Source organism: Corapipo altera, unplaced genomic scaffold (assembly GCF_003945725.1).
Source record: "Corapipo altera isolate COAL_440 unplaced genomic scaffold, ASM394572v1 1, whole genome shotgun sequence".
Taxonomy (NCBI): Eukaryota; Metazoa; Chordata; class Aves; order Passeriformes; family Pipridae; genus Corapipo; species Corapipo altera.
Genome location: NW_020884873.1, coordinates 20870872 through 20942960, shown reverse-complemented (window position 1 = coordinate 20942960; position 72089 = coordinate 20870872). Strand labels below are relative to the sequence as shown.

The 72089-nt window shown below is 39.7% G+C and overlaps 1 protein-coding gene, 1 long non-coding RNA gene and 3 other non-coding genes across 10 annotated transcripts; 3 read left to right on the top strand and 2 right to left on the bottom strand.

Moving 5' to 3' along the window:
* Window positions 1–37354: 37354 nt before the first annotated feature.
* Window positions 37355–38444, bottom strand: LOC113957780. The gene is made up of 2 exons (XR_003531297.1): window positions 38206–38444; window positions 37355–37653 (listed from the first exon to the last, which is right to left on the bottom strand). It is a non-coding gene; the product is annotated as an uncharacterized LOC113957780 (long non-coding RNA).
* Window positions 37959–38030, top strand: TRNAD-GUC. Its single transcript has one exon. It is a non-coding gene; the product is annotated as a tRNA-Asp (tRNA).
* On the bottom strand, window positions 38151–38222 carry TRNAD-GUC. The gene has a single exon. It is a non-coding gene; the product is annotated as a tRNA-Asp (tRNA).
* A 240-nt stretch (window positions 38445–38684) lies between the features above and the next one.
* TRNAW-CCA lies at window positions 38685–38756 on the top strand. Its single transcript has one exon. It is a non-coding gene; the product is annotated as a tRNA-Trp (tRNA).
* A 1282-nt stretch (window positions 38757–40038) lies between these two features.
* TMPO (thymopoietin) lies at window positions 40039–68781 on the top strand. Of its 6 annotated transcripts, none has more exons than XM_027656575.1 (9): window positions 40039–40161; window positions 55069–55195; window positions 56818–56973; window positions 58487–58587; window positions 63308–63427; window positions 63537–63632; window positions 64195–64305; window positions 65541–65635; window positions 66894–68781. In XM_027656575.1, the coding sequence occupies exons 1-9, from the start codon at window positions 40054–40056 to the stop codon at window positions 67183–67185; spliced, it is 1206 nt and encodes a 401-aa protein (XP_027512376.1). In that variant the 5' UTR covers window positions 40039–40053; the 3' UTR covers window positions 67186–68781. The 6 variants fall into 6 exon arrangements, with proteins under 6 accessions (XP_027512376.1, XP_027512360.1, XP_027512368.1 ...); XM_027656559.1 differs by lacking the exon at window positions 40039–40161 and adding an exon at window positions 45357–46044 and having other exon boundaries at window positions 66894–68779; XM_027656585.1 differs by lacking the exon at window positions 40039–40161 and adding an exon at window positions 49519–49578.
* The last annotated feature ends 3308 nt before the right edge of the window (window positions 68782–72089 follow it).

Here is a 72089-nt window from a genome sequence, read left to right as displayed (position 1 = left end):
GATGTTCTTATTCCTCTCACCCCCGTCTGTCACAAGGCAGGGAAGGGACATATTTCTGAAATGCCCTCATTGCCCACAGCCTCCCTGTCCAGTCACAGCAAAGAAAAGCTGCAGCAACACTTGTCTCCCTGCATCTGTTTGAAACTGAGTGGTGGATAGGAGAAAGTGCCTTGTGGTGGGCAGCATTGCACGTGGGATGAAGGTGTGAGGCAGGCCAGGGAGGCCAGTGGACAGGAGCCACTGTTGCGCAACTTGGAAGGACCATAGGTCTGGCGTCCTGCTGGCACCTTTCCCTTCTCAGCCTCAAAGCCAGGGAGCTGGGCTGGCATTCATTAGTGACCCTTCCTTTCATGCACCTCTTCCATTAAAAGATCTTTGTAGAAGAGAGTGTCAACATCCCTGACACCCCTCTTGGGTGTCACACTTTGAGGAGAGAAGCACCATTTTCCTAAAGCAGCCTGGAGGGGAAACACTTGTCCTGCATTAAAGAGGATAACTGTCTTCTAATCACATTCTTTGTGCAGAGCTGACAAGCCAACAGCTGATGAAGCAAAGGAAGACATTTGTCTAAAAGTTCAATCATTCCCTGATTATCACATTTCCTGAAGCTTGCCTCAAAGCCTCAGGCACGGAGTAGCTGTCAGTTCCTGGAACCTCCATCCTGGCAGTCCTTCTGTCCACTCAGCTCCTGCAAGCATACATCACTAACAGTATCCTAGATCTTAAGTGTCCTCCCATGCAGCCTGGCTCTTGTTTTGCCTTTTCCCTTTAGTTAATGAGCTCTTGCGTTTGACAACTATTATCCCTAAACAGACATCAGTACACACACAAATATGATGTGGAGAAAGTAGCAGGATATTGTCATATTCAATGCGAAATTTTTAGGATGATTTCACTGCATTTTCAAGTCAGTCTATCTCCCTCACATCAAGTTGACTTCACAGCACAATCAAAGTTACCACACTGAAAAATTCCTGTCTCATTTTACATACTGTTTCACCATGTCTCTGGACCACTTCTGTGTTTGGTGATGGTGTACTACAGAGGGTTTCCCTCTAAGAAAATCTGCCTACTGCCTCTTAGAATATTTATACTGGGACATTAATGTCTCAAAGCCATTTCAATTTTTTTAATTCCACAGGAAATACAGTGCTCATATCCAGAAGCTTCTCATAAGCTTTAAGTGCCCTCCTTCTTTCTGTCCTAAAGTCAACTCCAAGTTTTACTTGTGGAAGTACTATTCTTCAGTGGTTTTTGTATTTCCTTAATTACATTTACTTTCTGAAAGCTATGCGCTTCTGTGGGGAGGGTATTTTAGAACCATCTTCTTTGGTGACAGGTGGAAATTACTAATTTTTTTGTAGAAGATTATGTCAACATTCCTGACACCCCTCTGGGGTGTCACACTTTAAGGAGAGAAGCACCATTTTCCCAAAAACAGCCTGGAGGAGAATCTTTAGCCCTACATTAAAGAGGATATTGGGAAAAATCTTACACTTTTTATTCAGGAAAATGTCTGATGACTTCTGTAAGAGGTTTGCTAAAATGTTAAATTAGAGGTACCATATTCTGGAAGTCTGCCTGATCTGAGCTTACCACAACATACTTGACATATAAGTCTGATGCTGAAGACTTGTATCTGCATGATTAACTTCAAGCATATGCACAGTTAATTCAGGAACTATTCAATATCTGAAGGGATACACTGGGACAATTCTAATCGTAAGTTGCATCCACATATTTCAATACGTGTCAAGATCCCAAAATAAAATACTCCATTTTGATTCAGAGAAGAAAACTTTCATGTTTTTGAAAGAGAAAAAACAAGTTACTTGAATCTTTTGTTATTTTAGTTGCACAGAGAATTCCCATGTCCCTGCCAAAAGGGTCCTATCTGATATTGGGCAGGGCATTTAGACTAACATGCTTTTAAATGATCACTATTTGCCTGTTCCACATATAGAAAATGTGCAAGAGCAATGGGAATTCCTGAAGCCAGATTTGCATGCATAGCTGCAGCTGTCTATTAGACCTATGGCTTGAACTCATTCATTTCAATAAAATCATTAACTTAAAAAGTCAGGCCCTGGGTATTTTGAGCAGGTTATGAAAGTGGTTGTTGAGTGCTGTTGAGACTTACCCTTTCTGTATGATTGACCTGCTGCATCAGCCAAGAACTTGAGCTCCTAGGCCATCAACAGATGCTTGTTATCAAAAACTTCTTTATGATACACCCTGTAAAACATATTTTGGAAAAGTGTTCAGGGTTTTAACAATCTGCTCTAATTGCATGAGGAAGTAACTATTTTTAAAGTATTTCCCTTTTAAAATAGTTGACTTAAATATATCCAAACTGATGAGAGCCCTGTCAAAACAAATATTCACACTCAGTTTACTAACACATGAAGCAATAGTTCCTTAGAGAAACAGTGACCTTATAAAGAATTTTGGTGACACAAATGGTATCACCATGCTACTGCTAGGACTAGGTTGCATCATTTTCTCACAACAGTCTAGGCAATGTAAGTAATTTATTTTTTGCCTTACTGCCCAACCATACCTCATTTGTATGTTATAACAGTTTATGTACTTTTGTGGCATGTCACTGCTGATGATCAAAAAATGTGGAAGCGCCAATTTTGAAATGGTTTGATCAAATACAGATTCACCTTCTGAATTTAGCTGTACAGAGCAGCAAAGAAAAAAAGTGTTGTACTTCCCAAGCAGAAGCTTGTGTACAGTGTGAGATTACCTGTCAGTATCAGAGAAGTAAAACATAAGAGCACTTTAGTTCTTTAAGAGAGACATTAAAATGTTAGGGAACACATTGTAAGACTAAACTGAGAATGCTTGAAAGCAGAAATGATCTTCAGGTGTAGTTCTAGTCTTGGCTCTCATCCACAGCAATACCAGGCTTTCAGTCCTCCTCTCTGTGTACCTTTTTATCTGTTACATAAAAACTGCTAGGAGCATTCTCTATGATCTGTAGAAGTAAAGGAGAGAATTCAAAGGTTGTGCCAATATAGGAATGAGATTGGATTTTCCCCATATAGAGCTATTCTGAGTTCTCTGAGGGCAGGTATGAAAAGCTTGTTGCTCAAAACCAGTGGCAGAATAGAAAGTGTATCCGTTCCTGGATGATTTCAGCATCAAGAAACATCTCAAGAGACAATCCTCTTCCAAAGGAGCCAGTAAACACCATGCTAAATTGACCCAGACAGGAAGGAATATACTGTAAATATGATTCCTATAATTACAATTACTACTGAAACCTGCACTGAAACAAGAAACAAAGATTTGTGGATAATTTCTTTTGCACAGTGATTTTCTGTTTGCTGGCTTGGCATATGGCATACCTGTCAGGATATGTGCTGGCCAGCAATAGATAACAAGAGCAGGTGTATGAAAAGAAAGGAGACTTTTGCAATGTGGTAAGTGAAGCAAAGTAAATAATATTATCAGTGAATTTCAGTATTTTGCTTTTTCACGGTAAATACTTCTACTGATCAGGATTCTTCACCTTTCTTATATCAGATTGTTGTCCAGTGATTCTTTTTTTTCAAGAGATAAAAAAAAAAGTGGATGGATATGCCACCTTATTTCTCTAAGCATTCAGCATTTTCTTTTTGAGCCACGTTGATCAGCTTGAATTTGCCAGCCAAGTCACCCGATTTGTGCTGTGCTCGTTTCCTAGCTGAATCCAGGTGTGAGTGCTCCCAGCACGAATACTGATAGATGAGAGTAAAAAATTGCTTCCTGAGAACACCTGCACCTGTCACTGTGTTACTTGTCACTAGATTTTAATTTTCTGAAAACATTCAGAAATGTTAGGTGAATTTCCACTGCAGGCAAACACAGAGAAAAAAGAGTGAATTCAACTGGAGGAACTTCGTTTCTCATTTTACCTAGTGAGTCTTTCAGTCCCAGCATGTGATGTTCTGGGGATCTTGAATTTCATAGGAAGTTTCACAGAGGAGGCACTGCCAAGTGTAGCAAATAAAAGTTAAAACCCATTTTAACACCAGAGTGTCTACACACTTGAACCAAATGGACACTCTGCTTAACTTATCTGAAGTGTGAACAAAACATCTCTCTTTGTTATTCACTGTGGTCCCAATATGTGAAAGAGGAATGGTCTTTACAGAGAATTTGAGAGATGAGGCCAAGATTGAGTTTATAATGAAAAACAAGTTTCGACCTTAGCTATGCAGAGCCAGTAGCCTCTCCATAATACAACTGTCAGTTCAATTTCTGTCAGTGATATAAACATGGAATTGAAATAAGTGTTAGACTAGGATTTGGATGAAAGTTTTAATCAGAAGAGCACCTGCACTCCAAGTCTTATTAAACCGTTGAGGCTGAAATTGTGTGTGAAACATTGCCATCCAGTGGCTGTTTGTACCATTTCCAACCTGTCACAAAAACATTTGTGAAAGAGAAAAACGTTGCAGATTATGTCATTCCTCTTCTCTTTTATGAAACCACAGTGGTCTCTGCATTAGCACCACAATTCTAGACAGAAAGTTCAAATAGTGATGCTCTGAAGTTCTTTCAATTTTTCCTTTTAAGTAAATATTTGTTTCTTATAGCAATGCATCGTATCAACATTTATGTCTCTTAAAAAAATTTCACTACTGCATCTACAGTGTATCCCTCAAAAGAGGAGTTTGCAACTCTGGGGTGAAAGCCCAAAGGAGTGAAATGACTAGTCAAAGGCCATGCAGCCCAAATCCTGAAATCACAAAAAACCATAACTTTTCTAGCTGAATGTCATTGCTCACTCCCCTGTATGCCATCCTGTGCCTTGGGTGTCCCAGTGTTTCGTCCCTCCTGAAAGATCCACTGTTGATTTTTTCCTCTTATAGGGGTTTGAAATTTTTGAAAGCTCCACATGCTACCCCTGTGAACTAACTCTTCTGCTTTACCAAAGGACAGCTCAAACATGGGCAGATAGTGAGTTTCCTTCTGCCACCTTGTCAGCCACACTCAGCACTGATCTGGAGGGAACATATTTGGTCTTTGCCTCTACTAATTCCTCCGTCCCTCTGTGGAGGTACCCTGGGATGTTCAGATGGCCAGAGCAAGGCACAGCTGCAGAAATTCAGCCAAGGGTCTAATTTCTGTGGAGAACACTGCTGGTTATTAATAAAAGCATCTGCAGCAGTAGTCATATTTTTGCAAAGGGAGTGCAAACCCAAAGGAAATGAGATTGAGAATAGCTGTATTAGTTATTGCTATGACTCAGTTTGTTTGAGTCATAGTCCACATTGGGTGGAAATTAAGAACCTGCTGTTCCAGGTCCATAAACCACTTTCTTCTTATTACCACATTCACCTGACCTCTACTAGGTTGTGTAGATCTGTTTTGTCATCCTGTGCCTGTTGCTAGATCTGGAATCCCATCACAGTGAAGTCCTGATCCCCATTAAAGAAAACTGATGCCCACAGGTATAACCATCATCTCACCAAGATGAAAAGCAGTCCTTGTAGCATAAGATTAGAGCTTGTTCCTCAGCTCTATAGAGTTGCAGCATCCAGACAGGTTGCTACAAAAGGACATAAAAGATTTGAGGGTAAATATTTGCTCTGTCTGTGGTAGCAGGCTGGACCGTATATGGCAGCTAAGTTAGCGGTCCAATAAGACGAGGGTTAGCACAAAAATGTAATTTACTCTGTTAAAAATAAAAGTAACTCTAGAATTGCAACACTTGGGTAAGTAAAACAAAGAAATTAGAAGCCCTGTACTCCCAAACTATTTCAAATTTTACCTTTTGGAAATCTGGCCCTGGCTAGCAAAACTCAAGAGAAGTCCAGCAATCCTATTCAATCCTATCTTAATGGAATAAATCAAAAGGACACTATATAACATGCAGCTCTGGGACTGATTCATCAAGCATTACCCTGTCTTATAGCTGTGCCTTGTAGATTATTCATCTATGCATCTAAAGAGTCAAACGCACCAAGCAGTAACCCATCCCCTCCCCTAATGAAAAGGAATCCATAAGTCTTGCTGTAAATCTGCAGAATATCAGAGGGTTATAGTATTCAAACAAAACATCAGAGCCTTTCAGGCTCTCTGCTTTCTTTGCTTTGCTAATTAACTTTTATGTAACTCATTGTATCACCAAGCTGCAACAGGCAGCTGGCACACTAATCCATCTGCAAGGTGACCCCTGTTGTGTGCTATGCAGATTGGGATATTGATATGCTGTTGTGGACTGCAAGACATATCTGTTTCTGTCCCTTGTCTGTCATCTGTAGATACAAAGGGAGGAATGGCTGAGTGTCTAACAAGAGAGCTTGATCCCACCGTATGTCTAGGCTAATGCGGGGAAGAATAAGACTGGGATAACCATTCTCACTTAGACATTGTGGTGATTGGCTTCATTATTGTGCCTGTGATTGATCCGTGCTTACAGCGACTTAGTCAAATCAAAGCTTTAAATAGATACAGCTTTTGTGATTGTTAATTTTGAGGCAGGATTCAGTGCTTTTTCGCGTGTTACCACTGCTCTCTCTGCATTTGACTCTATATAATCAAAGTCCCTTTGGGAGCCGTGACTTACTGCAGTCAGACTAGCTGCAGTTATGGAGGCCCACAGAAAAGATCCATGCTTTTTCTTAAGTCCTCTAGGCTTATTGTAAAGGCATCAGAAATGATGATTGCTATAAATATTTTTCTGTGGGATTTACTCTGCTGCGAAAAAAAAAAAGGCAGGTGTTTAAGTTATTAGAAGTACATCAAAAGTTTGCCACTTAATACCAGCCTAGAGGTATGTTTACCAGCGATAACACCAAAAATGAGAAAAAAAGTTCTGCAGGAATTAGGATTTGTCAGGTTATTTCAGAAAGTTTGGGATCATTTTGGGAAAACCAATTTTTAGAAGAGAGGGCTGTATGAAAGCAGCATTTCAGCAGTCAGACTCTCTAAATCCAAAATGTAGGAAACCTTTCTTGCATGAAATAGTGTGTTTCAGTTTCTAGCAATATCTTTTAAAGAGTCAGTCAAAGATTATAAAGTTTACTTGCCCTGGGATCCCCAGGTGACAGCAGAAGTGTGGGCAATAGCTTGTAAAAAGTCATCTTTCACTTGCACAGGTCCCAGCAGCACCAAGACTTTCCCACCATTTCCAACACACCATTTAGAATATGCATCTGAACCTCTTCCTTGGTAGTACAGCACTCCAAATGCTTTTATGCCTGTCAAAGAAACTGGAGTATTAACAGATTTGAGAGCCCGTTTGTCATTACACACAAATTATTCTCATATATATTATGCCCCATCAAAACAGTACTGCATGTTCTTCTGTCCCCAGCTCCAAAAAAAAAAAAGAGTTTATTAATTCAAAAAGAACTACACATAGATTTCTAGTAATATTGAGTTTTGCTCCTTCAAGTGCTACAGTGATTTTTTGAGTAGCCCAAATTTTGTAACTTATTGGAGTGGGGGGAGGGGTTAAAAGCCAGAGAGATGCAAATTAATTCTCTAGAATGTTTCCAAGTGGGGTTTTGAGTGGATTTCTGAGAATGTGCTCTTTTAGAGAAAGAAGAGACTTTTCCTGAGAGCAGTGAGCGTTACTGATTTACTAAAGTTGATATTGACTAAGCTGCCTGGTTACAATCCCAGGCACAGAATTATTTGCCTTCCAGGCTGCCAACATTAAGTCCTTCAGCTCATCTCTATTTACTTCAGACACAGCCCAGGATATAGGAAAAAAGATGCAGGCTTTCAATAAGAAGTCAGGCAGCAGACAAACTGGGGAAACAATGGTTACATTCACTGGCAGTCCCAGTTTTCACAGGTTTGATCCAGATGCCACAAGTCCATGTTCTGATCCTGTGCAAGAGTATACTGGAGAGTATTGCTGTGTCTCAGAGAGAAGTGGGATGTCATGGAAGCAGTTCTTTGTAGGTTGGTTTTATCATGGGAACTGACCTGATAGCTTAAAAAACCTTCACAAGCCCCAAGGATTTGAAAGCTTCCTAACATGAAGGTAATCCTGCACACAGTACAGTGACCTGTATCAAGATGAGGACCTGGTAACACCACACACAGATGCAGCTTCACAGTTTGAAGAGGCTTTTGTTGCAGAGGCAACACTACAGATCTTACTGGCATTCCTGCTGAAAGCTTAGAAGGGATCTGATGACATTCAGTACAGTCTCCTGTCATGAAGACGCATGCATTTTTATAGTCTACTGTGAAAAATTTTGGTAGAATACATGACATTCCTTGATAGACTGTTCCAGAACATTAACACATTTATAGCTTGATTTTTTTTCCTAATATTTAACCAAAGTAGTATTTGCTGAAACTTCAGCTGCAATTTCCCTTGGTTTGTTGTGATGAGCAGAGATAACAATTGATCATTGTCCCCTTTCCTTATAATAATCTTTTACATTTTACCATTTTGAAATGTTATCAGCATTACCTCTCCCCAGTCATAGTCATCTCTTTTCCAAAAGTAACAAATCCTTTCCTCTTTAATTTCTCACAGATAATGCTTTTTAAATGCCTCTGACTATTCTTATTACTCTTTTTGGGAATGTCTTCCTTTTAATGTCTGGTGCTTTGACCTCTCCAAATGATGTCACACCAGTGCTACAAAGAGTAAATTTTGCTCAGTTCAGTGACACTCTTGCTAATACATCCCAGAGGGAGATTGATTTTCTATGCCACAGTACCTCACTGACTATGTGTTTTTTCAGTTTGTGACCCAGTATAATCCTGTTCTGCAGCTCTGCTACCTTGCCAGGCATTGGCCATTTTGTGCTTGATTTTGTCTTATTATCATCTTCTGCACTTACTTCTACTAAACTTCACTTTGTTGACTTTAGATCCTCAGTTTCTCCATTCAGGCTGGTTCTGCATTTGGTACAAATCCAACAATTACATTTTCAGGCACTGTTTTTACCTGTAGAGATTCTGCTGCTCAGCAAGTCTCCCAGCAAAGCAGAACCAAGGCTGGAGTGTAGCTCTCCACTATCGAGGTTCCTCATTAAGGAAGGCCCCTCAGGAGCATGTAGACGAGGAATAGCAGTAATGTTAGACATGCAACAGTTGCTATCACTGTATTAGTTTTCTTTCACTATAACTCTAAGATTAAAAAAAAAAAAAAAAGAAAAACCCCACCTTCATTATTCTGCTGGTAACATCCCTTGAATGTTTTGGTCTTTCAGATATTAGTATCTGCCTACAGACAAAAGACTGGGTCCCATGCACACTCAGAAGGCCTCAGCTGAACTGATCCCTTTTAACTGGCTGCATTCTGAAAGCAGTTCACACACTAATGGGAGAGAATGTCATAGTCCAGGAAAGTCTTTGTAACTCGATGGACCTACGAGCTCTTGAAAGCATACTTAATTGTACTGAGTAGAACAGCTTGCTTTTAAAATGCAACTGTTGTTAAGACCTGTAGATAACAAATTAGAGCCAATGTACAATGACTTTTAAAAGTATATAAACCAGCAGATGCATACATTGAAAATAATGCACAGAGCAGCAACAGAGAAAAGATATTTCTGAACTTTTTGAAAAGACATAAGTCAAATAATAATATTATTGTAATAGGCAGGAATTGGCCTAAATCGCTGTCCCAGTGGCCAAGTGGTGCTGCTAGTAAAATGCCTGTATAGATACCATGTCATAGCAGATGACACGAGTATTTCACAGTGCTGAAAGGAATGTTCTGTTTCTCCACCCCACAGCAAAAGAAAACACATTGCTTGCTAAAGTACTTAATACATTTGAAGTACGCTCACTTGAGACTAAAGACAAGCCTTTTTTCTCTTATGACTCATCCTAACCTCGTTATAATTTCTTTAATAACAGCTCCCTTCAAGCATATTCTGTATATATGAACTTGAGCCAAGTGTGTTTGACCAAGTGGGTATTCATCTTATGAAGACAGTTTATAAAGAAAAAGTTATGTAAATGTTTCTCTTAATTTGTAAAATGTGCCACAGTTCTGTTTTTTGAACTGTGTTATACTGGCCTAAGATCCTACAAGTGAAAAACTATCCAGAACTGCATTTTACTTGATCACAGAGAACAGCCCTGGCACAGGCAGGGGATTTCCCACGCTATTTCTGTTTCTCTTGACTTCTTTTCGTTCACTGTCTAGGATAGAGAGTATTCACACATAATATTGTTCTACTTTTAATTTTCTATAGCGTGCTTTGGGGTCAGATTCTTGTTTGGATCATAGACTGAACTCAGCAGCCGATAGCAACTGAAATTCCAGTCTAGTCAAAGGAGAACAACTACTTTTGCCCCAGTCAGGGCCTTAATATGCCCCATGGAACAAGAACTCAAATACTTCTTCATATGCATGCTCTGCACACACACCACCACTGCTTCTAGTTAGAATGTGTATTAAGAATGGTATGAATTTTATTTTATGGATCAATTGTTACTAAAAATAAATACACAGCATTAGGCAGCAGCCACTTTCAAAAATGTCATTATCACAACTGCAGGATTAATCTAAAAAGGAATACCAAAGTGATTCATTTGTATTAAAGGAGAATAGGCTGCAGGCTATGATTTAAAAAATCAATACTTTTTTTAATACAGAGAAATAAAACAAATGTATTAGGATGCAGTGGCTTATTAAAAAACATTCTCAAACAATTCTGATGACATGCCTTTAAGACCACCAATGGACAAGAAGAGGTGGTCAGTGGTCTTCTCCAGCCATCAGTACCCATTTAGTCAGTACTCTGGGACCAGTAGCCGTGGCAAACACTTCCTAAAAAATTACTGTGCAGGTTCAAATGTGCCAAAGGGCTCTGATTTGCAATACATGGGGAGTTTCATTCTCACAGATCTGTGTCTCATAACTTGCTCGGAAATTTTTGCCCATAGGTGAGCCAACGGAAACAGTTTTCAGCCGTTGCACTTCAGAGCCTGGTACAGTAGCTTAAATTACTACCATTTCACTAAAACTGTGCAAACTAATGTATCAGGCTATAAACCATGTCAACTGGGAACCCATAATGTACCATATCCTGAGCTACACTGTGCCCAACAATGCAATGGCTACAGCAGCTCCCATATCAGACAGGCAGGGCAGACTGCCCCAGGCAATGCTCCTGAAACAATATCAACAGCTTTGTCCCCTGTAGCACCGATACCACTTCATGATTTAGATTCTTGTGCTGTTATGGTGGTAAGAGGTAAAAAAGGCTACAGGATAGATGTAACAGAAGTCAGGTTCAAGGTGAGCTAAACCAGTGTAGTTATTTCCTACCTGTAGGGATCAGCAGTTTAGTGTGAAACACTGTTTTTTCTGTGAAAGCATATAGACTCAAACTACCTACAATTATGCACTGCAGACATTTGAACGCTATCTAGTTTTGATTCATTGGTCAAATATTTTACATAACACACAGAATCTGTCACACAAAACCTGAGACAGAACTGTCAAATTTCACACATTCCTTTTGGTGTAAATGTGCGAGACACAAACCCATTCCCAAACTTACTGGAATATGAGATAAACCTAAAGATACATTTGGGCCGCGACTGTGAAAAATAAGTCTATGTTCTGTTGCAAATATGATTAGATATGCGTTAAATATGTGTATATTGTTAGATATGCTCTGTATGTTAATAAGTCGGGCCATAACAGACTAGCAGAGAATCTACTACTCTCTGCAATTGAAAGAACTTTTCTTTCATTGCGGTTTGTCTGGTTTCACATTTGCTTTTCTAGCTCCTATGGTTGCCTTCTTTGCTTTGGCAAAAGATCATCTGCAGATTGCTCTTTTTTTGTCTCATTATGAAATATACAATATCTCATTCTGAGGAGAGAAATGTATACAACTTGCTTTAGAAGCAAACTGTGCAGATTGAAAGAAAATGGTTTCAAATACAGTCACTAGAAGAAGAAAGTATAAGCGGTCTTGGAATTTAAATTGTTTCTGATCACAGAGAAAAACATATATGGTTTTGGGGAGCCTACTCAATAATAAATGTAGAGGACAGTAAACAAGAGCTTGTTAGTGGGATAGTCTTTCCACCTGCAAAATAAAACAAAAAATTCTAATTTTAAAAACCCAATTAAAAAATTAACATTCAAAGATCAAAGACAAACCATGAAAATGTTTTATCTCAGTGTCATATGAAGATTTCTAACAGTAGAAAAAGGGTAGAATACATGTTAAATAAAGGAAACAGGAAATAGAAGAAAATGCAGTCATAAAACAAAATTGCCCATGTTCCTGTATCCATACCAGTATCAGAGGAAAATGAATTCTAGATGGAAGTAGACGGAGCAGAATTTTTTTTCATTGATATTGTTGTGTATATTTCTCCAGACAGATTAATAACAGCTGCTACTTCTTCAGCAGCCTAGCTACAGTTGTACAGAAACGTGAAGAAAAGTTCAAGTTATTTTAAGCTGCAAGGATGAAGATTTCAAGGTGGTCTCTTAGGCAGCAGCAATCTCCATCAGAAAACTGTTTTACGATTTCTGTCCACAGTTCTCAGCTGCGCAATGCCACAGGAGCTGGTCATGCTGGTAAGGATATATCATGTCAGGAAAATTCACAGCCACTAATGATTGTGTTACTGTGTTAATTATTGTGTTACTGTAATTACTTCTGCCCTACTGTGGTAATGCCTGTAGCCTCAGGACCTTATTACATTAGGCATTGTATAAGAAGATGAAAATTGGATGGTCAGGTGTTTACATCATGTTAATAGAGGTGGTGGCATAGGATGCAAGGAAATGGTTGGATCACAAGTACTCACTGAAATAAAGGTGTGCACAGAACAGCAGATGTCATCCTGATCTAGGGATTTGCAGCAAAGAACTTAAAACAGGATTGTTGGGTAGAAGTTTAAACAAAATACCTTTGGATAACAAATGATCTAATGTAGTAAAAGATTTATCTCTATTATTGTGAGCTGATTTATCAAAATAAATGTTTAATTGCAGTGATTAAAACAGTCAAGTGTGCATCTGTTTACTCCATTTACAGAATTAAATTGAGATAAAACACAAGGGTCTACACTTTTTCCATGTTTGTTTTTGTCAGATCCATAAAAAGCAGACTTTACCAAGTTCATTCAGCATGTCTTTCATGTGACTGATCTCATCTTTCTACAGTAGAGTCTCAAAATGTGGCAGCTGACCATACTTATCTATTTTTAGAAATAGATATAAAATTGAAACCAATCAGCCTTATTGTGGTAGACTTTCCACAGACACAATGCAGATACTCCTTGACCCAAAAGAGCAGATGAAGAATGGGGAGAAAGCGCACAGAAAGCTAAGTGCAGTTTAGCTAATATCTTTTAAAGTGCAGAACAGGGCTTTCTACCACCAGCTCCCAGAAAAGCCCAGCATGCTTTTCACTACTCATTTTGCTCTTTTCTTCCATCCTTCTGTAGCTCCAACTAAAACAGTCACCTGTGTTTTCCCAGATTCTCCTTTTCCCCTTGGATACATTTCCCTGGTAGATTTTGAGGGTTGGCTCTGTTTGTTTGGAATTTCCATATGTCTGGTAGACAGAACTGGTGGCACGCTGTACTTGTGTGTGATTAGAAATCCCTAGTATGAGTCTACCATGCCAGTCCCTGTGCAATGTCTGTGCTTCAGTGGGTGAGACATGAGTAGCAACAGTACTTGGCAAACTCTCTGCAGAGGACATCCCAGGCAGGCACACAACAGTCCCATCCCTGACAAATTACTGCTTTTTTGTTCCTGTGCCTGTTGCTGCCAAGTGCCTGATGCATGTCAGTGTGAGGACAGCAGGACAAATGCAGCCAACCAGTGACACCATTAGCTCTGATTGGCCTTTGCAGGCTCTTGCTTGAGCTCTTGCTGCTCAGCTCTCCTTAGCCTGGCCACCACACAGCACTGCTTCCAGTGCATCCCAGCTGCCTTCTGTCCCTGGTTATTCCTGCAGCATGTGTAGCAGCCAGCTCATTCAGCCTTGGTCTCTTTTCAGCCTGGCCCCATTCAGCTTGATGGCCTGCAAGGCTGGCTTGGGTAAGGCCTGTGTGACCACACTGCAGGCCCCACTCTGGGTTCACAGTCATATTCATAGAATCACAAAACCATTAAGGTTGGAAAAAACTCTTAAGGTCGTCGAGTCCAACCCTTAACTCAGCACTGCCATGTTCACCACTAAACCATGTCCCCAAGTGCCACATTTATATGTTTTTTGAACACTTCCAGGGCAGCCTTTTCTGACTGCCTTTTCAGTGAGGAATTTTTTCCTAATGTCCAATATAAACCTCCCCTGTGCAACTTAGGGCCGTTTCCTCTTTTCCTATCACTTGTAACTTGGAAGAAGAGACGGACTTCCACCTGGCTACAGTATCCTTTCAGGTGTTTGTATGGAGTGATAAGGTCCCCCTGAACCTCCTTTTCTCCAGGCTAAAAAACCCTAGCTCCCCCAGATGGTCCTCATCAGACTTTTGCTCCAGACTCTTCACCGGTTTCATTGCCCTTTTTCTGGACACACTTCAGCACTTCAATGTCTGTCTTGTAGTGAAGAGCCTGAAATTGAGCATGGTATGTGATGTGCAGCATTCAAATCACTGAATGATAACAGCATCCACCTTCAAGGGCTTTTTTGCATTCCCCTGCCTCAGTTACACTTCCAAGGCAGGTTTTTATCCCTGTGTCCTGATGCAAGCTGGAGGACTGTTCACTTCCCTGCTGACACAAAACACCCTCCACATGGAGGACCTTTCATAGAATCAGAGGATCATAGAATATGCTGGGTTGGAAAGAACCTATTAGAATCAAATCCAACTCCTGGCCCTGTGCAGGACACCCCAAGAATCACACCACGTGCCTGAGAACGTTGTCCAAACGCTTCTTGAACTCAGACAGGCTTGGTGCTGTGACCACTTCCCTGAGGAGCCTGTTCCTGTGCTCAGCCACCCTCTGGGTGAAAAACCTTTTCCTGATATCTAACCTAAAATTCCCTTGACTCAGCTTCATGCTTGAACTTTGTTCGGGCTGAGGGCTGTGGTTCCCAGGTGTAAGCCAAGGAGAAAACAAATCTCCGTCGATGCACACCCATTGCAGAAACGCGATTTTTTCATAAACCCTGGGCTCCGGCAGCTCCCCCACCTCAGCAGGGAACAGGGAGGCCGCTCCTCTCTCTCCAGTGAGGCTGGACACATTTGGGGGTCCCAAGCTTCCGCGCGGGTGCCTGGCTGCGGGGGGCGGTGCGGGCTGCCAGCGGCTGGGAGCGGGCGAGCTTCCCACGGTGCCCACGAGATGTCCTCCCTGCACCAACACAAGCCCTGCAGCGCCAGCCTGAGAGCGGCTTTATGCAGAGGCATGGAGCCAGATTAACTCCTAAATTCAATATTTATGATGGTCCCTTTTCCCCAGCGTGGTCCAATTTGGGTTCCCGTGTGCTGAAGCACGTGCAGACTCCGGTCGCAGGGGTGGCCCCGATCTGCACGTCCCCCGGAGCACCCCAGGTGCCGTCTCTCTCCTGAATCCTGTTGCATGGCTTTGGACATCCAATGAGATAAAAGACTTTATACTAAAAATAATAAACAGGTAGAGAGAAAATACCGTATTTGGCAAAATGTTCATCGTATTATTGACTCTGATTTCTTTTAATTCTCAGATTTTGATGATGACGGCAGGCACCATCTCCCTTCCCATTCCTCCACGCTGCCCTTGTGTAAAACCAGAGGCAACATGTGACAGGCAGGGGGTACAAAACAAAACAAAGAGATGCAACTGTTCTGTATATGGGGTCATATCACAGCCAGAGCACAAGGGTGACAAGAGAAGCAATGAGAGGTCAGTGTCAGCATGGGACACCATCTGTTTTAAATTCTAGTTTTAAGTTAACACTGCTTGGCCTCTGTACTCAGCAACCAGACTTTTCTGTCCCCGCAGGCAGATACAAGTAGGTGGAGGAAAGTACATTAGTTGTTTTTGGATATGGTTCAGAGAGCCCAAGCCCAAAATGGGTGACCTCCACTGACTGTGAACTGATCAATTCTATGCATTCAAACAAAAAAAAAAGGTAGTCCTGCCTAATCTCTCCAGATGATTTTCCCACAACTGTGGAAATGCCACTACATTCTACTTAGCTCTTACAATATTCACAAGGTTGTCTTTCTTTTAAAAAGTTATTTGCATTCAAGGATAGAAAAGGGAATATATGTGATATTAAAATAGTAAAATATGTCCAAATGTCTTATAATTGGAGAGTCAAATATCTTTCACTATTGAGGAAAATGCAGAAACATCTGGTTTAATTACCCCAAATTTAACTAAACTTTGAATACAACTCAGACTATGTCAGATGTAAAAGCCCATCGGTAACAACACTTAGAGAGATGTAAGAGTATTTTGGGCAATATGAAAATGAACCATTTAATTACCAGAAAGATGGAAGGGGAAATTATAAAATTCATAAAGTTATAAAATTCACTTTTAGACTTAAAAGTGGTTCATTCTAGTTCCTGGTATGCCAGTATTAAATTCCACATATAATTAACCCTTAAGGACCATAAGATATTTCCTGAATAAGTACTTTCTAAAATCCTGATTGGGAGAAGAACCTCATAGACTGACAGAGACTATGGAAATGTTGTGCCCTATGAAAAAAGCAAAATCTAGATCAAAAGTGAAGAACTCCTATATACTCTTCCACTTCTCCAAAAAGGCTTCTAGATAGGAATACCGCTCATTTTAAATGCTAATATCACTCTGTCTTTAGATGTTCATAAACTTCATATTATCAGAAGCCAGGAGCATGTACTAGGAGCTATAATTCTTCACATGCACTTTTCTCACGTTCCTTCCCAATTTCCCACTGTACAAACCAGCATATTTTGGCCAATCAAGAATGAAAATTCTTATGTTATTTCCCAGCATACTTCAAGGAATTGGTTTGTAGTCACAGCAGACTTTTCCGGATGACTGTGTGATGACTGGGAAAGCAATATGAGGTTAGAATAAACCAATGACAAATGTCCACAAGAAAACGAGCATCCCCCTTTTGATAATTGTTGCTCCTCTCCTGAGACTACCCACTGCTGTCTTCCTCCTGGGACTGTATAGGATGTTTTAGATAAGCTGAGGCCAGGTCCTGAAGTATCTTGAATACAGACACCAAAACAGTAGACTGCTGTGAACACTATAGAAAGTGCTTGTAGAGACAAAAGGCCAAGACTGAAAAGATGCATCCTGTATCAATCAAATTTTCATTCTTTACTGCTCAGAGTACCTAAATACTGAAAGTTTCAAGTCCTAGTAAACACACTGCTGGAGACTAGCCAAGACTTACATTATAATGTCTCTTTTAAAGAGATATAGAGCTTCAGAGGAAAAAAAAAGACACTCATCCTGTGTAAGTTATATAAGTATTATCTTAGCAGTGTAATTATACTAGTCCAATTGTGTAGACAACTATTTAGGTTGCATTTGTGAGTGACTCTTTTCTCTTATATAACTACTCATTATAAAACAGTATTCAAACCAATGCTTTTAGCTTCAGAATATGTTGAATAGTAGGACGTTGTGGTTCAGCTGCCAAGCAAATCAGAGAGATGCACACTCTCCCTGGGTAAGAACAAAGGAGACAGTTCAATAGCAAGCTTGTTCAGGGACTTGAGAGTAGTTATTTCACAGCTTCTGACCCTAGATCTTTAGAGTCACTGTTCAGAGGAACAAACCAGGTGCTCTGTGCTTCTTCCAAAGATAATACCACAAGGTGAAACTACAAGTCTTAAATGCAGCAACCCAGAGATGGAGAAAGCAGGTATGTACCCCAAAGTTCCTTGAATAGCATTTACTAATGCATGCTTTCTTAGACTCCTTTCATAAAGTTGTGTAACTGCAATGTGGGATTTCTATTTGTTTAGTTCATACCATGCTGCTGTCAGCATTTTCCCTTGGTGACTGCTGCTGTGTTTCTCATAACATCTATTCTCATGTTGGAAACAGGTAGGGTTTAACGAGCCCTGTGGAGACAGCTTAGGAAATGTGAAGATAATGCTCTATACATACATTTGCAGATATTATTGTCTAGATATAGGAATTCTTCTGCTGAGAGAATATAGAAAAGCCTCTTCTCTTTCAGACTAAAAACTCAAATTGTCACAGCAAAAGATTTCAAAATCAGTTTTCAAAAGTCCAGATCTGTTTGGTTTTTTACCTTTCCACAAATTTCCTTCATGTTCCCCAAGTCTTGCTAGACTAATGTTTGGGGTGGCTGGGCAGCTCAGGACTGAACACTGAGGATTTCCCCATTGCTGGCTCCTGGCAGTCCTCAGGTGGCATTTGTAAAAACTGAGAACAGAAGACAAATTTGCAAGGAGCCACATGCCTGGCTCCAGAGCTGTGTGCTCTCAACTTGCCATTGCCCCTTGCTCAGTCAAGCTGGCAGATTCTCCTCATGCCCTCTCAGCAGACAGTTTTTCTGTTCAATTTTTGCTAAAACATCTTCCCACAAAACACTTCAACTTTGATAGATCAGCACTTTCAGATGAAAAATAGTTCTACCTAAAAATAAACATCTAACATTAGCTTTGAGAGCTGTAGATTAGATAATTGTATCTGCAAGTACTGACTTTGAAGCTTAGATATAAACATCTCCTTAATACCCAACCAAGCTCTGCTAAGAAGAAAGGATGACTTAGAGGGCAATGCAGAAGCTGGAAGAGCCTGAGGCTTGAGATTAAACCCTAGCTTAATACTGGTTGATAGTACATCCTATGACTCCCAGAACGGATGACACAGTACAGCGGAAAGGGACCAGCTTTTGGTCATGTTGTTTTCTGTTCCTGTTAATTATGTCCTAGATTGAGGTATTCGTACTCTGCATGTGTCTGCTAATGGCAAAGAACCTGTTACAGTCACATTAAAAACATTTTGCAATCTGTCCTGAGTAAATAGGTAGAGAAATGTTATGTCTTTTTACAAAGAATGTGCTTCCGCTTGGGTTCACTTCACAAATTACATTTTAGATGTTTTTATCACACTATATTGACGTCTAAAAGTGATCTCTAAAATTCATAGCTATCTTCCTCTCCTATTTCAACTAAAATGGTTTCTTTTTATACCTTTCTGTGGTAAACAGTGACAAGCTATTTGTCTTAAAACAAGTTAAAGGCAGCACCTGGAAGATTTAAAGTTCATGCCACCCAGCCACCATGTGGATTATATTCTTAACATCATGAATTTAGGGTAGGGAAAATGCATCAAAAGCAGCTGAATATCTGACCCTGATTCCCCTTGGTTTTATGCAGCCCTGCACAGAAGAGGGAGCACAGTCAAAGGTACTCCAGCCCTTGGCTCTAACATACAGCAATGCTGAAAGTATGTGAAAATGGACTGGCTTCATAATGACTCAAAAGTGTAGATTAGGCATATATGGTCCTATGACTGTGAACATAGAGGGAGTGGTGCTAGGGCAGTGGTTTGAACATAGATTTAAAAACTATGAAATATTTCTGTCAACCGCTCTGATCTCATAACTGCAGTTGCGCAGCTCATTGGCTACATGTCTAATTACTGGCATTTTCTCTCTGGATCATATGAAAGAGTCTACTCTACAAAGTGTATCCTAATAAATCGAAATTTTAAAATTGTTTTAATTTCTTAATAAATGCAATTAAAATTTAATTCAGCAATATTGTATGAGGTTTCCTTAATCATATGCAACATCTATTACATACATTATTCAATGTACATAATCTTTCAGAGCCTACAAGCATTATATCAAAACCTCCATGTTGCAAAGAGCAACATCACATCTGAAGAGAGGGGACATCAGCACTGGTCCACAGACAGGTGGTTACACTAGATCCACAAGATGCCACCACCTCCTTCTCCCAGCTGAGGCTGGGTTAAATGGACAGCTGAATCCTTCTGTGGCACAGAACTCTCTGTTCCACTACATTGCTCCAGTGGCTGAGGGTTCAGATCACTGTCCAGACTCAGTGCCTCTGCTACTCCATAACTCATCATGTGACACAGAAACAGCAGAGCAACTTCAGTAGCTCACGAGTTGCTCAAGGCTCTAAAGTCACATTTGGACATTCTGGACAGAGGATATGAATCATGAGAAGTCTGGGATCTTAAGCCAGTGTTAGTACTCACAAATGAACAATTTCTCAGCTGAACACTAGGTAAAGGACAGAAGGAGAAATTCTCAGTTCCATCCTGTAGTTCAGCCTACTCAGAGGAGCTGTGCTGGTCTAAAGGTTGCAGTAGTCGTTTTGGTGACATTGTTTATTAAAAAAAAAAAACTACAAGAACTTTGATAAGCCTCTCTGGTCCCCATCATCCTCAAGGCCATCAGAAGACTATTTTCTTCTAATTACTGTGAGCTACAGCAAAGCAGTATGTGCTGCTTAGGCGACACTCATATGCCAAGGCCCTTTAAGACTGCACAGTAGCCTACCTTATCCTCATTGCACAGTAAAGCTACATCACTTGCTGCATCTGCTGCAGTCATAAAGTACAGCTTGCCCCAAAGCATACTTTGATCTCTGTTACTGCTCTATTCAGAAATTTGCTTTTCTTTCTCCCGGATTGCAAATCTCTCCTAACTACTATCTGCAAGTGTTAACTACCAAACAAGTTTACTATCCCTCTGCAACATTTTTGAAGCTATTAAAGCATGCAGAGATGCAAATAAAGGGAAGAAAATCTGGTCCAGAAAGTGGGAGGACTGTTGAAATTATGGTGTCATATTTTGAAATTCTCCTTGGAGGAAATACATTGTTAACAGCAAATATACGTGCTGGTTATTTAAAAACTCCCCGCTTACATATCTTTGTCCCTGACAGTTAATACACTCAAGTTTAATTAGATTGTTATTAATCATTGCTAGTTTCTTGCCCAAATCGTATTAAAATTTAATTGGCATGCTTCTTACTTAGATACTTTTGTTTACCCTATTTTTCTCTTCCTCCGGGAAACCCGGGTTTAGTCATAGAGCCCCATCCCACTAACCTCAAAAACAACCCATTCCTTTTTATATCTTCATTTTTTCCCTGTTATTATGCTCTTTTATCCTGTTGTATTTTTATTCCTCCTCAGCTACTGAGGAGCTACTTTCCTGAGCACCAGCATTATATACTGCTTGAATCTTGAGATAAATGTAACAACTCCAAAGAGTTTGGGCAGGTATATCTGTGTTCTAAGGCCTTAAATTAGAAACGAGTACCAAATTTAGATCAAATCAGTTACACAAATCAGCTGTTTATATAATTTTTTTCTTGTATGCTGAGTATGATAGTATCCTGTGGTGGCATATGCAATCAATAGAAGCCAGTCGTCTCTCTGACATTCACTGTAGGTTAATAAAAAAAGGTTAATAAAAACCAGAAGGAACACACTGAGATCTTATTTTCTCCTCATCATCATCTATGTCGGTGTTGAAGAACTGGTTATAATTAGAACTCTTAGATCTTATGAATGTAAGTGCTGAAGGACTCTTTAGAGCTTTGGAAGGAGTTGCTTGGAAGGATTTGAGAAAGATCTGGAGAACAGTCCTTCCTCCCTATAGTTTGTTAACTAGTACCATGATGGAGGCAATGTATTTTGTTTTGGTAAAGATCTATATACGCCTTCTGTTTTCCCCGGACACTTGAGTGAATATTAAACTCCTGACTCAGCCACACAGAGGAATGGTGAAATTCTTAAAACATGTCTGAATCTCCTGGTACCTGATGAGCTAAAGGATTTTTTCTGAGCAGAACAAAAAGTAATTACTTTAATAAAATATTATATTAAAAACATAATATACGTAAAATAGTTAAATGAAAAAACTTAAGATATAATTATGATAGAAGGCAGGAACCCACATGTATATAGGTGAAATTATTATGTTTTCTTGTTAAAAAGCTACAGTTTAGTTCAATCCAAGTTATTTGGGTCTTTCATTTTGCAAATCTTGATTACAAGTAGCTTTACCCCGAAGAATGCTGGACAATACTTGATCATTTATTTGCCTTCCTATATTCCTGAAGGCCAAATGAAGAGCTATCTGTTTCCCTAAGTTAAAATACAAAATGGTTCAGTCTTGGCTCTAAGTAGAATATTATTGATTCATCACGTTTCAAGCAAGATGTTGCCTGACCTCAAACCCCTCATAACTTGGATCAGATGAAAGGATTTTGGATGATGACCACAGACTCACCAATATTTGTAGGCTGAATGTGTAGCTGAATTTGTGATGGCTGGACATGGATTGGCTTCCATATAATTTGTCTTTTTATCATTTCTATTAACATTTTCTGTTTGTCAGGTAAAGCATCAGCATGTAGTGCCTTATAACACATTTGCCACATAATGAGGCTAATGAACACAGAAGTATTTTAGCAACTTCATCTATTGTGCTTTCACCAGTTGATAGATAATTGCCATAATGGGACACTTTGCTATTTTGATCTCGTAGAGCATGAAATCCCATTACATTTGTACACTAATCAGGGCTGTCTATCAGTCCTTGCTCACATGAGTAACTGTTTACAGACTCTGTTCCAAAACACTTTGCCCCATGCTCTCTTTTCCTAAGGTTTCTGCCACTTTCACCTCCCTTTGCCTAAATATAAGATTTTAATGTAATTAACTGAAATAAAGAATTAGTTTCTTCCTATGTCATACCTTTCTTCTCCTCCTCAAGTCACCAAAGGAGGGGAGAAGGAAGTTTTCATAAATAATTTCATAGGGTCAGAGGATAATGCAGGTTGGAAGAGATCTTCAGAAGTTCTCTAGTCAAACATCGTGACCAAATAAGAGTCAGCTGTGAGATCAGACCATGTTTATTCAGGCAGATGTTGTAAACCTTGAAGGAAGACTGCACAGACTCTCTGGGCTCCTATTCCACCTTTTGGCTGTCTTCATGGGGAAAATGGCTTTTTTTACATCCAGTCTGAACTTCTCTTGTTTCAATTGATATCCATTGTCTCCTGGCTTCCCACCACCCACTGCCATGAAGATCCTGGCTCCACCTCCTCAATCACTTCTTTGTAGGTATGGGAAGACTGCACTTAAGTTCCCTGAAGCCATCTCTTCTCCAGGCTGAACAAGGCCCTTTACTTCAGATTCCTCTCGCAGGGCAGGTCCTCCAGCCTGACTGCTATGCTGACATTTTGCTGAACTTGCTTGATTTTATCACTGTCTTTTGTTTTCTAACAAATGCTGGTAGAAGAAGATAAATGCTTTCTTCAGTCTACAAGCTGTGCTGCTGTTAATACAGCTCAGAATGCTTTCTCTGCTCTGCTAGGGCATACCACTGTCTCATGTTCAAATTTCTGACTGCCAGTAGATTCAGATCCTTCTGCACAGAGCTCTTTACAGCCTGTCAGTCCCCAGCTTGTATCATTACCAGTAGTACTGGCAATACACTTCCCTAGTGTAGGACTTTGCTCTTGTCCTTGTTGAGTTTCGTAAAGTTCCTGTTGGTCCATCCCTCCCACCTTTCAGCAGCAGCCCAGCACTCAAGAGAATTGAACAGCCCCCTCGATCTGATCTGCAAACTTGATAAGAGATGTAGTCTGTCCCCTCTACAACTCTAGAAATGTAATCTGAGGACATGGCAGGAAATGAGTAGGGAAAGATACTGCTGGGAAAAGGTGAGAAGAAAAGCCATGGGACTGAAAGAAGATTTTAGACTTGGTTAATACCTAATTATCAAGTTTGTGATTACTAAGGGCTAAATGTACAAGGGGACAGTAGGATGATGCAGCTGTTTTTTCCGGGCATTGATATATTTTTCTATGTTTTTCTCCAGATTTATAGCATTGTAAGTAGGAAGAGTTCTGCACCAAGAACTGCTTTGTCTCAAGAAATCAGTAAAATCTCTTGAGAAAAAACTGAGCTCATTGTTCTTGTGGAAAAAAGCAAGACTGCATTTTCTGACCACTTCAGTTGTTTCACTATAGTAAACACTTTCAATATTGTAAACACTTCAGCTTTGTCATGTACCCTTAGAAGCTCTGACTAGAGGCCATTTGTCAATGATTTTTGTCAATACTCTGGTCTATGTACCATTTTCTTCTCGTTAATCATCAGCTTTACCTCTCCCAAGTATGTCAGGAAGATGATGCAGAGGATTTGGGTAGCTGAAATTCGTATTTGCAGAGAACTGTCTCCCTAATGCTTTAATTTCAGAACTACTGTAGCAATACAATTAAAAATCAATGGCTGGCAACAGAATAAATTTCACAAAATGTACATAACCAATATTTCAGTCATGAAATATTTCTTATGAAGCCTCAAGTCGTCGTGGTTTGTAATGAGAGGAAACATCTTTTATTTTTGCAATCCATATAGCTGGAAAAAAAAATGAGACATTTTCAGACAACATAAGCCTTTCCCATGGTCTGAAATCAAGTTGGCAGAAAACCTCTGTTATCACCTGATGGAGATATTCATATTTAATGACAAGGTGAGTGCATTTCATTCACATCTTTGACGGCTGACACTCAGACCTCAGGTCTTCTCAGTCTCTGTATCAAGTTAATATTCTGCAATATTGCTGCTTAGAAATAATTGAAGCTTACCATGATGTTCTTAAATCACTCCTCTCTTAATCTTTCTCTCTCCTATAAAGACAATATCATCACTTATATTTGAAGACCAGGAATCTACATTAGAAAACCACATTATCATTCAGATCCAGCACTATTCACCCAAGTGGAATGGCTGGATAGTTTGACTAGCTGTGTCTGCCAGACCCCTCTCCTGACATCCTTGGTTTCTCTGAACTTTTTGCCCACTATTAGCTGTTGACTAACCCTGTGCTAGTTTCAGCAGACATAATGATGCTGTTTCTTTTCAGTCTTGATGCTGTTTCTTTTCAGTCTTGATGTTTTCTCCTTCCATGGGTTAAACAGGGCTAACAGAAACTCTCCATTTCAGATGTCTTAGTTGTAGAGAGGGAGGGACGAGCTAGAGATACAAGTTCATGACCTGGAAACATGTCTTTACCTTATGTTAGACAATGGCCCTGCTGAAAATCTTTCTTCACTGCTCTGCAGCTCTTACACAACAATCTTCATGACCCTAATGTAGGGTATGGCCCCTAAATGACAATTATTATAAATCCTGTGATAAACTCTGTTTCCCACCAACTCTCTGTTTCTCTGCTTGTTTTGTAGTGCCTTTACTGAATATATTCCTAAGGATCCTGAGTGCACCCTCCCTCCCAACCAGGGATCTGGCAATGGGGCTCAGGGCCAAGGTAGTCAGTGCAGGCACTTCCTGAAAGACAGTGCCACAGAGAGGACCTGACAAGCCATCCCAGGGCTGTGTCTGACCCAGAGCTCCTCATCAGGACTGATCTCACATCCAGTGGCTGACAGACCAGCACAGCCTTGGCCCATCCCCACAGACAGTGCCCAGTGTGTGAGGCTCAGGCTGCCCCGATGCCCATCAGCTGCCCTGCTCCCTGAAGCCACCTGTCCTTGTGGAGCAGGGACAATACCCACTCAAATACAGCTGATCTGTATTATCTATATATTTATATCCAGTCAAATAGAGCTGATGATCTATACCGCAGGTATGGTTTTACTTAGAATCCACAATCCATCTGATTGAATGATTGAGTCCTGTTCTTCTGCAATCAAGTCTTTGGATACAAATTTCACATTTAATGGAAGTTTCAGATTGAATGCAAGCATATGTACACTGAGCCACTGCAAATACCATGAATGGCAGTAAAATGTATTTACTGCCGTCTCTTCATCTTAATTCTCCATAACCATGTCCACGTGCAAAGTCAACTGCTGCTCATGCCACATGCTGCTGTAAATCCAACACTGCTGGTGATCTCAGTCCCACCACACTGCTCTGCTTTGGTGTTAGCAAATACTGCTTTACAGTTCTCTTTCTAGCTGCTGCTTTCACAAAACTAAGTTCAATCCCAGGGGTGGATACACTCTGTGCAAGTTAGTAACATGAGGAGCCCTTAAAAATAAAGACTCTAAAAATTGAACTATAGAACTGTTAAATATTACTGTGAGGTTTGCTTATTTGGTAGATCTTACCTTAGTGCCTGAATTTCACTGTCAATACAGTGCTACGACCTCTCTCACGTTTGGCCCTCATGTAAGTAAATGCAGTTCCTTGCTGAGCTCCACAGGAACTGGGGTCCTGGAAAGAAAAAGATGCAACAGTATTGTGCTGCAGCTCTTATCTTCCTTGTCCCTGCATTGAAACTAGCCCTGACATGCAAATGCAGCACCTCAGCTCTTCCCCTGTAAAATGACCAATATAGCCGACACATGCCCCATCACGTGTTTGCATCCCTGAGCTCTCCGTTACATATCACCTTCTGTATCCCGAGCCACACTAACATAATTTAACACATTGGGCCTCCAGGAAAATAAGAACTGGTTGATGGGACTGCTTAAAGAAATGTTATAAATGGGCTTTTCTTGCAGCACACCAGCTGTGTGACTCATGCCTTCCCCAAACCCCTCCTCCTCTAGGAGGTACTCGTCCTCTGAGTTTATCATAAATGGCTGTGTATAGGAGAAAATTATGCTGTTTTCAAAACAACAAAAACATCCTTTCCCACAACAAGCTGTAGAAAAGCAAATAGTGGGTATATAAAATGTTAACTATTTTAAAGCACTTCAAAATATGACAAAAAATGTCTCCCCTTCAGACGAATCTAGGAACCATAGCCAGATGCATGATAGAAGAACTCTTCGTAATATAAATACTTCCAAGACCCTTTAGTGCCTTTCTTCTCATGTTACCTTCTGCTACAAACTTTTTCTTGCCATTTATCTGCATTTGCATGACTCGTGTAAGGAAATTAAGTCATATGACATCTTTAGTCCCTTGAAAGCAGTCTCATCTATGAAAATGTATTTTTGTAATTTGCAAAGATGGTAAGATGCTTACCATCTTTCTGAGAACAATGCAGTTCAGTGGCTCTTCAGTGGCTGCTATTAGGCATCTGCTGTACAAATGCCACAATCACTTGCATAAAAACAATCAGTCCAGTCAGCTAGAGTTCATATGTCCTTCGGATAAAGTCTCTGATGAATAGACCCTCTTCTCTTTCATTTCCAATCTATTATTAATAACATTTTCTGTGATCATCCAGGCACAAAGAATTAAGACAATAACTTTCTAAGTGAATAACAGAGCTTTAGCTTGCCCAATGGAATAACAGTCATTAAGTTTCTGCCAAAAGACCACTGCTTCAGACATAATGATGAGCAATTACCATACAGGCTTGGAAGGTGTTTATACATAGTATATTAAGCTTCCCTTTTCTTGGAAGTTGCCTTGTGGTAACACAAAATGTATCAATTAAATTACCTAATGAAAGGTATTTCAATATAAAACAATCTTCATTCCCAGTGTAACCATCTCTTTTGTAATAATATAACAAGAATATAAATTACGGCTTTTGTGTATGACAATTTTTCTGTAGACAACTCAATGGGAAAAAAAAGGGTCAAGGTAGATAATATTTTTGTGTTGTGAAATAATGAAAAACTTTAGAAACTAAATTCTTGGGACAAGGAGGGAGATATGAAACAAGCAGCAATAACAGTTTCCTTGTCAAACAAGCTTGTCTTTATCCCTTCTGACTTCAGACACTGCAGGCAGTCCAAAATAACACCCTGCTAGCCTCACACTGAAATGTTGCCTCTATCTCTCTACTGTGTTGTGGTTTAACCACAGCCAGCAACTGAGCACCATGCAGCTGTTCACTCAACCCCTCAGAGTGGGATGGGGGACAGAATTGGAAGAGTAAAAGTGAGAAAACTCATGGGTTGAGATAAAAACAATTTAACAGATAGAGCAAAAGCCGCACACAAAAGCAAAGCAAAACGAGGAATTCATTCACTGCTTTCCATGGGCAGGCAGATATTCAGCCCTCTCCAGGAGAGCAGGGCTTCATTACGCACAAGGATTAGTTGGGAAGACAAACACCATTACTTCAAACATGCCCCACTTCCCTATTCTTTACCCAGCTTTATATGTGAGCATGGCAGCATATGGTATGGAATATCCCTTCGGTCAGTGGGGTCAGCTGTACCAGCTGTCCCTTCCCAGCTCCGTGTGCACCTCCAGCCTCCTTGCTGGTGGGGCAGCGTAAGAAGCAGAAAAGGCTTTGATGCTGCACAAGCACTGCTCAGCAGTAACAAAAACATTCCTGCATGTTCAACACTGGTTTTAGCACAAATCCAAAACACTGACCCATACCAGCTACTATGAAGAATATTAACTCTACCCCATGCAAAACCAGTACAACTTACTGTATAAGGTGGAAGTGTTCACAGCGCTCTCATTAAGTATTGCAGCTGTGAGCTAGGAGATAAGCAACCACAATTTTGGCATCAACATTACGTGTATGCACAGAGAAGATGAATGTAGGCACAAGCACCTGCTGAGATCTCTGACCTTTCGACAGTGTGCATGTTACACCTCCTGTTGTTGGACTGCCCTGATACCATCACACACCCTCATCCTTTCTTTGTACCATATCCAGCCACTCAGGACTAGCCATGAAACTGTCATTTTTCGTGCATAACTTCATGCTGTTTTCCCTTTCAGAAAGCGACCTGGCAAAGGGAGAGAGCATACTGCACAACTGTTTCTTGGCTGTATCATTTGAACACAAGAAGGAAATATGGTTTATGGGCTGCAGAAACTGTAGTTGCAGCCTTCCAAATTTCATATCCTCTTTCCACGAGTTCTGTGTATATTTTCCTCTCTATAGCTTTCATAACTTTGTCTTTTCAACAGCCATGAATTCTTTTTATTTCACTCAACAAAATCTCAAATGAAATAATTGTTTTACCACAGAGGAAGTTTAAATATGGAACCAGCACAAGGCAACACCCAAATTCTGAATGCATCCTGAAACACAAAGGTATTAGAATCTGAGATACGTATCTATCCACAACATCCTTCTCCCAAATATCTCAGCTGAAGTTCTGCATCCGGTTTGCAGAACTGCAGTGCTCTTCTGTTCCTCCCTAAACTGTGGTAAACTCAGATCTAGATCTAAACTTTACACACAAGCATGTCTCTTGTTAAGGGAACAGAAATATTGTGGGCCCTGTAGTGCCCATTTTTGAAAGTACAGTTGTTCTTTCACTTCCAAATACAGGGAAAACAGATTGCTACACTGCAGTTACAGAAGGTAATATATGATAAGAATGAATGTTGTAATAGAATGGCCACAATTCATTTACCAAAAAGAACCACAAAAAACCCCTGTAGCATTCTGTATTTTAACCTTTCATCAAATGCAAACATAATGTTACTCAACAAGACAGTCAAACTTTAGGAACTCTCTCCTATGCATAAGAAGGACTTTTTTCTGAGTAAGAGTGATGACCAGAAGATTGACTGATTGATTAATCCAATCTATCTTCTGATACAACTTCTGCCCCAAATATACATCTTCTGGTCAGATTCCTAGACTGATCTAAATAGTCTCACAAAGTTGCATCCCTTAAATTTTGAAATGTTCTAGGGAGTTGTACCAGATGATGGACACTAAAAGTGATTCTGGGTTTAAGGATTGACACACCCCTAAGAGTTAAATACCTTTGTGCTTGCCTTCATGCTTGCCAATTATCCTAAAATTATCCTTAATATAACCCAGACTAATACAGAACAAAAGTTAAAAAGCTTGGATTCAGCATGGTATTGGAATTGAGCCCCTATACAAAGTGTTTCCTTTCTCTCCTTTATTTTAAAAAAATGCCTTCAGGAAAACATAAATTCTAAATGAATTAATCCATATTTATTTAATGGGGAGGGGGGTGTATTTATTAGTAGTAATTAACTACTATTAAAAATACTAATGTAATTATTTGTTAGAAGTAAATTTTAAAGCATTAGGAGTTTACATTTTAAGTCTTTATAGGAAGCAGAATTGCTTTACAAACAGTGGCTGAAAATTTGACCTATTTTAGCTCTTTTTGCCTCCAATTTCATAATTTTGTATATCTAAGCAATTTAAACACGCTTTCTGGCTTCTAAATATTATCTTCGTTCTTTATCCCTTTTCTTGCACTGTACAGGTCTCCTTAACATGCACCTAACCTAGGAATGTAGTAACAGTCAGGTTCTCTCATCAGCACATATTGCTCTTGACAGTGCTTAGCTGTAAATAATCAAGTTAGCTTTTAATCATATGTTATAAATGACTTTCCATTCTTAATGCACAGTTGCAATAATTTTTGCCCTTTAAACATGGCTGAAATTTCTAATATACTTTCTTGGCTCAGAAGCTAGCTTTATTTAAAAATTGGTAACTTGTTACTTGTTCAATTGATTTTAAAAGCAAAAAGGCATTATCCAAAACTAGTGGGGTTTGTAGATGTAAAGCAAACACACATTGTGGAAATTTCAGGTAAAGAACTTGCTGAATAATACAGGACTTCCCCATATGAAGAAACCAGATTTAACAATACTAAAGTTCAAATTAAATGTTTTAGAGTAACATGCTGGCACGTACAATATATTGCTCATCTGGTGGTGTGTGTCTTACAGGTTAAAGAGATGTTCCAAGAACTTTCAGGTGTGCAGAATTGTGAAAATAGGCCTGACGAATGCCAAGCTATTATGTTTAAATATAACCGTAAATGAATCATAGAATCATTCTGTGGTAGACAAATTATATATATAAAACCACTAGTCATAGATGTACAGCTCTTATTCATAGTACTGTTGGTTGTGAAGTTTTTGTGAAACCTGAAATAACCCATCTGAAATAATTCTGAAAAGCTGAAATTTCAGAGTCAATAGACTAATAAGTTCATGAAAAAATGTTATCTAATGAGTTTGTTTAAATTCTTTTCTTTAAAAAGAAGAGTAGGTAGGATGAGGATTTTGCCGACATCAGACTGAGCAAAAAATTTGATATCTTCAGATGAATTTTGTCAAAAGAGCAAAATATTATTGGTATATAGCACTGAAGTCCTTTCAAATAGCTTAGTCTTCATGCCCCTTAGAGAACAATGGTTCTAAAAATATCTTCAGTATTTCCCTTTTTACTTTACTTAAACTATGTCAAAAAAGACTGTGGCCCCGTCATCCATGTAAACAGAGGAGCCTACACAATTTCTTCCAATATGAGCAGGTTAATCTACAGAAAAACTTGACTTCTCTGTCTTCTTTTTTTCAAAGCTTCTAAAGAGCTATAATTAAAAGTATGTCAATGTGTCAACCTAAGAATGTTTATACAGCAGAGTTAAACTGACAAAAAAGTACTCCCCTTCTCGTGCTCTTGAACTCTCAGTTGCTCTTAAGGAAAAGAAGGGGCAGGAACATACATTCATTTGGGAAACTTACCACGTTCAGTAATAAGGACTTACACTGCAGAGACAGGGGACTGGGACAGAGTGATAATGCAATCTTAATAATTTCTTTCCTCTCAGTCAGTCTTGCTACACTGAGGAAGGGCAGCTGCACAGTTACCCAACTCTAGGTGAAAGGCTTAGTTTCATTTTTTGCAAAATCCCCAAAAATGTGAGTCCTTCCCACATGCATAAACGGGGGAAATAGTCTATTTCTGCATTTCCTGCTCCTCTTTATCTTTTCTTTACTCTTTTCTATATTCATTATTAACAAATGGACAAATAGACTGCACATCTGGTTCAGCTCTGGCAAGAACTCTCAGGATGCAAGTAGAAACAGCTGCCAAGTGTCTTAATTTCAAAACGGAAATACTCCTAGGAACACTTTCTGTAAGAGACTGATTGATATTTGCTGCCAAGTGAAACAGGCCAGTCCCATAGTCAGGACATTTTTGTAACTCCTTTCCTTTCCAAACCCATACTAGCAAAATGCTGTCCACGAATTCAGTTTAGAGACTGTGAGGGAGGGGAAATGAAAGATGTTTTCTCCAGACATTTTGACCCAGATTGCTAGAGTTTCATTTTATGACCTCGTTTTGTGTAAGCTGAATTGGAGTTATGATATATTATTCTTTGTTTCTTTGTTTCTCCTATTTTAATATAACAATTCTATAAAATAGTAACATCACGTTTCCTCTACCAAAGCAAATGCAAATCTAATTTTACTGAACTGTAAAGTAGAGCACTTCGGAATGCCACCAGAGGGTGCCAGTGCAATTGCAAACTTGAAATTCTAAGCTAAAGAAAAACAACAAAAACAAACACGTAGGGAAAGATCATTATCCTGCAAAATGGCAAACAGCAAAGAAATAAAGACTATGGTTCCTAAGCATGGCATTTGTGCCTCCTGAGGCAAAAATCCTCACATTCAAAATTACTCGTATTTGGGAACAATAATGTAAATGAAAAACAACCTTGCTTATATTTTTTCCCTAGGAATAGATGCATCATTCTGCATGGCATTGCACTAAATTAATTATTGTTTTACTATTATTTTTATTGTTTATTGTCACCTTGACAATGTCTTCCTTCATATTTGCCATCTCCCATCCCTATTAGCTGTGAGAAAGCTGTAAAATGTCTTGTGACCCCAACTAGCAATGCATTTGATACCTTTCCTCTTAATGCTATTTCTTTGATTTTGCTAGAACTAAGAGTAATTTGGTGATTGTTGAGCAATATATTCCAGACACATCGTAGTGTTAAGCTCTTACTTCAATTAGCACATAATTCCCAACAGTTCCTCATTTATAGTTTTGGCTATTCAACTGATTTTAAATATTCATCTCTTGTTTCAGATTTAAAGTGCAATGTGATTAATTTCTGCATCTTTAAGTGTCAGAGTTTCACAACTGAGCAAGATGGTTAACCATCCATCACATCCTGAGCAATCTCTGGTGAATGTGCACATTTGCTTTTCTCTATCAGGAATAACATTGGAAACGGCAATTAATTTCTGTAAGGGCTTTTTAATGTTTTATTTTATACTGTCTTCCTTCTTCCATCTGCTAAATTGAAAAATCTATCCACTCCCCTTCTACTACTTGTTCACCCACTGAAAATTGCGTCAATAGCCAAAGAAGCCAGTCCCAGGACTGGCATGAATTAACAGGACCAGCAGTTTCTTCCAGCCTTCAGATCACTCTTCTGCACTTCCATGACTTCCAAGTCATGGGGCATCCTATTTTTTCTAAAGGAAATAGTTAAACAAAAAAAAAGTGAGGTGAGGGGAGGAAGAATAGTGAAAAGGAAGACAAAAACACTGGCAAGTGGAGAAGTTAGAAAGAGAAGTAATAGTACAACACATGGCAAGGATAAAAATTAACTACTGAAATGAGATTTAAGCCTTATGGGTTTTTGCTAGTTATGAGGACCACTTTAGGTTTCTCCAGGTTTCCCTGTGCACATGGATTACTGCAATCATTGGAATATACCCCTAAGTAAGAAAAAATAATGTGGTTTCCATGCCATATGGTCCTTGCATCATAAGAAAAGGAGAAGGGAGGAAACTATTACCCCACAAAGCCATAGTTTTGCCTAGAAAGGGAGCTATTCTTCTGTTCCACATCCACAACACAATGAAGTAGCAAATGGTGACAACTGGAGGACCAGAAATGCACAGTGAAGCTAGCACTACAACAAATTATAGAGTGCTGGTAGCTGTGATCCAGTGTTTGGTAGTTAAAATAAATGAGTTGTCAACTTTGACTTTTGCTGAGACTATTCTTAGCACTTTTGGGGTTTTTAATATTCATCTTTTCATTTATTTTCAAAACATTCTTCAAGCTCTGAAGGTCTTCTCTAATTGAACTCTTAAAGCAAGATTGCTAACAGATATATATATTCTTCATATATATATATATTCTTCATATAAATAGACACATACATATATTCTTCATATAAGCTTCATTAACTCATATGTCATTTAAAAGATTCTAAACATTCATTTTTTTTGCTTTCTACTTAGTGTTAAATGCTTTTACAGGCAAAATGTACCTTGATGATGCACTAGAATGTTTCAGTATCTGCTCACAATGCTGCTTTGTCTCTCAGCTACAGTGTTTTCTAAACTGAGTTTTTTGAGTCATTAATACATTTTTCAGTGATGCATATCTTTCTATCATACTAAAACTTCTCAAAACCTTCACAAAAGCAGCAAAACACATGTAAATTTCCTTCTTCACTTCTACCACACATTCCGACTGTGTTTTCAAGGTGAGGTCAGTCTCCCTTGTCAGGGAGGTCAGTATCCCTACTAGATAAAAACAAAACTGATTTCTATTCATTCTTTGCTCAGCATACTGACTCTTTTTTTACCCACTGATTTTTCAGTACTGCAGCAGTGCACTTTGCCCAACTTAGAGAACAGCAAGCACTATTCAAGGTCTGGGGCATTATTGCATTCTGAAGTGGCAGCATGCTTCTTTTCCCCCATCCTCTGCAGGGTCTTTTGTATATTTCTGATTTTGTACCTTAGGCAAGCATGGAGGTTTTAGTTTCAATAGCACCTGCTCCCAATGCTCATCTTTGATTTCGATCTTCTGTTTCCCCATTGCAATTATTTAGCCTGCACTTGTCCACTTCTGTACTGAGCAAGCACTGGAATGTACAGAAGTGCGATGACTGGCTTTCTAAGTTAAATTCATTGCATATGCATATTGCATTTATAGTTTTGTAAAACCAATACCTTTAAATATCTCCCCATGCTGTTTAGAGTAGAACTAATTTCTTTATGTACATCATTATCTCATGACAAGTTTGTTTGGGTTTGTTTTTTCCTGTGTTACTTTCTGTGGGTTTTACTATCCCATGTTTTTGCTGCCTCTACACTCCATTTAGCTTTATTAGGTTCAAGATTCCTTTTTTTTTGAATAACATTTGTTTACTCCTAGAACTGATATGACGTGACAGTCAGTCCTGAATGTTATATTGTAGCTGTATATTAGAATATTCGAATTTTTTTCACATTTGACCCTAGAACTTTCCTTCTTAGGCACTAAATGATAGGTCTATTTTGAAGCTAATTATTGACAATCTCGAGACCAATGGTGAAATTGTTTGGGTCCACTGCAGTCTTTCCTCACAGCCAGAAAGTTATGATTATTCTTGTAGTCATATAGTAGTCATATTCTAGTATCCAGAACTGCATTACACAGGAATACTTACATTAGTACACAATCTAGTTGGATTTTGGAGTATCTTGATATGTGTCTAAAGGCTTTGCTGCATAAACACTATTTTGGGATTACTCTGAAACAATACATCTTGTACACAAAAAGAGGTGTATTCTCCACATGAACTTGATAAACCTTCTTTCTTTTAATTACTAAGTCCTATCATCCTATTTCTAAGCAGGGCATCTCTCAGGTTTTGTGATTCTAAATTTTAGATTATTAATTAAAACCAGCCAACCTCCACCTTTCCTGGCTTGAAGTTTCCCGGTTTTATGATACCTCTTCAGTACATTTCCTTGACAATCCCTTTTGAGGGCAAAAGTGATGAGAACGCAGATTGCCTCTGAGAAGAAGTTATTCTTATTGGAATTATCCACTGGATTTAAATCATGCTGTAAGAATAAAAGTGGCCAGATTCAACTGTTCAACTGTTCCTTTGGAGTAGTTTTTACCCAAAACAGAAAATGCAATTCTGCATGGGCACTTCTTGTCTATTTTATTTCACAGTTCTTGAGACATAAATTTTCAAGCCCTGAGATTCTTCCAACAAGTTTTTAAAAGGCTCCATTTATTGGACAATTCACATGATTCAAGATAGAGGGGAAGCTGCCCAGCTCTATGGCTGCATTTAATACTGCATAAACTATACCAGGTATGCTAATAGGGGAAAGCCCCTTAAGTTCCTCCTCCCACTAATCCACCAGGCACTGACATACAATGTCACAGTCCTCTTTACCTTAAATTTCTTCAGCTCTTCAGCTGTTAATTCACACAGGATGTCTGATCGCTCATTCCCTTAAGTGATGTAAATTGATTTTTCTAATAACTTCTAAAACTTCATTTTAGTTTGATCAAAATACATTACCACAGAAAGAGATCACTGAGTCATACAGACTGTATGACAAATCCATTACACTGGACAGAAATGGTACAAGGCCAAAAACTACACAGAAAGAAGTCCTGTAACTTAATATGTCATTTGATAACTCATACATTCTTACTGAAAAGCTCATTAAATCCTGTGCTGTGAACTTTACAGGGTGTGGGTACAGACAAAAATTAAAAGGAAAATAAAGGAAAATTAAAAAGAAAACACAAATAGTAGATATGCGTTGGAGCGTTGGATATGTGTGAATGGGCAGGAATAAGAGCATACAAAATAGCTATGAGGATTAATCAGAATCAAATATATTCAATTTGCAGCAGCTGTTTGGGACTGGGGCATCCTAAAGACCACACCTAGAGAAGAGCTTCACTTCTCATCTAAGGTTTGTGTTTTTACATTGATTTAGAAGAATAAATTCTGCAGCTACAGAAGGCTCCATCACAGGTCATATTGCCATGATGACATCAGCTGTGCTGAACCTCAACATGTCAGTAATAATATATGTTACTTGTCAAGGCAAATAGGCATCACCAGGTGACAGAGGTGGATGACATCAAATTGAAGGGAGCAACTGATAACCTCAAGGCCAATCTACTGAGCTATTGAAAATGGTGCTTCAAGAGCCTGTCACACCATTGGCTTTCCACAGGTCTCCAGCAGGTCCAGAACTCCCTGTCAGATCTGCTTTGGCCCTCATAGACAAAATTAGGAAGACAATAAAATGCCTTGCTGTAAGCCCGGCTCTGGTATTATGAAAGTGCTTAGCAGATGCCAAAAATTTGCAAGAGTTGTTATGGAGACAGCAGAAGTCCTGTTCCAAGAGAGGACAGCCCAAGAAGACATCGGTGCAGGAGCCTGAGGCAAAGAGCAGCAGCAAGGGAAGGTCTGGCTGCAGCAAGTGCCACAACTTACACAAGGGGTCACAGCTCAGCTCCCCAACCACAGGGATTAATGAAGAGAAGCAACTGAGAAGTGACTGGTAAAAAGATCTAAACTAAGTGTGAGTGGTCCAGCTTCAAGTGAACCATTCACATCTTTTAAATAAAATTTGAGCATGCACAGTAAGTGTAGACCTGCCTGGCAACACCGATTTTGATCCTGCTCTTGGAGGTTTAAAGCCTATCACCTGACTACAGCCCTCCAATACATCTCATTACACTACATCTAAAGTAATGAAATTATTATGAGACTGCAGTTATATTTTTCACTTCTCAGGGCAAAATTTGAATCTGTTGCATGCACTGAGAAACACATGTTCATATTCAAACACTTAAATTAGAAGGCCAATTCCCAGAAATGCTTTGTTTACATGACACTTATATGTGGAAGTCTACGTATAGGTAGCTGTTTGGTCTTTAGCTATGATTACCTGAAAAAGCTAAGCTGGGGTCCTTTTATCCAAAGAAATACTAGCAGTAGTGGAGCCCATCAAAAGAGAACACCATTTGTTCCAAGCAGTTGTTTATTATGTGGTGTTAATTCTTCATCTAAGAAGCCAGCAAATTAAATATAGTTTCCTGTCTAATGTCACTGCCATACAAACTTAAAACCATGTTTCTGCTGACCGGGTCAGCATCAAGACAGATGGTCAGTCTGTGTCCTGCCTTTTACTCTCAAATCTCAAAGTAGCTGGTTTCCATTTCCCTCGTTCCTTTTTTAGGTAGGTAAGAAGCAGGTGGTCGGGTCCCTTCACCTCAAGGACTGCTGACTCCAGGGCTTCTCAGGTTCCCGTAAAAAGAAACTCTGCGTGAACGAGATGCAAAACTAGAAACGCAAAGACACCCGAGCTCCTGGTGCTGCTCCGATCCCCCCGCCCCGCCTCCAGTCCGGCAGCTCCCTTGCGCTGCCGTTTCCAGGGTTCCGTGCCCGCAGGTTCGCGGGCGATGGGGCGGGAGGGCAGCCAAGGGCCGCGGTGGGAGCACCCTGCCTCTCCCCGCCCACGCCAGGTCCCGCAGGATCCGGGCAAACACGAGCCCGGACGCGGGCGGAGCAGGGCCGGCCCCTCCCCCGCAGGGAGCGGCGGCGCGGGGGCCGCGGCGGCCCGCGGCTCCTCGTTAGTATAGTGGTGAGTATCCCCGCCTGTCACGCGGGAGACCGGGGTTCGATTCCCCGACGGGGAGGGCTGCGCTTGCTCGCGCGGGCGTTTTTTGTTGCCGCGCGCCGCGCGAAAAATGCTCCGCGCGCTGGCACCGCCTCTGCGCCCCCCCCGCGGCGGGAGGGAAAAAAAATTGTCTTGAGGCCTCCCCGTCGGGGAATCGAACCCCGGTCTCCCGCGTGACAGGCGGGGATACTCACCACTATACTAACGAGGAATTGCCTTGAATGGGTTTTCTGTTGGAGTGCTTTTATATAAATCCACACAACCACTCTGCGGCGGTGAGAGGTAGGAACGGAGGGCTTTCGGCAGAGGAACGACGGGAACGACCTCCAGGGACCGGGAGTAGGGATCCGCGAGCCTGCGTACGGCGGCAACGACGCGGGAGGCGAGCTCGGCACCACCAGGGGGCGGGGGCGGGAGGCTTTTGCTGCTGGGGGCCGGTATCGGGGATGTGGGTGGGGACATGTAGCGCACTTGCTCGGGAAGGCGGGAAGCGAAATAGTGGCGGAGGAGAAGGGCCGCCGCGGGGGTGCGGTTGCCGCACCTGATGGGCCAGGTCCTCTTCCGCCCCGGCCCGAACTCGCCTCACCCACCCCGCTCCCCGAGCCCCGGGGGTCGCGCGGCCGACGGCCCGGAATGGGACACTACTAACTCTCAGACGGCCGCTGCCCAGCAGGACCTCGTGGCGCAACGGTAGCGCGTCTGACTCCAGATCAGAAGGCTGCGTGTTCGAATCACGTCGGGGTCACTTACTTTTCTACCGTTGCTCGCAGGGGAAACCGAGTAACATCATTTTTGTTCTTTTCTTTCCCCCTACAGCCTAGAGTCTACCCTTTTCGCTTGAGGCTGAGAGGGCAGCACGGTGTGGAGGGCTTAGTGGGGGTCATGCCATAGGATTGCTACTATAGCAATGTAATCATAAAGTTCCCGTTGGATAAAATTGGTATGTCTTTGTTTATGGTCTTTGTGTATATAGGACTGTCTAATACCACGCTTAAACACAAAAGGCAAGAACCTGTCTAGAGATTGACTTTTATAAAGACAACCCACTGTGTGGAAATGATAAGGAAAAAGTCAGAAAGTTGTATAGATATATAATAGATTTTTAAATTTTAACGGGGACAGAGCTCCCCAAAATTGCAGGAGTACCATTGTTTTCAGTACAAAAATTCACATAACAAGGAGAGGAAGTAAAAGCAGAGGCAGCAAGTGGTCTTATGTAGTCAAGAGCTCAGACAGATGCTTGTCTTAAGAACCCTGAAGAAGAATGAAACCCTGACAAGGAAGGGAGAGGGGAGCAGGGTGCCCGTGGGGGGCACCTCAGAGGGTTAGGCTGAAGAACAGAAGAGTTTTCTCAGAGCAGACATTTCCACACGCTGAGGTGCCAGAGGCAGAAAGGCACAAAGAGTACTTAACTTTGATCTACACATGAGATATTGAGTCCTAGAAGTAGTACTTTAGTGATTTGGAGAAACTGTAAAGTTTGACACTTGATGAAATTGAAATTGAATTAGAAGAGAAATAATAGTTTGTCAAGGGCCTGAATTTGAGGAACAGACAGAATGCCACAGATACAATTCTCACTTTGTAAGAACTGATGATTAATATTGTAAACTGTAGAAGAAAGAATACAGAAGTCCTAGAAACCAGACTCAGCGGTCATCAAATTATGTGGGTTTTTTTAAGCCAAGTAATTTGGGGTTCACATGCTAATATTTGTTCCATATATGCTTAAAACCTTTCAAATACAGAAGTTCTACATCTTCCTTAAGCAATCTGTTCAAGTGCTTTCCTATTCTTACTATTACAAAGGGACTACGTGTAGTTTAACCCTGATGTCTCTTTTGCTGTAACTTAAATCCAGCCTTTGTGTCATTGTGCTGGAGAACAGGTTATTCCCTTCCTTTTTATAAATACTTCTTACATATCTGAAATTCGTTATGCCTCTCTATAGCTGTTCTAGAGTAACAAACTGTGTTTACTGTGGCTCTGATTGTTTGTATCACTTTCCCTCTGGAGTCTTTCCAAACAAGTTGCATTTTTAAATGCTCAAAACTGATCACAGTATTTCAGCTGACTCAGATTTTACCAGATCTGAATGGACATGGAGGACTGCCTCACAATGCTCTGCTGATGGGACTTCCATTTATGCGGTTAGTCCTTTTTTTCTTTTCTTTTTTTTTTCTTTTATGTGTAATCTGTGAGATGGATGCATTTTGTATGGGATGCATAATCTGTTACATATTTCTGTGATCCCACAAAGTATCTTGTCTCTCTGCCTCACCATCCGGAGAGCTGGATGCAAGAAGTGGTGGCAATCTGCTTGCATTCCTGTACCTCTGCCAAAGCAGGTGCTCTGCTCTAAACATTCCAGTTTGTTGCCAGGCAATACCTCTGGCTTGCAGTAAGGGGTTCATCTAGTGACAATACAGAAGATCTGCTTATAGGAGTCGAAGGTTTCCAGGTGTGATTTCACACTAATATACCTAACATGAGTGCAGGTTGTCACAAAACAGTCCATCTCGCTCTGCCCTGTCCATTCCTGCCTGCACATTCCCCTCCTTCCCCTTGGATCACATCGTGCAATGGCACAGCAGCAGCCGCTGGCTCAGCGTGCAGATCCAGCGGCACAACTACTAGATCCAACACAAGAAAAGCACCAGGAGTGCGTGGGACAGGATAGAGAGCAGGATCATCCCCTTCAGCAACAACCATAAATACTAATGGCTTAGTTAAGGTTTTTGTCAGCTGTTTGGAGAGAGAGCCCATTGTCCCTAAAGCAAAATAATCTAGTTATGTCTCAAAACTAAATGAAAGAATTAAATGTGCCTTAGCTATATGCAAACTCTCCCTCTCAATTTCCTACCAGTGAAGTGGGGATAGTAGTTCTCTTTAATCTCGCAGCTGTTTTATCAAGTTGATTCCATTAATTCTGGGGCACTTAAATATGCTGGTGGGTATTTGTCTCTTACCAGCATTTCAACAGCACATGTGCTTCTGTGCTTTTTGTCTCCTTCTAACTTCTAAATACTTTGTTTTTAGCCCAACTGATCTCTTTACGCAGACGTTTTTTCTTATGAAATTGTTCCTAGCTAAATATAGACAATAACTTAAAATCATATAAGCTTCAAAAAATTGTGGTGCTGAGGTAATAGCTCACACATGGTAAACATAGCTTTGGCATTATCTCTGTCTGTGTATGATAGAAATAGATATACAAATAGTTATAGTTTGGAAATGATTCAGTATAGGAAACAACCCTGAAAATTGTCCTTTTCATTTCATTTGTCAATGTACTTAAGTAGGAGCTGATAGTTCTGTTTCCAGCCTTTGTTGGTACAGGCCTTTGACTATCGCAGTGTCAGCAGTAAGAAGTTTTAAAGCAGTCGTACACATTTCTTTCCCTGCCTGGGAGCAGCTGTACAGTGCTGGACACCCCTGTATTCACCTGTCTGTGCACCATGTCAGGCAACACCACAGAGCAGCATTCCCCAGTGGCTGCCAACTCTAGAATTGCTCCAGAAGCAATGTGCTCCATTATAGTAAGGCACGCTTTTTTCCTTATCACTTTGCCATTTCTACTTCAGATGTTTCTAATAAAAAAGCTAGAGTTATTAGGAAGCCACCTCATTTTCTAAATTAATCAAGAATGTGGAAATTATTGATTCTAAAAAGTATAGTTACACTGTACTATAATGATTAGGAAACTGCTTATTTTATTTATAGTAATGCTTTCCAGTTTCTATTGCCTTACTCAGATGGAATATCATTTTCATTGTGAAACCCGCTGTGCACCAAGACTGAATTAATACTTCATATATAGCTTTTTTACATTTCCTTATCAGCTCAGTCTGAGGCAACAGCATCTCTGTAACACTTACTGAAATGCCTTGGCTATGAATGAATTTATAGTCTTCACAATGTTACGTGTTATGAGGCAAATGTTACACACAAATGCCAATTATACATCTATACTTCATTATGAATTGTTTTCCAAGTCCTCCACTGAACTTAGGTTACTTTTTTGAACACACAGATATAGAAAATATATTTTTTCAATGTATCACAACATAAAATATCTATCTCATTTTTATGAGTGGCCTTAGAGATCAGGAATTGCACACTTGGGGAAACTCAGAGCTAGAAATCTGAGACGGTTTAAGAGACATTCAATGTTTTCATGTCAAAGACGAATGTATGACTGAAAAATCTCTTTCTTACGCTCAGGAAGACTAACAAATTCCAGACATTTGGGAGGGTCCTACAAAGGAAAGATTTTTGGCTTCTCCTTTCAGCATATTTCACATTTTTAGGCAAGCTTACAACAGTTTTTTTTAACCACTAAAAATGGCCATAGTCTCACAACATTTGCACTTTTTTCCCTAAGCTTCCCTTTTGTCAGCATTTATACTGACAAGAGGTAAAGTGTGACTACCTGTTTCTCGGGTAGAGGCAGGTATTCTGGTTTTTGAAAACCAGAACTTGCTGCTAGGGATAAACATTCAAATACTGGAATGCTTCACAGAAGGCACAGTAAAACAACAGTTCCATATTCTAAACAATGACGAAACAAATCCTTGGATAGGCATACGGACCACCTCACATTTGTGGGGTTTGTTCCCCACTGTAACAACATTAGAAAGATCTTTTGAGCTCGTTCATAATGGACTCATTCCCTTAGGCCCTTTGACTGCTGCCTAATGCTACAAAATGTGGCTTACTTTCCTTCAAACAAAACAAACAATAAAGGTGCAGATCCTCGGCTGTATAAAGGTCTACAAGGTGCAGGTTCCAGTGTTAATCGTCATGCATGTGTACATTTTGGTGCTTTCTTATATTACTTTCCCATCTTTGCTTTGCCTGGAGAACACCTGTTGATCCCAAGGTGCAACAATAAAGAGTAGAACCCGTAAAAAGTGTAGAACCAGTAGGGGACAACTTGTGCCGAGGATTGTTTAGGGACTTGGCTTCCCAGAGAAGTCTATTGCTCTGAAGAAGGGTGACACTAAGTTATTGTATGGTGCTTTTTTAGCTTTTGCTGCTTTGGAAGCGGCTAAAGTTACGGCAATAAAAGAGTTCAGTATCTGTGCAAGGGAGTTACATCAGTGTAACAATGTAACAGAGTAAATAATTCACAAAAAAGAAAAGATAATACATACTTCTATTGTTGGGGAAATGACTTCCAAAACTTAAATAGACTGTAAATATGTACTTTAATTAATGTTAATCTGAGCCACAACCTCAGTGGCTCCACAACCTCTGTATCGGAGTTTGAACAAATAGCCAAAACATAAGATGTCAAGTTTCTGCTGTCTTTATGCTTGTATGCCAGTTCTGCCTGACAGCAAAAAGGCGAAAAACACAGATCCAAGATAAGGCCAGTCAACCCATCCATTTTTTATGATCAAAGCTGAACTGTAGTGATTTACTACTTCATAACCATGTTCCTGTTGGGTTTTTTTGTGCTACACTTAATGCATTAAAACCAGACTTACCATCAACATACTTAAAGCTCAAGAGTTTTAATTCCTTCCACTCCTAAAGGGTTACTGATGAGAAAAGTCAGCACCACCTGTATTGCACATTATGAACAGGAGGATGAATTGCAAATGGTGGCTGCATTGTTGTAAGAAGCACAGTCAGAAAACAAGCTTCAGGCCTATCTTACCATTATTGTCCCTGGTGTTAAATGGTGACTGCACCAACGTTTTAGCTTGTATTTTCACTGTTAATTTTGGCTAAAATTCCCCAGACCCAGTTTCCCCTTACACTGCTTTAAAACATTTTACACTTGGTATGAGTTGACATGGTTATTTTTTACATTAATATGATAGCTGAAGAATCTCTCTGAAGCATACTGTGCAACTGGTTTCATATCTGAATAAGAAGTGAATTCTTAAATCTAGGGGAAAGTCTATTTTTCAAGGCACCTAAAAGCTTTTTAAGGTGAAAAATACTATCTACACTTTAGTACTATCAAATTTGGAGAGGAATTAAATTTCCTTTAACCATTTCCAAAACACCTATCATTTAATATCCACGTTCCAGGAAAAATTTTGGGTAAGATATGCTGAAAAATATATAGAATCATCTAATTTGTTCTATTCAGGCTTGAAAGTAAGTGATACTAGTCAATCCACATTGATACATATTTGCTGTATATGCTGTTAATGGCAGATGTTTCTGCCCACTGCTCAGCCTTGTTGTATAACAAACTGAATAGGTGAAGTATATACAACACCAAGAACCAAGCACTTTCAGATAGAAGTTATAATGAACTTCAGATGATTGCCACCTCATCGAACTACTTGCACTAAATTAATTCCTCAAGCTAAACTTCTCACTTGTATTAATTACTTTGTTACACCACACCAATTCTTCAGTGGGAAGCATCAGGCTTCCTGTGAGTGGGTCCTCGATTTGCCTCGAAATTACTTTCCACAAAGATAACCCTCATCACCTTCATCTAGCTGATACTGCAGCTATGGTGAGATAAACAGGAACAACAGCCACCACAACAGTTCCATGGTGGAGCACACCCGAATAGTGGAAATCCCTCTCCTCAACAGCAATTTAAAACTCTTTCTGGAACATAAAGAGGAGTGGGTGCAAACACTAACAATCCTGTTTTAGGTCCATTACTGATGGGCAAATTAAAATATTCACATTTAAATTCTTATCTCTGATACTGGAAGGCAGTTCTCAAAAGCATAGAATATATAGTCAGTTCGAAATACTAAACCCTTCCCATCATAAAATACAAGCAGTGCGTGTTCCCAGCAAGCAGCCTGTAAGCACAGAAAGATTTAACCCGCCTGTTTAGAGACTGCAAGACTGTCTTGAAACTCAGTCCTACTTCCCCAGCAGGGGAAATTTTTGCAAAATTTTTGAAGTCAGCTTTATAAGTAAGTAAATAAATAAATAAAACAACTAAGTGCCTTTCAAACTCTGCGATACTATAGATGCGATTTTTAATTTTTTTTTTTTTTTTAACATTTAAGTCACGCGACGGCAGCAGTCGCAGCAACAGATTAGCTACCGGTTTCCCGGCTGGATTTCTTCTGGAGCCCACAGCTAACGGGTCAGGCGCAGCCGCGCGCTCGGGCGGCGGCCAGCGCACTTATCCCGGGGGAGAGCGAGATCCTGTGTCCGCCCGGCCCGCGCTGCAGCCGGCGGGAAGGAGGGAGGGCTCGGCCAGCCCATCGCTCTGCCGAGGGGACAGCCTTGGGGGGCGGCGGCGCGGGCAGAACCGGCGGCAGGTGACCGGGATCACTGCAGGTTACTAGGATCTCCTGAACCGCCCGCTCCGCTTCTCATTCCTTTCCTGGCAGAGGCAACGTAGCCCGTAACCCGAGAGAGCGGTGGGGAGACCCGGGAGAGCACCGGGCGGCGCTGGGGGGTGGGCGGCGCCGCCGTGAGGGACAGCTCCCCCCGCCCTACCCAGGCCCGCGCGCGAGCACCGCCCCACACGCCTCTCCCGCCCGAGCCGAATTTAAACTGCGTGACTGTCCCTCGCGCAAAGCACCAACGCTGCCGGGGCCCGCGCGTCTTGCCCCTTTGCCGCCCGGTAGCCAATAGCGGAGCCGCTTCCTTCTCCTCCCCGCCAATCGGAGCGCGGTTTATTGCCGGCTGGGAAGGAGCGCTCGTTGCGTGCGCCCGCCCGCTGTGGAGCTGGTCCCTTGCGCGGGGCAGGCGAGTCCTCCTTCTCCTCCTCCTGCTGCTCCCCCGCCCCTTCTCCCCGCGCTTTGTTGCTGCCTCTCCTGGGAGAGCGGTGGCGGCGGTGGCCGGCGGCGATGCCCGAGTTCCTGGCGGACCCGTCGGTGCTGACCAAGGAGAAGCTGAAGAGCGAGCTGATCGCTAACAATGTGAGCCTGCCGGGCGGCGAGCAGCGCAAGGACGTGTACGTGCAGCTCTACCTGCAGCACCTCACCGCCCGCAACCCGCCTGCTGTCGCGCAACCCGACTTCTCCAGCGACGAGGAGCGGGAGCCCACACCTCTCGGCGCCCGGAGCCGCGGCGCTGCCACCGCCGGGCGGGTGAGTACAGCCGCCTCCCTCCCGCCCGCGCCGCCGCGGCTTCTCGGCAGCCTCGGGCCCGCTTTCCCGCCCGAACGGGGCGGCCACTCTCGCCCGCCGGCCGCGGCGCGGGGACCGCGGTGAGGTACCGGGGCGCCCCGCACGGCCTCCCGCGCGGGACCGGGGCACCCTCCGGCTCGGCTGAGCGCGCGATCGTGCCCAGCGGGGACGGTCCCACCACCCGGGGCAGAGCGGCAGCGGCCGCTGCGTCGAGGGGGGAGCTGGGACCGCGGGTCGGTGCCGGGTGGCCCCCGACTGCGCCTCCAGATCGCGTCCCACCTTGGAGCGACTGGCCCGAGCGGGGGGGCCCCTCCAGCCGTCAGGGCCGCGCGACCGCGCGTGGGAGGGTGCGACAGCCCCCCGGTTGTAAATTGGGAAGCCTTTACTGTGGTTTGGCGGGCGGTCTCCTAAGTAGAAAATTTCGGTGTTGGAGGAACGAAGCGAGAGAACCGCGCGAGGTTGCAACTTACTCTGGGAGAGGATTCCCGTCAGCTGTCTCAGTTGTACTGCAGCAATGCTACGCGGTGTAAATACCTCTAGATGAAAGGAGGAATCTGTGAGGGAACAGCTTTCACTTAATGAAGTGGACTGTTTATTGTAAAGAGGATCTGCATAATGTAGATGTCTCGCTCGTACCTCTAAGCATGTGTTTTATACCAAAGGGCCTCTGCTGCATGCTCAGTTTGTCCAATGAACTTGCTTTCTTAGACTTTATCATGTAAAGGAAGAGGGGGAGCTGAAGCTATTTGGAATTCTTCTCTTTGGGAAAATGTGATTTCCTTCTTAACTTTTAATAAGTGGTCTGTAAACTTGCATATATTAAGGAAGTAATCGTGTAATTGATAATTCCAAACTGTCTAGTCTTGAGTAAGGGCTTGGATACTGATTGCCAGTTTCTGGAATTGTGGTGTGTGTGATATTACAAGTATTTAATTGTATCTGAGATACTGTCTTTCAAAGCTCGTTAGTAAAGGGAGTGCAGAGAAATTGAATCCTTTTAAGGTCTCTCATGCTTTAGCGTCCAAAAAACGCCAAAAACCAGTTCTTGAGTTAAGAAATTGAAAACTGCAACTAAAAGAGGAAGAGATTTCTAACCAAGTTATTTAGCGCTTTTTAGCATCTGTCTAATTCAAACGGTTAATTGGCACTCACTGAAGTAACTTTACAGTGAACTAGACACTTTGCTGGCTTACAGTGATCTGGTAGCGCTCATAAGGTGCTTTTGAGTAAAACAGGATGAGCTTGGATCTGACTTGTTTCACACTTGTTGGAGGAGGAACGTCTTGAAACTGCTGAAGTTTCTATCCTAGATCTGATTTTTCCTTTCCACAGTGCTTAAGTTTAAACAATTAAGGGTGACTTTTTTGATGTTTACAGAATGGGTGGTACTCCTGCACTGCTGTTAACAATGTCTGGAAGGCTGTGTGCTATTTATGCTTATCTTGTGTATTAATATCAGAACACTGTATCATCATAACTTCCAGGACTTCAGCGAATATTCTGGTGATAGTTGTTCAGATTTGGGCCCGTTGTGCCCTGTGTTGTGTTGTTTCCCCCTGCCAAAAAATCCAACCCCAAACCAAAACACACAGAAAAATCCCAGATAATACCTGCCAAGCAAAACAAACAAACTTGGAGGATGTATGTTTGTTGCCTGCTTTGTGCAGCTTAAGTAGTTCTGAAATTGCTTGTAGCTTGATTACCTGTTGTCCCTGTTAATGCCTTCTGCCACAAGAGTGCTTTTCTGATCAGCTCTCCTTCAAGAAGAGTAATCTGTGTGTCCTCAGAACACTTGGAAGGGAGAGGTAGAGCAAAAGTAAGTCTGACGTCCCAGAGGATTGGGATTCTGGTGAGGAAACAAAGCAAAATATCTTGATAAGATTAAGAGAAGGTGGAAGGGGAAGGAGACAGACCTCTGAAAAAGAAGAAACTAGAAATAAGGGGCAAAGAGAGGAAGTGGGAACTGCAAGGATTTATGGAAAGGAGGAATAAAATAAAGGAATTCCATATTACCTGTAGGTCACTTAGTAGGCTCTGGAAACAAACCTCTGTCTCTAAACTCCTCTGTGTAAATTCAGTGTTCTACACTGGGCATTGCTTTTATGTTTTACATTTAAAAGGAAATTAAAAGTACTTCATAACATGTAATGCTATAATGACATGTTGTTAGTTTGAGATCTGAATAACAAAATTGCAATGTTTTAATAGCTCCGTATTTATGTATGTTACAGGTCTTAGAAACTGTAGTATTGGCTTGTGTACCTTGGGGGAGTTTTAAACCATTTGTTTCAGACTTTTAGGCAGTCAACTAAATATGTTTCTAGAACACCAAAATACTTGACTACATTACAAGTATATCTTCCATGGGATTAAAAAAGTGGACTGTGTTTCCTGTACCACTCTAAAAATTTACTGTTGCTTAGCTTGAAAGTTACAAAAGTTTCTATAATCCAGGTGACTCAGTCAATGCTAGTATTAACTTGTAAAAATGTTTGAAAAAGCATTTACATAGACTTGCATTTTGGAGGGTTCTGTCCCACTGTGCTTTCTCCTACTCCTTACTTGGTATTTCTCTGACTCTAGCTTAATATTCTACAAACCTTAAAAAACCCCACCCAGACCAAGCAATAATAAACGGTTAACAAAACCCTAACAAACTGATTTGGGAGTGGACTCACTCTCGCTGTTGGAATGAATGAATGCTGGATGCTTAGAGGGAGAAGAAGTAAAGGGTCAGAATCACTCTTGGAGCAGAGGAATGTGTTTTTTTGAATGGAGGAGAGGAGCAACACAAGTGAGAGATGTAACCTCGTTTTTCTGAAGTTTGGCTTTTTCAGTAGTAATACCAACACAAGAGTTGTCAATGCTTAACTCTGTGCTGCCTGCTGAAGGCCAGCAGTCTTGACAGCAATTCTCTCTTGTTTAGCTTCTTTGAAAGGGTTGGGATTACAGTTAAAAAGCAGTCTGTCCTTACTTTATGGCATAGACTGTCAAAGATCTACAAAATATATTCCTTAATGTGGCTTTTGGTGTGGGGAAAAAAAAATATTGTAATGAGGATACTGTGTTGGCCTGAGTAAGGGTGGTCCCGGCTTGGTGTTGTTCACTGGATGGGTTTACTGGTCATTGGTCCGTTTCGCAGTTCCCTTTGTTAGGAGCCGGTAGCTGTAACGCTCTCCGGTCCTGCAGCCCGCTGGAGTTGCGGTGCCCGTGCCTGTGCAGAGCGGCCGGAGGGTAGAGCGGGTGCGGCCGCGCTGCCGGCGGCCATGGGCGGCAGGGGGCGCTGCGGGGCCGGCGGCCCGCGGGGGAGCCGCGTGTGCGGGAGCGGGGCCGCGGCTGCTCCTCTTAGAGCTGGGTCGGCACCTTACGGGACCGGTCGGCGGGTCCTGAAGAGGGGAAGGCACTGCTTCTCGTGAAATGGACAGGTTCAGAGGAGTACTCTGAACATCTATGCTGCAGTCACTGAAGGCTAAACCGGGTCTCTTGATAGTGGAAGTTAGTGTTTTGACATTGCTGTAATCATTAGTCGTTTTAACCTGTGTGCATTGTCATTTTAGTGTTCTTTTTTCCTAAGTTCTGGGCATTCGAGGATGCATTTAAGTGCACATTTTCTATTGATAAAAGCTGTGCAGAGACAAAACCCTATAGTTTTAATTGTGCTACAAATGATGCCTTTTGAATCCACCACTCTTTCCAGCACAGCTCTATGAATACTAAATCCAACCCAAGGATATATATCTCACTTTAGCTATACTCTTACCAGGAGAGGAAAAGCTTTTAAAACCATGCCTGTTCCTGCCTCAGTCTGATAATATTGTCTGGAAGAGTCAGCTTCTCTAGCTCTGCTAATGTCTTTGAGCAACTTTTTTTCCCTAAGCTTGTTTAGCATAGTGGTATGTGAGGACAGTGTTTGGGTATGTGAGACACCTGTTTCCTGCAGGGGAAACCATCTGCATCTGGATGCCCCTGGTCTTGCTTAGTTATGGGCTGAATATCAGGACAGAACTCAAAAGTAACTATGAAATTGCATTTTTACCTCTTTAGGACCATTGTTTTAAAACACATGCTGAAAATACTGTCTTGACACCATTGCCAAACAGGAACTGTTCAGAGCTCAGAATGTGTAGAATTATGACTTAGCTATTTGGTGTATTTCATGTCCTGGAAGAATCTCTTCTGAAACACATTGAGTGAAATTTTTGACCTTTAAAGTGATGATTTGAAAAAGATCAGTCAGATGTCTCCTCCTCAGATCTGTCAGTGAAGGTATGATGAAATCATGTGGACCTGTTTGATGAAAGTTTGTAAGAAAGACCTATCAGGTAAAGATGTTTGGGTTGGTTTGTTGGTTTTTTTGGTTTTGTTTCTTTGGGGTTTTTTTGTGCTAATTAAATAGCCAAACAAGTTAAGTCCTTTATGGTGAGAATGGTGTGATAGTGATAATATCTGTACCTGAGGTAACTGTGGCTTCAACCCCTTCCCTATTGGAAAAGAGAAGGTAAGTAAAACTGGTAATTTATGAAGATTGGGTGTGTGGAAAGTGAAACTGTGCTCAGATATGTGCTTACCTAGTGAAGAAAGAGAATCTATTTGGTGTTCCCTGTGTGTGGCTGTATGTCTTGATTATGATGTGCCGTACAAATGTGACCCAGAATACGGATTAAAACCTTTGTGACCTTTTAAATGGCAGTCATTTGCTGGCTGAGGGACACCTGTGGGCAGTAGGGGAGAGAGTAATTCCCACTACAGCGAGAAGTCCTGCAATGCTGCTCTACACCTTCAGATTTTCTGCAATTCTAGACTCATGAACTAAGGAGATAAGCTTGTTAGAGTGCTGGGGTAATTATTTATATTTAAATAAAAGAATCCCACTGAAGTAATTTTTGTCTAGCAGTGCATGTCAGTTGTACACCAGCCAGGTCTCCAGGTCAGCATTCAGTTGATTGAGCTATGAGACCCAGTTTGGTTTCTTGATTTGGTTTTTTGTTGTGAATTTTTACTTTTCACCTAAGTGAAAGAGAGTTGTTTCTGGAAACAGCTCTTCATTATATAGCATTCATCTGCTTTCAGAGTGGGTACATTCTCTTCACTGGAACCCAGCATCTGAAGGGAGAAGGGGTTGAAAGAGTCAAGTAGTCCCTAATCTTGTATTTAAGATCTTATTTAGGGCTTTTACTGTTTACCTTTATTTAGGACTGTTACTGTACTTAGGCTTGAAAATTCTAAGTCTGGCACTTACTAGCTGGTTAAAAGGTAGTGAGTTTTTTAAGTTGTGTGTATCAGGATCTTTGAATTGCTGCTGCATAATTTCCGTTGTTTTTTTTGTCTGTCCTGTAGCTCTTGGTAAATGTTGTTTCCAGGGCTTTGAGGTTAAAAAGTTCAGTAGGATTTGGTTTTAAAAAAGAAAATTCTACTGCAGGAAATGTTTGTGTATGGTACAGAGACCTCTCTATTTCACAGTGTAAGTCTATTATTAACACTTCACATATGCAGTTCCTTATCTTCACCTCTCCTAAGAAATAGTTATTTGTTACTGGAGAGAACTCTATGCAAACTGGAGAATTAAAGAGCATTCTATTGGTGTGATTTGGCCTTTCTTTAGCCTATCTTAACCTCATTCAGAGAAACAGTAAATAGGCCCTGACTCTTTCTGCTTCTAGTGATGAAGCTGCACCTGTGTGGGATTAAAATCATTGTGTATCCTGATGTAGGTGCTGTTTAGCTTGGGATTTGAAAATGCTGCTTTTGATGGTGTCTCACAGTTGTTTATATTATTTAATAGCCTCTTCAAGATGTTACTTATGCGTGTCTTTGGAATAGTGCTGGGACTAGTAAGGTGCTTGTGAAGTTTGCCTGATAAACTGGTCTGTGGCTGTTAATTTCTATTGAGCAGGAATGGCAAAGGTGAGGTAGGTAGCTTCCAAGTCTGAATTCTGATCACTTGTGTTTTCTGTTAATGGAAGAATGGGAAAGCTTTGTGCAGTCAAGAGATGATACTGAGAGAAGATGAACTTCTCTTGTGCTCTTGTTCTTCTGTGGCCCTAGTACTGAGAATGCTGTGGCAGCCCCATGGCTATAATTCACTACAGTACTTGTTTGAAGACTTGGTTCGTGGGTGATCTGAAACTGAGCCTGACAGATAATACTACCAAATTGCTGTCTCTTTGCTATGAACAAATCTCTCTCAAGTGAGGTATGCAGATCCTTTTCCATCTTCGGTTTTCTATAAAATAGAAATATGGAAATATGTTTTTAATACTGCTAGCTCTGGATGAAATTAGATGATCTTGAGATAAGGATTTATAGGTCTGGGTATATTGTTGCAAAAACATTTACATTATGTGCGAAGTGATCAGTGGCACCACCTTACTGTGGTCAGTCCTGGGTATTGCCACAATCTCATTTTAAGCACTTCACCTCTGCACCACAGTAAGACAAATTTTACCAGTGGTCACCAGACCAGGAAAATGTGTATGGGGGTGTGTGTTTTTGTTGTTGTTTGATTGCTTTTTAACTTGCAGTGATAAATTTTAAAGCTAGCTCTTCTGATCTGTCTCATGGCATAGTCCAATGGACAAGTAGTCCTGATGCACAGGAAGTGTAGTGGTGCTTTATACTATAATAGTAGTGGTAATTAGAGCTAATGTTGTTGCTGAGGTTAATGCTTTCATACCACAGCCAAGATATGAAATTCTTCTATCCTGCCTTACACTAGGGGCTGATCTTGTGGTCCAGTGAATGATTAAATGTCAACTTTGTACTTGTACCAGTGAAGTCATTTGCTTCTGCACTTAGGAGAACAGGTGTTCAAAAGTAAAAGTTGTGACCTTGAAGAGCACAAGATAATCAATACATCTGACCCAATTATTGAAGAGCACAGATTACTTTCAACTTTTTTCATTCCCTCCCTGCTCTTTTTCTCTGCCGAAACTGATTATTCTGATGGTCTGTGTGTGACAGTAGTGCAGGAAAAAGTGAAATAGTATTTGGAAGGAAAAACCAAACTCAAAGATACCATGAGATATGTGAGTTTACTTGTGTTAAAATACCATAGTACTCATTACTTGCAGTTAGATTTTTGATAGTTAATATTTCTGTAAAGCATCCAGCAGAATGCTGAATAGTGCTTCTGCTGTATATTGTCATAGCATTTTCTGTGGTCTCTAAGTGATATAAAGGTAGAGACAGGTAAAATTAGGTTTCCAGTTTCTTCAAAGTCTCATTGAAAAGTTGATTTCCTGCACTATACTAATTTTCTTCTGAAATATGGAATAGCATCTTGGCTAATCTGCTTGATGATGTGTGCAAACACCAGAGCTGTCAGTAGTCTAAACAGATCTCAACAAGAAAACCCAGCATTTGTTTTGGAACTCTTTTTTTCTTCCCTACTGTTTAGGCAGTTCAGTAGTCCAGAAAAAATGCACTGAATGTGAAATTCAAGTTAATGTGATACTTGAAATAGTGTTATGACCAGCACATTCAGAAGTGAATAAAAGTCTCATGTAGCTCCAGGTTGATTGTTTTTTGTGTGCTATGTAAGTAGGCTCTGTTGCTTCGAAAAGTAATTCAGAATGGAATGATTGATAAAGGAATTGTAAATCTGTCTTTAGTCAAATCTATCACTTTAATGACTGTACTTTCTTCAGACTGCTTGCAGTCTATTCCAAGAGTTCATGATAACACTTATTTTCAGCAGCTGATTTTAAGTTCATCATGCTGGGATATTCACAATCCAGGAGTTAGAGGAAAATCTGGAGTCACTTATGTTTGGGAAATCCTCATACAGTCCCTGCTTAACTTTAAAATACTAGGATACTTGAGGCAAGACCAAGCTTACATGCAAACAAATATTGAACTGGCATTAAGGCCTAGCTAGATACTGTTGTATTTGGAATTTTAGTCTTTGGTTAATACCAGAAAACCCAGGTAGGTTTGCCTCTGGGCAGCCAAGCTGAGAAAAATAATAAGTGTAGAAATTGTTTCTATTTATATCCTACAACTTTGAAATACAAATACAACTTATTTCAAAGCAGTATCAAGATCGATCTTAGTTGAGAGCATGCAAATCCTAAGCATACTTTTTTATGTCTTACCTCTTCACTTTCTTCCAAATTTTGGAGCTTGAAATGGCTGTTATAGTAGTAGGGGCTTCCCAAGTTGAAGAAATGTTATGATCACTCTGTTTGGGTTTAGCAGAAACTGTTAATTTAGGAGTAGCATCTCCGCAGATTATTTTGATAACCATCTATATGTGGTGGTGGAGGTGCATTGCCAACTGTTTAAAATAGTGTTGCCAGAGTTGGGTTTAAAATTTGTAAGAGCTACTGTAGCAGAGACCTAAACAGACAGGCAGGATTTTGAAAATCTGAGATTGTTTCTGATTTTTGCCTTTCTAGCACCTGCTTTGTAATATCATATAGTCTCAGAGAGAGTGCTAGGACAAGTAGGAAGAGGGGTTTTGAAATGTAGGTTGAGAGGATGTAGATACTGAAGAACTTCTTCCATATTGTTAGAGGAGGAAATGTTAACCAACTAGGTAGAAAAATGATGGGAAGAAGTACCAATGGAACATAAATATTTGTAGTTTAGTGTAGAGATGGTGAAACAGCTAGAAACTTACTTTTTCAGTCATATGAAAGCAATCCCCTCCCATTGTATACTTGAACTTCAAATTAAAACACATGACCAGAATAATGAGTAAGAGGTGGTTTGTTTTGTTTTGTTTTGTTTTTTTACTATAGAGGAGATCCGTAATGGGTATTTCCTTCCTAAGTAGGAAACTTGTGCATATTTGTTTAGTAGGTGTAAATGTTTGTACTGTTTCACATAAGCTTTAGTAATGTGGGGGGAGGGAGAATATAATGACTTTTTTCTGGGTTTATATGTTTAGTACTCTTACGACTTCTTGTTCCCTTAGAAGAAAAAGATGTGTTCTGTATTAACTGTAAACACCCTGTCTCTCCTTTCTCCCTCACACACTCACAGAAAGCTACAAAGAAAACTGACAAACCCAGGCCAGAGGAGAAAGATGATCTAGATATAACAGAGATGAGTAATGAAGACCTTCAAGAGCAACTTGTGAAGTACGGAATAAATCCTGGCCCAATTGTAGGTAGGTCAACTGAACTAGCAAATACTCATCTGTTTAACATATTCCTCACTAAACCTCACTTGTTAGTGCTCTAAGCTCCTCTGATACAATTACTTATTAATACCAGTGCTGTTTCAATACTACTTCCTACTTAGGATGTTTTCGTTGAACTATTTACATTAAGACTTGAAGCATTGCAGTGTAGGCAAGTCTGCAGTTTGCTCCTCTTGTGCTCTAGGCCAGCTGGAGATGTTCCAACTTCTGTTCTGAAGCTGTGTAACTATTAGTTAAAGTTCAGTGCTGGGGTAATTAGGTCTTCTGATACAGAGGTTGAGATCTGGGCCCCCGTAAATAGAAAATACGTCTTACATAATAACCTAATAGCATTGAGAGCAGAATGAAAACAGGGAACTTCCCTTTCCCTAGAGCATTTCCTACTCACTGCATTTTGCAGTAATGTTTTGCTTTGCTAATGTTTTTTTTTCTGGCCCTTTGAGCCCAGCATTCTGTTCTTTGTGCTGGCCTACATCAGAAGTAGTCCTGACCCCAGCCTAATCTCCTGCCCTGAGCACTCATCTGTGATGTGAGATCCAAGTGCCTTGCCTTTCAGATTGTGCACTAGCCTAACAGCAAGGGGATTTGATTTCACAACTCTTCAAAAAAAGATTGTTGTCTGTAGCATGCTGAGTCTTCTGTGGAATGTCCTTGAAATCCTAGGTGGATGGACATGTCAGTGATGGAGACTGCAGTCCTGTATGTATTCAAAGTCTTATGCACAGTATTTTCAGTTAGCTGATTCTGTATGCTTTCCCATGCAACCTGTTCCTCTTGGATGGTATTCAAATCTGCAAAACTCAAGAACCTATGCAGTCCACTGGAAAGATGTTCAAATTTGGTCTAATTAAAAGCCTTTAGTTCTTAGAGGGTATGGATTCTGTTTCTTGAGTCTGCCACTTCTTTTCAAGGGTGGTTTCCTCTTATCTGAAAAATTCTAAGGTTAGATTTTTTTTTTCTGCAGTTCAGGCACCAGTCACCTCTACAGACTTTTGCCAGCACAGTCCTGACGTGGAAGTGTGTGCTAAACTTGATACCTTTTAAAAGATCTGTCCTCATAGATGAAGGGAACCAACCTAATGGCTAGATCTAGCAAACAAAGTTCTGTTGCTGCTTGCTTGCACCATCTCTGATGCTTATTGGACTCAATTTGCCAACAAGGCACAGGCTTAAGTTGAAGGGACATTAATTCCAGGGTAAAGGAATTAAGAGAATAGTAGTGCAATCTGCATGGAAACTGTTGTCTTTGAAATGTCAGACTCACTAAATTTTTTGTGAGGGCATAACAACTTATGTATTGCAGCATATGAAACAAAACATGTAAGAAACAGGTAAATTCCCTTTCCATCGATTTCATTTTCATAACTTTCAGTGTATAAAGAAGTCTATAGTTTATCTAAAAATTCTCTTAAACCAAAAAGTTAGAAGCCTTAGAGGCAGAGTTATGTACCTAGAGGTATGCATTATGGGCCATACAAACTGATTAAAAATAAATAATATTCCCAAGGAATATGTATCAGCCAAGTTCTATCAATCAACTCAGGAAAGATGAAAAGTGTATCTTTAGCATGTGTCCTTCTTTGTTATAGCTACTACTAGGAAACTTTATGAGAAAAAGCTGTTGAAACTGATGGAGCAAGGTCCTGAACTGAAGGAGCCTGTGCCTCTCCCAGCGATTTCAACTACTGAGAACACCAGACAGAATGGAAACAGTGATTCTGACCAGTACAGTGACAATGAAGAAGGTAGGACTAAAGTGAAACTTGCTTGGGAATGATTCAAATTCTATATCAATAATACTTGCAGTAGAAATACCTAAAGAGGGTATGGCCTTGCTGTTAGGTGAGGCTGTAAGGTACTGCTGTGAACCCTGTGAGTCATGTGCTTCATCACAGAGTACTAGCACAGTGATCCAGGTGCCTGTTCTGGGAAAGTAAACTTTTTGCTACTGAGCTTTTATCCATTTGCCCCAGACTGGAGCCTGTAAATCTGAGAGATAGAGAACTGTGTATTAGGTGCTAAGGTGTTCTTTGCACTTCATACTGAAGTACCAGTGCAGTTTTGTCTTATGGTGCTCACAGCAATTATTTACTATGGGATATCAAATGAATGTTTGTTTATTAAACTTTTGTACTTTTTTTAATGTCTCACTTATGACTCAATCCCTTTTATGCTCTGTTCCTTATAGATTTAGTTTGGGGTGGATTGATTGGTTGGTCCTGTGTGTGGTTTTTTTGTGGTTTTAATATCAAGTTTGTATCAAAAAAGTGTAGTGGGGGAAGTGGAACCTAAATCACACCATCATACATCTTACAAAAAGTAAAAGTATAGGCTTTAAAGAGTGACATGAATGGAATGTTAGATGCTTATTTATAGTGTGGTTTGGTTTTGGGGGTGGGGTTCTTGTTGTTTTTACAGGCATTTCTATGGAGGTAGGATAGAAAGGGTTGAATTACAGTTAGTAATTTGATTGATCTCCCTTGGATATTTGGGCTTGTTTTTCAACTTTTCTCTCTTGCACTTTCAAGGGGGAAGGGATGTTAGAGATTGATTGATTTATTTATTTTTGAGACAACCAAGAGCCCAGTCACAAGTGACAGCTACCCCCTTATAGTTACATGAGCTTCATCTAATTACTGAACTGTTCAAATGCTGGGGAAAAACCTCAAACCCAAACACTCCCCTTCCACACCCACCAAAAAAAAAAAGGTTTCTATAAATAAACCTAAATAGGTTGGTGTAATGCTATTAGAATTTTAGAAAAGCAGTGGAAATAATACATTCTCTTATTGATGACTGCTAACCACTTGCCCTTCTATGGCATCAAAACCAGAGTTTTATATAAAAGGACATCCTAAAGGAGAAACAAAGCTGACAACATCAAATGATGTTGAAAAGCTTCAATACCCATACTACAATCAATCGTAGAATGGTACTTTGGTTCAAGGAATTGCAATTTGATACCAGTTTCTAAATGGAACTGCTGGATTGGTCAAAGCTTACCCGAAATGTAGAATTTTAGGACAAAATTTAAATACTTGGGTCAGTGTTTTAAAATAATTTTAAAGTTATTCAGAAGTCTTTGTTCTTCTGCATTTAATGCAGAAACATACCTGTTTCTCACAACTTTTTAAGGAAATGTTAACTCAGACTTTGTTACCTATTAAAGTGAATTTTTATTAAAATACAGTAGTTTTCAACTACTGGTACAACAACCAGTAGTATTATAGAAACTAGTTATATTAAACCTGGTTGCAGATCCGAAGACTGAGCTGAGGCTTGAGAAGAGAGAACCACTGAAAGCCCGGACGAAGATGCCAGTAGCACTCAAACAAAAAAGAGTTGTTGAACACAACCAGGTATGTTTAATTTAGTGGCACGTGGAATAGCTACTAACTGCAGGTGATGTGCTCACTAAACACCTTACTGTTTTAACATAATCACATTTGACTAAGTGAGCTATGCAGTTTTTTTAAAGTTCTTTCAGAAAGCCTGTTCTAATACAGCATGAAAATCTTGTGAATTAACTATAGGTGCCATTTTTAGCCTGTCTAATAATGTTCAAAGTTTGACTTTAATGTTCTAGTCTGACTTGCCAGCTGCTATAGCACCTCCTAGAGAAGAATAGTAGGCAACCTTAACATGTTTAGTTTTGGAAACCTGACAGGTTTTTAAGTCACATGGGCTGATGTCATCCTGTGGGATGTTTGTGATCAACTCAATTTAATAAAAGAAGCAGTTTCTCAAGAAAAAGAAGTTTGGAAAAAGGGGTGTTTTTTTTATTTTTAAAAAATGTTTTTAAATACATACATATCAAACCATGTATATACATGATGTATATCTGTGGATATATGTCTGCATTTTAAATAAATCTGTTTAATGACTCATTTAAATATAATACATGAAGTAATGTATTTCAGTATATGCCTAGGTGTGTGTTTGTATACGCATATAGTAGCTATCTATATAATATTTTTTCTTCAACTGTGTTTGTAGTAGCAGTACTAGATAGACATGAATTTGTTTAAAAACTGGTCTTGAGAAGAAAAATAATAAATACCAAGTTTAGATCTGGCTGTATGTACCACTTGTCCTTTACTTATCAATAATATTAGTTCTGTTGTCTTGACAAAAGAGGGATTTTACAGAAGCGCTTTAGATTTTCAAACTGTTCAGTTCTGGATTTGGTAGTTGGTGGCTGATCTGTCCTTGTGATGTGACAGTGTAACTAGATACACTGTTCCCCAGCTTAGGTTAGGGGGTCTTTATGTTTTCATCTACCCAATAAGTAGAGAGCTTTTGCTACAGTAAAGGACTTGTATAGAAAACATTCAGTAATTCAGAATCTGACTTGTTAATTGCTTGGTGTATTTTAGCAAATCACAGTGACTTTTCTGAATGCTTCATGGTAAATGCTAGATACTTGCAATTTAGATAGTGTGTGTATATAAACATGCTTTTACTATGAATGTCTCTTAAAGCAGGTAACATGCTTTACCTTATTATTTTCTGTGTGATCTTGAGTAATACAGTAGAGTTATGGAGATTTATAACTAGTTCTGCTTTTTTAAATTGGATTTTTAGAGTACAAGCTGAACAGATTTCACTTCTACAAATCAAAATACACATGTAACTCAACACACCAGATGTTCCTTACTTATTCAGGGAACTTCTGCTCGTGATGGTCTTCATAATGGACATCTGAATCTTTAGATTCTTGTATTTTAAGAATTACTTTTTTTCTAAATTGCTATTCAGCCAGAAATCCCTGCCAGATTCAGTGTAATAGAGATATTTAATTCTGCTATGAACAAACAAAAATTCTGGTCTTCAGGAACCCACTTATAGAATAAAAGGCAAGAGTTATATAGTGAGGCATTTTTGTGACATTTTCAAGTGATGATTGTTTCACTAAATTTTTGGTCATTCTATTTCACTGTATTAATATTATGTTATTACCTGTTTTGTCTTGCAATCTTACATATGCAGTCTAGATGCAATATTTTGCAACTTACATATTTTAGTTACCAGTAGTTAATGAAAGGAATATCACTTGATTAATCAAAAATTGATGTAATTTCAGAATTATGTCTAATTCCTTAGAAAATGTAACTCTATTTTGTTAAACCTTTTACCTTTCAACTCCTGATCTCTGTGTTAAAAAAAAAAGAAACCAACAAAAAGCAACATCTGAAAAACCCCTAACAAACACCCCCCACCAACCCCCACAAAAATTTTCTTGAAGCCAAAAACAGCTTAATGATTTTGGCTAGCAAATGTGTGCAGTTATATATTTGATGAGAATAAAACCTGAAGATGGAGAAGTTTGGAGGTTTTTTCCTTCTATGGAGTCGGATCTTAGGTTTTCAGCTAGTATGTCAAGGGACTATACTTGTTTTGCAGAATTATTGCAGTTGTCATGCACTGTGTGGCATTGGCTTAAAGATTATGAGGCTCTGAAGAGTGGTGGGCAGTGTGGTGTGAGCAGACTTCCTAGTTACTTCTAGGTCCTGTACAGCCCTAGTTTTAGCCCAGACATAGACAGCTGACAAGATTGTCTGTCCTTTGGCAAGGATAGGTGTTGCTTTTCTCTTGAGAAGAGAGAGCAGATAGGTAGTCACTAAGCAGACTGCTGCAAGAGAAGTTGAGTGGGGAGGTTGAGCAGGCTTATGGACCTTACCAGTTAGTTAGCAGTGGAGGGCTGGATGAACTTTAGCTCAGCTGTTTGTCTTTAATTATGTTTAATTAGCTCCTCATAGTGAACTGGAAAAGTTGGCAGAAAACCCTAATTTGAATTCCTCTTTCTAATCTGGTAGGTGAATATAGAATTCAGACTCTCTCTACATATATACTCTCAGGCCTCACTAAATGGCAGTGGACAGAAAGAGACAGGCTAAACAATAAATTTTAAAGAGTAATGTACAACTACTCTCTCTCCTTGAGACAGTGTAAAGTGACATTCTGTATGTGCTGTGTTCCCCTCCTCCTTCCTGAATTTTTTTTTTTTTAATACCTGGATTGTTGGTTTATTAAAAATAAAACATGCAGCATTGCAGCTGCTGACGTACAAATTTTATGTGGCATACACCCAATAAAAAGCTTTATAAATGATAACTGAGGTGAAGTCATAACCTGTAGCTTCGCTGCTCGTGAGTAGTATGACAGTTAAAAGCACATGCTGAATAGTGCTTGCATACCTCACCACTGTAGCTTCTCTGGTTATGTAGATGTCGGTGTACCTAAACAAGTGTTACATTCTAATAGGACTGGAGGCCTGCTCAGTTGACAGTGAGGATAACCATAACTATAGACAACAATTTTTCTTTCTTTTTTTTTTTATTATTTTGTTTGTTGACTATGCTCTGCTGAAGTATGGTTGGGTCATAAGCAGTAGATTCTTGTTTTTTCCTAGACTCTTCATGCAAGAAAAAAATTGAAACTTGTTACTTAAAACATATGACTGAAGCATCTGGAGAACACAGAGAGGCAGTTATTAGTCAAGTACTTTTAACTTTTCATTAGAAGATAAGTAATTCCTGGTCAAACAGTCTGGAAGGGGGAGCTCTCCACTATTAGGATGAGAGAATTGTCTTACTGCCTTCTTTAGTGGACTGTGTTTGAGTAGAACCACTCTGAAATTAGTATTGTTCCCAAAGCTTCTAAAGAACACCTCTCAAATAAAAAGTCTGAGGTTGAGGTGGGGAGCCATGATTGTAGGTTGCAGATTAAACATTTCTTAAGGAAGAGAGGACAGTGTCTGGTGAATATTTAAAGAGGGGTTGTAAGATGTTTCCTCAGAAGTCTGCTTAAATGGTAAAGAAATTTTGAGAATTAGGCCAAAATCTACAATTCTACATAAAACACCTGAATCTGTTGGGACCTGAGGTCTGTGCATTTGGTTTTTTAAAGTACTTCAGTGACTTTGGAATAAAGTGAAACACTTGTGCTCCCTCTGCTGGGTATGTAGTTGCTATAATATAGAACTCGTCACAGAATCATTAAACTGCTCAGCTTCTAGTTTCACTGTCCCCTCTCAATAAATAAATACTTTTCAGCCTGTTCTCTCAACACATTGTTTTGGGGCTGATGGTGTTCTAGTGAAGTTATTTCTGCTGTTGGACCTGTAAGTGACACTTGCACCAGTGTGCATAACTTTGATCAGAACTGAGTGTGACTTCCAGAAACTCGGTAATACATGAGGTGTTAATGAGGTGTTAATTTGCAAGATTTCAGTTATAACAAAGTAACAATTTTTATTTCTAAACTTAACCAAATAAAAAGGAAAATCTTATATGTAATCTAGAAGAAGCAGGCCCTCATCTCCCTTTCCCTCCTGGGATTAGTTTTGAGGAGGATATTTTTCTTGAGCATAAAACTTGAAGGAAAGCATAGGGAGTGATCTGTGTTTGTTAATGGCTATAAGAGTTTGGCGTTTTCTGTTGTTACTTAGATTTGTAAAGACTTGTGTCAGGCTTGATCTTTTAAGCCTATTGTTATGTGAGAATTTTTAGTTTCACCTCTCTATGTGGAACCTTTTAAGATTATAAAGTATCTCCACATGACCCCTCTGGAGACCCCTGGAGATTAGTTCCTGTTGAAATGTAGGTGGCTGTGCATAAACCATTCCTGTCTCTGCTTGAGAGAATAGAGCCCTATCTGTGTGGAGAAGGAGATGCTTTCTGCTTATCCTCATAGATTTTTTTTTTTTTGGTGTGTGTGTGTGTAGGCAGGTAATGTAATGGGCCTGAAAGCTTCATGTTGTCTGCCTATGATTTCATGTGACTACTCACAGTATTAGTTAGCTCACTCTATTGCAGTGAGCAAATTAGCAGATTTTACTGTTGGGCATTATCTACTCAGTTCTGTATTTAAACATTAATGTGCTCTAATGTTGTAAGTATTGTGGTCAACTCTACTGACTCTAGCAGGCTATTCATTATTGAATGTATTAGGATCCATTTTTGTGATCGTAGACATATTTCTTTTGGAGTATGCATGCTATTTTAGCTTTTGGTTGTGAGTATCCAATGTTGGCAGCTGGTTTTCATGTATGTGATCATGTGTTTGATGCTTGAATAGACCTATTCTCAAGATGAAGTTACTGAGACTGTCTGGACAAGTGGATCTTCAAAAAGTGGACCTCTCCAGGCATTTTCTAGGGAGTCTACAAGAGTGTCAAGAAGAACACCAAGAAAAAGGGTGATGAGAGGCTTATTTTAAGACAAGCTTTTTTTTTTTTCTTCTCACTGTTAGGGTCCCAGTGGCTATTTTATTCAATTGTTTTCTTTTGTTTGTTTTAAACAAACAGGTGGAAGCTACAGCACAGTTGCCTATAGATGATGCTGTAATATCAGAGAGTACTCCCATAGCTGAAACTATATTGACTTCAAGCAACGAGACCCTAGTAAATATGCTTAGTAAATATGTTTAATCAATGGTGCAAGTGGCATTCTTCTGTAATGTGTCTTCACTGACAGAATCATTCTGTTTTGGACAGATGAAATACTGTTTTAAGGAAAGTAAGACTATTCAGTAGTCTTGAAACTACATATTCAGTGTCTGGTTTAGTACCTAATGCTGTTCACTTTGAAATGGGACTAGGTAGACACCTAGGACCCATCTGATGTCTTCTTGGGGGGAGGGTTGAAAAGAACCAAGTTAAAAGCTTAGATATTTTTCTTAATTTATTTAAGTACATGCAGAATATTTGCTTTTAAGTTTGGCTTTTCTCGTGAACTAAATAGCTTTTATGTTTCTCAATGGCTTAAAAGAAACTGCTTGGAATGATAAGCTGTATGTTTCCTGTGCTTATTTCGGAGTATCTGTTACATAACCTTCTTGAGTTAACTCCTAACATGCATATATTCAATGCACATAAAGGTTTTGTTGTTTGGTTCTGCCACCTTGCCCCCTTTCATTTTGTGTCTTGGCTGTCTCTGAGTTTGAACAATTTTGAATCTCGGCAGGTTGTCAATAGGGTGCCTGGAAATTTCAAGCATGCAGCTCCTACGCTGTCAGTCAGTGAACTCTCAGACATGCCCAGAAGAACACCAAAGAAACCACTGATGACAGCTGAAGTAAATAAATTAAAACTTAGATTGCTCTTGCTTACTCTTTGTGAAAAAAATTCTTGTGTGTATGTGCTTACTTCTGAGTACAGAGGGGGTGGAGGATGTCATTGCCTAGGTGACAGTCAATATAAATTAGTGTTGTCACATGACATGAGAGAGTATAAACTTATTTTTATCTTCCCCTTTCATATTTGGGGTGTGTGTGTGTGAAAATCTTTTTTTTTTCTTTTTCCTCGGACACATATGTTTTGATGTGTTATTTCTCTGTTTGCTGCTCTTTTTCTGAACAAAATAATTTTGTTTTTCTTTTAAATTCTTTGAATAGCTCAAAATAGAGCAGAATTGGGCCATCTACCTTTGATCTTGTAGATCAGCCTATCCTGAAAAAACACAGTGTGCTTTAATTTAGGGAATCAAGCAGTAGGATTACTTTAGACCAAACACCTGAATTAAAAAAGCATCTGTAGATTCCTGTCAGTTATCAAGAAAGAAAATAATTCTTTTACTGTTAACCTATTCAAGCTGTCAAAACTATATCTCTTGGAGAACTGTCTAAAGCACCTGCAAGTATATGTAATTGTGTTAATGTAATACTGTAATATTCTGGAATATTACGTTGCAAGATAATGCTTGTCTGAATTTAAATGGAGTTCATTGCTTTGTGTAGTTACTGTAGATAAAACTTCTGTTAACACTTCATTTACAATATGACTGGAATGTAGACTTATTTATCAGATAGAAGGTTATGGGAAAACTTGATGTTCTATTCCAAGCTGCTGATGTTTTTTTCTATCAGTATTTTAATGTGCTATTACAGCAAGAAGAGACAGATTACCCACATCAGTGCCTTTTTAATCATGTTCACTACAACCAATGTTGTGATCTGCTCAACACAGCCATGATAGAGGTGATGGTTAAGTTTTTGGTTTGTTTTTTTTTTTTGGTCATCTACATCATTGGCTGACAGGTGTATAGTATGTATACAATATATTTTTTATCTTAAAGGAAACTGAGGAGATCTCTGAATGCTTTAAGATACCAAAAGTGACCAGACTTCTGCCAATAATTAAGGTTAAATGGAAATTCTTAAACCCAAGAATTAAACTTCTTGGGTATCACTGGGTGACTCATTCATTCTTACAAATTGCACATGGTTATGGTCACTGAGATAGCTATGCAGACACTTTTTGTTTTTCTTTCTGCTTGGTCTACTTGGCCTCTAACTGTTTTTGGCTTCCTAGGTGCTGGAGAGAACTGCTACAGAAGAAAGAAGAGTAGAAAGGGATATTCTGAAAGAAATGTTCCCATATGAAGCATCAACACCTACAGGAATTAGGTATTTCTAAGGTTTATGGGGGCTTGTTTGTCAGTTCTCTTAAACCAGTTTAAGCTGAATTATATCAATATAATCTTTTGATTATATTGATAGATTTCTGAGGAACAGTTTTTGCGCTTTAGCTCAGTGACATTTTTGATGGCCACCTAGTTCTTCTGTTCTATATACAAGTTTTGTTAGCCAAAATAGCTCGTTCTTTATTTAAATTGGGGGAGGGAAAACAGGGTAGTACTATAATAGGAATTATTATTGGAACTTCTAGGTGCTGGAAGTTAAAGGGAGAGGGCTTTTCTGTGGTAATGACTTGCAGTATTTAAGTTTTTGGCTAGATGCAACTCCATTAGGTCTGCTGTTAAATTAACGTAAAAAGTATATTTGAGTTTTCTTTTGCAAAGCCAAAAAGAATTTTCTCATACCCTATCTTTTTCTTTAAGTAGCAGTCCTGTTGTAGTCAAAGATTACTCTTAGCATGAATAAGATGGCATCTAGGAAGGGCTATTACATTTTTGTGTGCAACTTTATATTTAAACAAAAATTTAAGCAACCCTATGGTTAATTAGGCAATTCAAAAAACTCTGCCCTGTTAAGAGAATGAGAAAGTTTCCTTTTGTTAAGATGTGAAATCATCTCCCGTGTTTCCAACATATCAATTTTAGCTTCAAATTACAATGCAATTGCATAAAGTCTGAACCATATGGAAAATATACAGTACCAGTTACTACTTCTGTGGTGTGTTGCTGACCACTCAGGTTTGCTTTCTGTTGTTTTTGAGGTCTAGTTAAATCTAGACCACTTTTAAAATTATGCATGTATACTCCTTGTCTATAAGGACTTGGCAATGTATGTGGTTTTTTTAATCCTTACTGCTTTGTCTTCTGGCTCTGTATATTGGCTTAGCCATTAGAAGATATTTTATTGGCCAGAGATAATCTTATGATTAGAAACTCCAGCAAGGCTGCATAAGTGATCATTAAAGAAGCAAATAGAGACGCTTCCTAGAGTTTTACTGCCAGTTATGATCCTTTTATGTGGATAGGGTAAAGTGGCATTTGAGAGTTTTTTAAGGGGTGTTTGTTTGAACACTGAATGATTAACTTTAACATATCTATGATTACTATTTTGGGAGTTTGAGGGATATTTCAGGTACTGAATTCACCAGAAATAATTTAGTTCTTAAATTATACTAAAACTTTCCTGTGTACTTTAGATTGCTCTTCTAAATATGCAGTATTTCAATTTGGTTTTTTTTAATTAACAGTGCTAGCTGCCGTAGACCAATCAAAGGAGCTGCTAGCCGGCCTATAGAGCACAGTGACTTCAGAATGGATGAAAGTTTCTCTAAGTATGTTGAAAAATATGGTACCTCGGCTGACATCAAGTCGGAGAAACTACCAACAAAAAAAGAACGGTCCATTCCCCTGTGGATAAAAGTTCTTCTCTTTGTTGTTGTTTCAGTCTTCCTGTTTTTGGTTTATCAGTCAATGGAAACTAATCAAGGAAATCCTTTCTCTAAATACCTGAATATTGTCTCTCCGGGCAGTGCCAAATGAGTATCTTTCTGAAAGGCACACCCGATTTGATCTCCTGTTTTTAATTGTAGAGAACTCTTCTGCCCTCTCATCGGCTCAAGGACTTCTTACAAATAATGTGATTGGAACTTGATAAATTGGATAAATGAAGAAAGATAATATTAAATGGACATCGGTAACTTTCTGGACTTTGGACTAGTAGGAGATCACTGCCATAGGAGTAACATTTTTTTAAATCTTTGAACTTTTTGTAGGCTTTATTTTTTTAATGTGGACATCATTTAAATTCACTTTTGAGAAAATGTATATTTGTTTTTGCAAGAACTTGGAAGCTGAGAAGGGCAAAAATGTAGTAAAATGTGAAGCTGTGTTTTTAAAGCTTTTCCTTTGTACAGAAAAGAAGTTGTACTTCTATCTCTAGATTATAGTGGAGGAGGATTTTAACATGGGATAAAGGGAAATGCATTTCTGTATGCATTTTTTCAGTAACAATTTGAATTTGATCTCTTAGGGTGTAGAGAGAGTACAACAACCTTTTCTGTAGATTACTGTAACTTTTTAGTAAATGTAACTGTAAACCTGTTTGCATTTCTGTAAAAGTCTTAGTATCATATTAGTAACTCTGTTTAAGTGTAACTTCATTTAAATGTATCCCTTCATTTTAGTGCTTACAGTGTTGTAGGAACTGAATACAAAACTAATTGGCAAGAGATGTCTTAGAGGAACTTATTTATTAGTAATGTGTGGAAAATAAAAATTGCATCAATATAATTTGCTACTAAAATGCTTTTTTGGGTCAAGGTTATCCGAAGTAGTCTAAATTCCAATTTAAGCAGTGGTCTTTTTTCTTTTTTAAAAAAGCGAGGTCTTTCCAACACAGCTTTATGTGATTATCTTTGAGTATTCACGTAGAGAAGTATTCTCAAAGTGTGAAAATTCCATATGAAGTTTTATTCTTGTATGAAGAGGGCATTGCTGCATTTTCTGCTACAGTTTCATCTTTTAAGGTGAGATTTACTACTTTCATGCAGTTGACTATTTTTCTCAGTGGAAGCATGCTGAAACACTCTCTATTGTGTAACTTGGTTGAGCAGGCAGCTGACTTCACTACTACCAATGAAGAGTGATAAGCAACAATTTTTTTAAAGTGAATGTATACATTTTTGGTGTGCTTAAATCTGCAGCATACAGATGTTAAGTCTTATTGCTTGGTACAAAATTGCAATAAATCATACTACTTATTCTTAAAGTGCTACTTATAAAACGCTGAGAACATTAGTTAATAGTCAATATCTTTTTACTCTAGGTACAATTATTGTGTAGACTATAGCAATGGGGAAGCTTTACTTTCTGTGAACTTTGGGACAAACATGGTAATTTGTAGCAAAGCAATAGGTTTGGGGTTTTTTTTTCCTTTTTAATTTTTTTTTTTTTTCCTTCTAAACTGCTTTTTTGAGTAATCTAAATAGCTAAACTTGTGTCCATCCTATAGAAAATTGTAACATAAGACATTCACTTTTGGTGTCAAAAATGCAGAAAAATAAAAATGATTTTAATGTGTGTGGATTTTCCTTATCAAAATAAATGCATTGCTGAAAGGCAGGAAAAGCAAGACAACTGATGTATCAGTGGTGTCATTTTATGCTGCTACAGTCTTCCATACTGAAAAAAAAAAATTAAAAATCTGATAGTAAGATCAGTTCATGTCACTTGGCGGGAGGAATATTCAGCATTCTTGCACAATAAGAGTTCTGTACCGTAATCCTTAAGCCTATGTTAGACCTTTAATTTGGATGGGAGGAGAAGCTAGCCTTCATTTGCTTTTCAGTGCTTAAGGAGCTTCCTTTTCACTTTAAATTATCTCTCGCACAACTTTGCTGCATGTTTTAACATGAAATACATCTTTCTCTTCTAGTTACATGAAATGCTTTCAGTTGACCTCCTTCAGGGATACTATTAGCATCATTTAAATAAAAACAAACCACAAACTGAACTGCGATGCAACTAATTTCATCATTCTTTCATTTTGCACTGGTTTGGAGAATCCTCTCAGCTTCAGTGTTACTTCACAGATGGTAAGGAGTTTTCTACATAAGTCCTTAAAGTAACTACATGTAGGTCAGTTGTAGTTGGAAGGCAGTGCATCTTCAAGAAATTAATGGGCTTCTTATACTTGAGGCATTTAATGGCGTGAAATAGCCCTGAGACTCATACCTTTCTCTTCCTTCCTCCCCTGGCCCCACATACGGATTTTTCAGCGTACCTAAAGCTATTTATATTATTCTAAGAGTAACACATGTAGTATTAGCTGAATAGTTGTATCTGCTTAAAGCCTAAATACTGCTGTGTAAGTTATGCTGAGGTATACAGGTATACTGTAGTCTTTGTATCAAAGTGCTGAAGCAATAGGAGCTGGTGGGTTTTTTTTCCTTTTACACACTTTCCCTTTTGTTCCATTAGTTCATCTTGTCTCCTAGACAAAGGCAGGTTAACCATTCAGAACCAATCACAAAATAGAGCAATTTTATGGAGCAGTATCCAAAATCCAGTAGCAAAAATTAATGGAGTTCTGATGTAGTAAGTATTGTTTAAGTCCTTTTTGGGGCAAGGGCTACAAAAAGCCTGGAAAAGGCCTGTGAAAGTTAATGGGCATAACAGTGTTGTTTTGACTTCATGGGGTTTGTTCTCATGATTGGTCATAGTGCTCAGAATGCTGTGCTGAGAATATGGCAGGTCTTGATTTAGCTGTCTGAATTAGAGCTATTACAGAGCTTGTGTTTTTCCCTTTAAATTGTGTGCTTATCTTTTAACATGTATACGGTCTCAGGAGCTTGGTATCAGGCTGCAAATCACTAGAGGATTTTCACTTGCGGTTTTGAGACTTAATTTTATGGCATGTGATCCATGGTGAGACTAGATGAGTAGTGTCTGAGGCAAGAAACTCTCAAGGATCTTGAATTTAAGTTCTGTGTGTGTTTTGGAACCTTGATTTGTATTTATATAGGAAACAGTGTGAAGGAATGTCTTCTCCAAGTTTACTTTCTATAACAGCATGCTCAGTACTGCCTACAGAATGATTTCATGTCCCTCCTAGGCTTAGTCTATGTGTGTTTTGATTTGTTTCTTGTGGCACAACTTACAACACCCTTCATGGTATTAAAATTTCCTGCTAATTACCTTCTTAGATGGTTTTGTGGACAAAATATCTTTTTTAAAAAGTGTTAACTAGTTTATACAGAGTTAAAGCAGAGAAGCTGAGTACAAAAAGAATGCCTTTAAGTAATAGAGCTCTGGAAAGAGACTGTTCAGCAGTAAAAAAAATATAATTAAAGTTGTGCAGCATGTCTTGCTTTGATGTGGCTAAAGTTACATATTGGGCTGAAACGCTTTAAGAAATATTTAAGACTTCATCTGACTGATTGGAATAGATACAGAGGTGGGTTGTGATGTATAATTTTTAATTTTGTGTTTACAAACATAGGTGTTCTAATATGGCTTTTAGTGTGTGTGTGTGGTAAGTCTACCTGTCTTTGTCTAAGACTGTCCTGTGACCTTCGCTTTTCTTTCTCCTGAGGGAGTGTACCAGGCTGCTTTGCACCAGTGCAACAGCAAGCTACAACAGATGTATAGTACATGCATGTGTTCATACAGCTCAGGGTCTACAAGTTAATTCAACTTGTAAAGCAGTCCTGAGGTGGCATAGAAACCTCTACTATGTATGTATTGATATAAAAAAAAATCCCACAAATTTTCTGTCCCACCTCACTTTGAAGTTCTTTTTTAGCATTGGTAGTCTGTGGTTTAAAAATGGTAGCTTTTTTTATCATGGCCTTATTCATTTATTATTTAGGTTAAAAATGTTATATTTTATGGAGGAAGAACATGTAATATCTGAGAAGGATTTAGATTTTAAAAAAGTTTACTAGATGAGGACACTCATGACACCAACTAATAAGAAGAGAGGAGGTTTCACTACTTTCTGCTTTCAGAGGATGTGAACTCCTGTTGTTTAATGTAGCAAGCTTGGATACTGCTGAAGGAGATGCTGCAGTGTTAAGGCTTCCCTTGGGCTGTGAAACCTGATCCATTGCTGACTCTTTAAGTCCAGAAGCTCTGGTGTTGAAACCAGGAAAGTGCACATAAAATATACGCACAACAGGAGCAGATGGTGCTGTGCTAACCTGGTTATCAAAGGTGTGGATGGTGGTTTCACTATCTCATTGTATATTTTTGAGAACAATGTCACCTGGAATATTAGCTCATAAGAGCTTTGATTTTGTTTGCAGGCTTCACCAAAATTTTAGAACTGTAAAAGTTATTGTAAGGCAGGAAATGGCGTACAGTGTCCTGATTGTATACTCTTTAGGGGGACAGGAAATGGAGGGGGGGTCATGATGGGTGTTAATAACAGAAGTATATATGAAATTAAGAAAGTTTGGTGTTGCCAAACTGGCATTTTCCTAAACTGATAAAGCTTAAAGAGCTGCTGATTAAAAAGATGTATTTAATTTACAATAGCCCTTTTTACTGTGAATCTGACAGGTGGGCACCAAAAGGTAGCATCTTTAAAGTCTCCATCTGTCACTACCTTCAATGTGTGTCAGAATTCAGAGTGAGGTGGTTTGAATTACAGGCTCTTGCTTCTTTTTTTTTTCACATCTGGGAAATGTTGAAGATATTTCTCTGTGAAATGGTACGCATTCAGCAGGAACATGTATTATCCCTGTATTTTCATGGGGCTATGTTAGACTGCTGTTTAATAGTTCTTGTTAATAGCACAGTTGTTAGTCATCAGCTAAAACAAAAAAACCCCTGTTCACAGACTGTAAATCAGAAGTTCAGTACTAGTTGAGCACATAAATTGCCATTAGGTGTCTGTAAATAAATAGCCTTCTGTTCATCCTTTATAATTGGAAGGAGCAGAG

Excerpts from the sequence above, each read along its gene's own strand:
- TMPO (XM_027656559.1), top strand. The coding sequence starts at position 45,802 with ATGCCCGAGTTCCTGGCGGACCCGTCGGTGCTGACCAAGGAGAAGCTG. Across the intron at positions 56,974-58,486 it reads GTACAGTGACAATGAAGAAG|ATCCGAAGACTGAGCTGAGG; the intron begins GTAGGACTAAAG and ends ACCTGGTTGCAG. Across the intron at positions 65,636-66,893 it reads TCAACACCTACAGGAATTAG|TGCTAGCTGCCGTAGACCAA; the intron begins GTATTTCTAAGG and ends TTTAATTAACAG.